Raw genomic sequence first — 71,687 nt, forward strand, 5'->3', positions numbered from 1 at the left:
TGGGAAGCGGGTTTCAAATCCACAGAAGATGGTGACAGTTCCTTCAGGGGGTTCCCCGCCTCGTCGGCCGACGAAGGGGACGAAGTTGATCCCACAGGTCGGTCCAGGGGTGGAGGGAATTCTGGGGGGGAGGTGGATGTGTTACCATAAAGCACCAATGCTGCAGCAAGCAAAGGCTCTAGCAGCTCAGCCAGCTGCTTGTGGCTGGAAAGCCAGACAGGATGTTTGTGACTGTTGCCATGGGAACAAAGGGGCAGTCCATTCTGTACTGAGCACCGGATGTTAGCTCAGTGTGTGTGTGTCATATGACCCGTACTGGATGTACTTGGGAGGAGTTTTCTTCTTGCTGTTGTTGAGTGCAGACATGATTCTCTGTACTGATGTAAGAGGCAGAAATAAATGATGTAAATAGTTTTCTGTCTGCTTCTTTCCCCTCCCTGGGGACACCAAAGGGGAGAGAGGAAGAACGGTGTGTTCCTCTCATACATCTGAGAAGAATCGCCGGACCTCGCCTGCTTATCAGCAGAGGTTGGGAGACGCGGGGAGGTCGACAGGAATATCTGCCGGTGCCTATGCTTGTGGCACATTCCTCTGACCCAGGCAGAATTCCAACAGTGGCAGCCTTCGGATGGTTGCGATTCATCGAACATCTGCATGAGAGGCTGGTGGATTGTCCTCCTCTGCTCCAAGGAGGAAGAGAAGCGTCTGAAAGAGGCCAGAGGCTCCACAGACAGCTGGTGGAAAGAAGAGGTGTTTTCCATAGCAACAAAGTTCAAGGTAACGGAAAGATGGAAAGTTACTGGCAAAGGGGCTGGACTCTGAGTGTGAGCCTGGGAAAGCGAAACAAAATCAGAGAATGTTTCGGCTACAAGGTTTACGAGCTCTTGGAAGGGACTTTTCGATAGCAGCCTGAGTTTAGCTGCCAGGTGCAAAGAGCGTAAACAATTTGCAGTTTCCTGCGTGAGAAAGAAAAAAACAACTGTTGGATTTTACAGTTTGTTTGACAGAGTGAGCTGGAGGCTTGGCTTCAAGATGGATGCCAAGAAAGGGGGAGGTTTGCCTTGCCCACCTCCCTTACACAATGACAATTATTCATCTTGGTCTGTAAAGATGAAGGCCCTGCTGCAGAATCAGAGGCTTTTTGATGTAATTGAAAACCCCATCCCTGCAGCACCAACCAGAGGTTGGGAGTCATCTGTGTGTCTCAGATGATCAGTTGGTGCATGTTCAGCATTTAGAAAATGCGAAAGAGGTATGGGACACGCTGCGTACAACGCATCAGAGAGATGCTGGTTCTTCAGCGTTGCTGTATTTTGAGAAATTGACCAATCTGAGACTTGCGCCTGATGGAGATGTTCAAGCGCACCTGACAGAAATGAAGTTTCTGCGTCAACAGATGGTGGAACGCAATTTCCGTCTTCAGGAGGAAGTGTTTTGCTTCATGATGATAAACAGCCTTAGCCGCACCTACAAGGTTGTTGCCAGTCAGCTTGGTTCCCTACCGGCCGCGCAGCTGACCGCGGAGAGAGTTTGTGCTGTGGTCCTGAATGAACACGACAGACTTGCTGCACTGGAAGAAAAAGACAGGGGGAGGGAAGAACAGAGTTCTAATTCCCCCACTGCTGATGCTACTGGGGAGCATGGTGTAGCATTGAGTGCTGTCCGATGCTACAATTGTGGACAGACTGGGCATCTACAGCGAAACTGTAAGAAGCCGCGCCAGTCAAGAGGAGCAAAGAGCAGCTCTACGAAGCCTCAGGCGTCAGGCAAAAGCCGTACCAAGTGCCAGGTGAAACCTGCAAAGGCTATGATGGCGAAAGGAACCACGCCAGATGTTGGGAACTCGTTCATAATTGACACGGGCGCCACGGTTCACATGTGCCCGCACAGAGGACTGTTTTCGACGTTGAAGAAGCAAAGCTTCACTGTGAAACAGGCCAACGGTCAGGAGTTGGAAGCGACTGGAATTGGGACTGTGTATCTTGAGAGTCTGAACTTGACTATAAGTAATGTTTACCTGGTTCCAGAACTGAGATTTAATCTGCTGAGCGTGTCGCAGATTGCAAAGAAAGGACTGAAACTGTCCTATGATGCTAAAAGCTGCAAGATCTACAAAGATGGAGAACTGTTTCTTACTGCCAAAGAGAAAGATGGACTGTATTTGTTGACTTTTGATCAAAGTGATTACATGAAATGTAATTCTTCTGTTTCTAACGAAATCTCTCTTGCAGGGGTGACCAAGACCAGTGTGAGCACCAGGAAGGTGACTAAGACCAAGAAGGTCGACAGAGCATTTCAGCGGGTGTATGCTGGTGTGATTGGTCCTCTAGAACCATCTAGAGGCGGTGCACGATTTTACCTTGTGTGTGTGGATTGTTTCACTAATTATTCTTGGGTTTATATGATGGAGAAACCGCAAGAAACTTTAGAAAAGTTTCAGGAGTTTTGTGACAAGGTTAAAAGTATGCATGATGCTAACATTGATTGTCTTTTCACAGATGAGAAGCAAATTTTTCTGTTACAGAAGTTTCAGAAGTTCCTGGATGAAAAAGGGATAGACCACAAAGTGGCTGTCTCGCCAGAAGCGTGGAACAGGGCAGTCTGTGTGAGAGTGAACAAAGAATTGCAAAAGGGGATGAATGCGCAATTGCTGAGTTCACATTTGTCACATGAATATTGGGCCGAATCGCTAGCGTCCTATCTTCATGTGTGGTTGAGAAAAGTCTCAACAGAGTTGGGATGTTCTCCTTTTGAGAAGCTGTTCAATAGAAAACCTTCTGTTGTCTATTTTAAGGTTTTCGGGTCTCATGTGAGAACAGAAGCTCCAGGTGGAGTAAAGAATGCCAGAGGCATTTTTGTGGGATATGAAAAGGGTCTCTACAGAGTAATTTTGTCTGAATCTGGTCAGGTGATTCTCACAAAGTTCCTAGAGAGTGCTCCAAAGCAAGAGCGGATAGTACAGACATTTCCCACAGGAAACGGTTCAGATGATGATGATGATGATGAATTTGATCTTATTGAGTTCAGTAGTACTGATGATGACAGCGATAGCTCAGACAGCTCAGTTGTCACAGTCATTGAGAGGAAATCTCACATAATGACTAGACCCTCAGAAGAGGAGGATGAACCATTGATTAAGCTTAGTACTGGTTCTCCAGAGAGTTCAGAGGCTGAACCAGAAAGCAGAGAAGAGCAGCAACTTTTACGTAGGTCTGAGAGAGCAACGAAGGGTGTACCACCCAAGAGGTATTCAAAGGAGTTTGCTAACCTTGCATATGTTGCTATTGTAAACGACCAAGGACAGATTGAAGCTGTGTCTGAGTCAGAGACAAAGACACAACAGAGAGTTGTTAACCAAGGTAATGCGAAGTCACACAACCAGAGAAGTACATTGGTTAAACCAGTGGCGGGTAGTTCCAAGGGTGGAACTGAAACAACAGGGGAATGTTATAAATATAACAACTGTTTGTTTTCTTCTCTGGATGACGCTTTGCTCGCGGCACACATTGATACTTTAGGGGGAGTATGTTACCATAAAGCACCAATGCTGCAGCAAGCAAAGGCTCTAGCAGCTCAGCCAGCTGCTTGTGGCTGGAAAGCCAGACAGGATGTTTGTGACTGTTGCCATGGGAACAAAGGGGCAGTCCATTCTGTACTGAGCACCGGATGTTAGCTCAGTGTGTGTGTGTCATATGACCCGTACTGGATGTACTTGGGAGGAGTTTTCTTCTTGCTGTTGTTGAGTGCAGACATGATTCTCTGTACTGATGTAAGAGGCAGAAATAAATGATGTAAATAGTTTTCTGTCTGCTTCTTTCCCCTCCCTGGGGACACCAAAGGGGAGAGAGGAAGAACGGTGTGTTCCTCTCATACATCTGAGAAGAATCGCCGGACCTCGCCTGCTTATCAGCAGAGGTTGGGAGACGCGGGGAGGTCGACAGGAATATCTGCCGGTGCCTATGCTTGTGGCACATTCCTCTGACCCAGGCAGAATTCCAACAGGATGTCAGGGAACTGACATCGGAGCGAGAGGCGAAGGGGAGGCTCCTAGATGATGCTGGAGAAGGACCCTGCAGCAGGGGGAGAAACAGCTCAGTAGAGGGGGAAGCATTTAAGCGCAACACCAGGGATAAAGGGGGGCAGATGGGGGAATCGGAGAGAGGGCTCCAGGACTCTTCACTGGAACTCAGTGAGGAGGGGACAGGTCCTCCGCTACCCATGCCCTCCCTGCGCAGAAGACTCCCGCGCAGTGAGAGGAGGAGGAGACTGGGTGTCAAACAACTTTTATGTTGGAAGAGGTTCAAGAAACGCCCACTGACGGATTCTGCCAGCGACTGAGGCAGTCACAATTAGAAAGGGCTGTGCAGTCAGAAAGGTTTAACAAGGCAATTAGCCTAGAGAGGCACCAGTTTACGCACAAGTAACTCATACTCATCACAGTTACAAACCCAATATTCACTGCTGGTAAATCAGGAGGTAGAATGGAAAATAAAATCAATGAAGCAGAGATTTTTTGAATCAGCCAATTTTGAGTCAGCCAGGAAATTTTTTGGCATGGCAGTTACGGAAAAGACAAAAACAAAGTGTAATAAATAAGATAATAGTTGAAGGACGTCAAATAGAAGATTTGAATGAAACAAAGAGATCATTCCATAAATATTATGGAAAACTATATAAAAGAGAAAATGAAGAAACAAACAAAATAGGAAAATATTTAAAAGATTACAAAGGAAAATACATAACAGAAGAAGAAAAGGCAAAATTGAATAAACCAATTACGAAAGAAGAAATACAAGAAGCAATAAAAAATAAAGAAGAAATACAAGAAGCAATAAAAAAGATGAAATTAGGTAAAGCCCCAGGTCTGGACGGCTTACCGGCCAAATATTATAAAACCTTGGTGGACCAACTTGGTGTTATGTGATGTGATGAACAACATTTTGCAAGGAGGGAATATACCAGGTACCTGGAAGGAAGTGCATATAAACCTGATTCCTAAACCAGACACTGATAGATTGAATATAAAAAATTACAGACCTATTTCATTGTTAAACAATGATTATAAAATTTTTGCAGAAATACTGGCAAACAGACTTAAAAATTGTTTAAAGGATTTTATACATAAAGACCAAGCTGGATTTCTCCCAAATAGACAACTTAAGGACAACGTCAGGCATATCATAAATATTATAGAATATTTGGAAGTCAAAAATGAAATACCGGCGGCCCTAATATTTATAGATGCCGAAAAAGCTTTTGATAACGTATCATGGCAGTTTCTGTTAAAGAGCATGGAGACAATGGGGATAGAGGGCACTTTCATGAAAGGCATAAAAGCGATTTACTCTAATCAAACAGCTAAATTGATTGTTAACAATAATTTGACAGATTCATTTAATATTATGAAGGGAACAAGACAAGGCTGCCCTCTATCCCCTTTACTATTCATAATGGTGTTAGAGGTAATAGCAAACAGGATGAGAACTACACCAGAGATACGGGGGGTTAAAATTGGTACCAAGGAGTACAAGTTGAAGGCATATGCGGATGACTTGGTGTTATCCTTAGAAGAACCACAAACATGCGTTGGTAAGGTTTTGGAACAATTAGAGGAATTCGGCAAATTATCAGGTTTCAAATTAAGCAAAATAAAGACTAAAATGCTGGTTAAAAATATGGATAGGAATATAAGAGAGCAATTAGAACAAAAATATGGAATTAAAGTCGTAAAAAAAGTAAAGTATCTAGGTATCTGGTTGACATCGAAAAATATCAACTTAATCAGTGATAATTATATACCTACATGGAAAGAGATTAAAAAGGATTTGGATATATGGAATAGGTTAAAGCTTTCATGGTCCGGAAGAATGGCGGCAATCAAGATGAATATTCTCCTGAAAATGTTGTTCCTATTTCAGACTATTCCGATAATCAGGGGGCCTTCAATATTTAAGGAATGGCAAAAAATTCTTTCAAAATTCATATGGCAGGGAAAGAGGCTGAGAATTAAATACCAACTACTTACGGACCGGAGAGAAAGAGGCGGGTTTTCCATGCCAAATCTAAGATTATACTATGAAGCTTCCTGTTTATGTTGGCTTAAAGAGTGGATTGTTTTAGAAAATTCGGACTTGTTGGACTTAGAAGGCTTTAATAATAGATATGGCTGGCATGCTTACTTGTGGCTCAACAAAGAAAAGGTTGACAAAGGTTTTTCAAATCATATTTTTAGAGGAGCCCTGTACGAAGTTTGGGAGAAAAACAAAAAACTTCTAGAAAGAAACACCCCCTGGTGGTTATCCCCGGTAGATATTTTAACAATAAAAAAATTGAACATGGAGGGGAAAAGGTTAACATACGAAGATTTATTGGTAAAAACAGAAAAAGGTTGGAAGATTAGAACTTATGAGGAATTGAAAGATAGATTGACAGGTTGGCTACAATACCACCAGATAAATGCACTTTGGAATGAAGATAAAAAAATTGGGGATGAATGAGAAAAAATCTAAATATCAGATAGAAATTCTAGAAGGAAAAACCAAACTTTTATCTAAGGTGTATAATTTTTTGTTAGAATGGGATACAAAAGATGAGTTGATAAAGGAGGTGATGGTAAAATGGGCAATTGATTTTGGATATAACATAGAGTACGACAAGTGGGTGAGGCTATGGAATAAAGGAATGAAGTTCACGGCATGCGTCACATTAAGGGAAAACCTGGAGAAAATGATGTACCAATGGTACATCACACCGGTAAAATTGGGGAAAATGTATAAAATTGGAAACAAAGCATGCTGGAAATGTAAGCAGAAGGATGGGGACCTTTACCATATGTGGTGGGTTTGTGAGGAAATGAAAAAAAATTGGGAGCTTATATATAATGAATTAAAGAAGATTTTCAGATATACTTTTTCAAAAAAAACGGAGGCATTTTTGTTAGGAATAATGGGTGACGAAATTAAAAAGGAAGATCAGAGATTGTTTCAATATGCGATGGTGGCGGCCAGGGTATTGATAGCTCAAAAATGGAAATCAGCAGAGATCCCTACGGTTATGGATTGGCAAGTAAAATTATTTGAATATGCAGAATTAGCAAGAATGACACATAAAATTAGACACCAAGAAGGTACAAAGTTTATTGAAGAATGGAGTAAATTTATGACATATATTGAAAGTAATTGTAGAAATTTAAAAACTACAGTAGGCTTAACATAAACCTTGTGACGTGTACATAATTGGAACAGAAACTGTAAGAGTAGAAGTATACCAAGAAAACCGCAACGGGATAGGAAGGAAGTCGAGGCGTGATCCAACGCAATGTAAATAAGATGATTTACTCTGATTGTTAAGAGTGTTTGTTTTAGTTTTTGATTGTTTGTTCTGGTTTGTTTTCTGTTTTCTGTTTAACTGAAAATCTCAATAAAAATATTTTTTTTAAAAAAAGAATCCCAGTTGCTGGAAACCACAGGAGGGGAGAGTTTATCTGTTCTTGAATCATGCTTGTGGATTTCCAGCAGGCATCATGGTGAGTGAGACCAGCACTGAGCTCTATAGCGTGCCAGCTGCAAGCAAATAAGGGGAATATTAATAATTCCTGAAAAAAGGAGGGGAAGGGCTTGGGTTCTGCAAAATGCCTGAGGCACGCTCAACTGCTACCTGTTGGCACCAGTCTGTCTCAAGAGACAATGAAGTGCGCCTCTGTGGGTGAAATCAAACTGCTGTGGAATCAAAGCGCCCCCTGTAGACCGGTAACTTGTAACTGCTGCTTCCCAGGTTGTTTTTGCTGAGTTAGCAGCACCAAAGGCACAAGCCTGGGCAGCGTGTCTGGGGGTTCTGGGCTGCCCAGACTGCATGACCTGCCTCTCAACCTCACTGAAATGGTCTAAAGGAAAGCAGAGCAATATGTTTGGCAACAGCTTAAGAGTTGCTTGAAGGAGGCATACAAAGCGCCATCAAACCATCATAGGATTTGCTCCTTAAGTCTTTTCTTCTCCCCAAGATGTCTTGCAAGGCAGTGGGTATGGATTTTTCCTCCCGAGTTTCTATCGGAATCTGCGATCAGTCGAGCTCCTCCGGAATCGCCTCCAACATAATTAACGACCTGGGGCTTTGATAAGGCTCCAGGCACATTCCCCACTACGCAGAACAACCTTGGACAATAAATCAGCAGGAATTTCATTACCTGGCAATTAGGACACCGTTATGAGTCCTTTCTGAACACATTCTCTAGCATGTTGCAGCTTCAATTGCAAGTGCTTCGTGCTTTGCTTACAACCTTCAGAAGTCGGCAAAGCCAAACATGCTTTGTTGTCCTGATAAACCTGGATTGGACACTTTACAGGAATTCTCATGTCTTTACACAATTGCAACAATCATTCACAATCCACAAGTGAATAAAACAGTGCATTCAGTTCAGCTTCACAAGAACTTAAGCTCACTGTTGTTTGCTTCTTGCACAAGCAATCAAATAGACCCTGGTTGTACATGTAGCAAACTCCAGACATACTTTTCCTGTCTGTACTGTCACTTCCAAAACTCGCATCAGCAAATATCTCAAGACCGGCAGACTTCTGATTGTTAAATCTAAGTCTGTAGTGCATAGTGCCTTTCAAATAGCGTGCTGTGCGTTTTCAGAGCTTTCCAATCCTTAACAGTAGGATTGTTGACTTGTCTGCTTAGCAAGTTACAGCTAACTGCAATGTCAGGTCTTGAACATCTGGCAATGAAGTTTAGTTTGCCTAGCACACTTCTGTACAGTGTAGTGTCAGAAAATGCTTCTTCAGTATCATCTACCTGATAACCTGTTGTCATCGGTGTGTCTACAGGGTTAGCATCCATAAGGTTCAGTTTGGTTAACACATCAGCAATTTTCTGTGATTGGTGTACTAGAATATTACCATCTTGGTCTCTCTCTATTTCCAGAGATAGGTAATTGGTTACCTCACCAAGATCTTTCATGTCAAAGTGCTCCTTCAGTTGAGCTAGGGCGCTATTGTACATCTTGACATCCTTCCAAAAGAAAAGAATATCATCAACATAAAATAAGCAATACAGCTTCTTTTGCCCTTTTTCTTTGACAAATACACATGGATCAGCTTTCCCTTGCTGAAAACCTAGAGAAAACAACACTTCAGTGAGTTTAGAGTGCCAGCATCATGCACTTTGCTTGAGACCATATAGGGACTTCTTCAGAGAACAAACAAATCCCTGTTTTACCTGTACGCCATAAGGTGGAAGCATATAAAGTGATTCACCTAAGGTTCCGTACAAAAATGCTATATTTACATCATGATGAGAAACATGTAGATTCTCTTCTGCAGCAAGTTTGAGCATAAGCCTAATGCTCTCATATCTCACGGTGGGTGAATAGGTCTCGTGATAGTCTTCTCCTGGTTCCTGTGAAAAACCTCTGGCTACCAATCTGGCTTCATGTCTGACTACCTTGCCATTTTGGTCTGTCTTTGCTTTGAATACCCATTTGCTGTCAAGCAGTTTCATCCCTGGAACTGTTGGAACTAGCTCCCATGTTTTGTTCCTCTCTAAGGAATCAAGCTCAGCCTTCATAGCGGTTAACCATGGCTCAGCATCCTTCAAGTCCAAAGCCTGGATCTCTTGGAAGCTTGAAGGTTCAAATACCTTCTTAGAGCTATTAACAGCAGTTACAGCTTTAGCTGCTTTAGCAAATTCCCCAGCAAATCTCTTTGGAGGTCTACCTTTTGTGGCTCTTTCAGACCTGTGAATCAGACGTAAGTCTTCAACGCTTTCCTCTTCTTTCTTAGGAGAAAGGTAGCCTATAGTGAACAGTGGGTCCTCCAATTCTCGATCAGAGCCTTCAGAGGGTCGCAGAGAGGCATTAACACTCTTGAAATCCTCTAAACCATCTGATTTAGTTTCAGATTCAGAATCAGAACCTTCTGTTAGGATATTTCCGTTCCACCTTAAATGGTCAGGCATGATTGTTGTGTATCACATGCCTGTTGACTTCCAGCTTCTTGCTGGGAACTTCCATTTTGTATATAGCTTTTGTTTCTGGCTGCTTTCCTGAACACGGAGGCAAGCAGTCATGTTTTTCCTTTGTTCTGATCTACGTTGAATACAGCTGTAAATATGCTCTCCTGTCTGAATCTTCCGTTGTGGAGACTGCTGTAAAGGGTGTGCATGAGTCTTGGAATGTCTGTGAGGCTCGTGTCGCTAATTGACTGATGCTATTCCACGGGAGACCGGTGATCGTCCGGAGATGATTGTGGCCTGCCTGATGGCTCCGTCTCCCTGGCAGTATCCCAACACCTTCATCAGTGGGTGTGGGGTTTTGCTGCTGTTAATCCTCAGACTCCTCACTGTCATCAGGATAACATTGGAAAATTCCCACATTCTCCCCCCACTTGGCATTGTACTCAACACTTCTAGTAAGCCTAGCTGCATTAGTGTCAGTCATCATTACTCTGTAAGAACCTTTCTGATATCCTAGAAAGATACCATGCAAACCACGTTTGCCTAACTTGGAGTTTTGTGGTGTGTGAACCCACATGTCAGATCCAAAAATTCTCATGTGCTTGATGAATGGTTTCTTGCCAAACATCTTTTCATAGGGGGTACAACCAACTGGTGATGACAATCTGCGATTATAAGTGTAAACAAAACAGCTGAGCACTTCTGCCCAATAACTCTCTGGAAGATTGGCATCATGCAGCAAGGTTTTCAAGCCTTGAAGCAAAGTTTGGCTTGCCCTTTCACAAAGTCCATTCATCCAGGGAGACCGTGGACTTGAAAGGTCATGTTGAATTCCTTTCTCAGTCAGAAAAGCTTCAAACTGCTGAGAAGTGAATTCTCCCCCTTGATCTGCAAATAAACATTTCACCTGTTTATCATGCACATTTTGCAACCAAGCACAGAATTCCTTGAACCTAGGAAACGCTTCTGATTTCGGCTTGAGATTGAACACATGAACATACCTGGAAAATGAATCAATGAGAACCATAAAGTACCTGGCTCCACCCAAAGAGGGTGTTAGTGGACCAACGAGATCAGCATGCACTACCTGGTATGGTTCTGTAGCTTGTCTACTAGATACCTTACCTTTTGCAGCCATTTTGACCTTGTTTGCTGTGCATGCCTTACACTTCATGTGGTACCTGCAGGGTTTAATAATCATACCTTCAACTAAGGCAGGCATTTTGGAAACTGCCTCAAAGTTTAAATGACCAAATTTCTTGTGATAATCATTAATACATCCTGCATGTAAAACCTTATTAGTATCTGCAATACAAGTTTCATCCTGCACAACATCATCAAAATCATCATAATGCAATACAAACAAACAATCAATATAATCAGCATGCAATACAAAGTCATCTTTCTTGGTGATGGTGCACTTCCTCTTCTTGAAGGAAACGTCTATGTCCTGTTCAGTCAGCTGCGAGACGCTCAATTGGTTGTGTGAAGCATCTGGAACAAAAAGAACGTTGCGTATCGATGCATCCAAGCTGTGAAGAACAACTGTTCCATAGCCTTGACTGGAGATTGTGTGGTCATCCGCTTGGTGAATCGCACATTCCTGCGGAGTAAAGGACATGAACAGGTGTTTGTCTTTGCAGACGTGCCGGGTCGCTCCCGAGTCAACGATGAAGAAAGATCTAGACGTCTTCTGGACCTTTGGAGTGAAGCGTGAGACCATGGCCTTGTGTTGCGTTGTCCTGGACTTCTGACCTTTGCCTTTGCCTTTTCCACGCGTTGAGCTTTCGCTGATCTGCTCTATTGCCTTGGCCTTGGGATGTTTGCAATCCCTCTTCACGTGGCCTAGACGTCCACACGAGTAGCATTTCACTGCCTTCAAAGCTTTGGCGCCATCTAGTGGTTGCACTGCATTCTGGGATGACGTCTGTGAGGACTCGCCCTTAGTGATGCAGCTAGCACTACGCCGATCTGCTTCATTCAACACTACAGCAGTAACATGCGCTACCGTTAGCTGAGCAGTAGGCAAAACAGCAAGCTGGCTGGCAATCGCTTCCCAGCTTGAACCCAAAGAATGTAGAATCATGAAGGAATACACAGCCTCTGGAAAGGTGATTCCACACTGTTGCAACTCATGCCTGAGATTCTGCATTTCCATGAGGTGAGCACATACATCTGCTCCATCAGCAAGTGCCATATCATGCAACTTGGCATAAAAGAACAAAGAAGCTCCCGCCTCTGTTCTTAAATTATGGCTGTTGGAGACTGTCCCACATCTCTTTGGCTGAGGCCTTGTCATGCAAAAGACATAACTCTTCAGGCGACACAATAAGCGTCAGAGTCCCCCTTGCTTTGGAATCCTTAGCCTCCCATTCTGGGGTAACTGGAGCTGGGGGGGCATCTGTTATCACATTAAACAGACCCTCTTTTCTTAGCAGAGCTTCTGCATACAGCACCCAGTCCTCATAGTTACCCTTGGATTGACGACCTGAGGCTTTGATAAGGCTCCAGGCACATCCCCCATTACACAGAGAATCAAAGCAGCACGCAGAAGTGATAAGATTTATGGCTACATCACTATGCTTTATTTTCTAGCTACGCAGACAGAAAACAAATGAACATCCTCTCTCTGTGAGAGCAGAGAGCAACTGAAACAAAGGAACAGGAAACCAGTACGTCACATCCGTCTCCCGTCTCCTGTGAGACTTCCAACAGTATGGAATGTGTGGAATGTAAACAGAGTCTTGTGGCTCCAAAGCACTGCACAGTGGCACAAACAGAAACCAACAGTTTCCTCCCAAAGCTTTTCTCACCTAACAAAGGTACTGCTGCACTGGTGAGTTTTGAAGAGGGATCTGAAGGTGGTGGGATTCATAACAATCTCACTCAGCTTTCCTGAATTTGTAGCTCAGGTGCTTTCGGCTAAAACTCCCATCAGCCCCAGTTTATGGGAGTTGTAGCCCAAAACAACTGAGAAGGCAGGATACAGGAAAGAAACCATTCTTGAGGGGAAGAAACCCAGATGTCCTCAAAGTCACTGCAGATGATAAAAATATGCTTATCGCAAGGAAAACCACAACATTCCTCTACACTTAAACACATGGGTCAAGGAAGCACCCATTGGCAATGCAGAAGTCATCTGACTCCTTGCCTACCGGGGAGGGGGGGAGCAGCCTCCTTTTCACCCACATGCACACACATTATGCAAACAGAACATGGACTCTTGGGTCCAGCTGCTGTCCAAACACACCACAATAAAGAGCAGCTGGATGAAAGCCAAGCTTTGCTTAAAGTCTCACACAAAAGCCATTGGCCCCCAATTCCAGTTTTATGCCATCTAGATTCTCCCTGCTTCAATTCAAAACTTTGCTCAGGCGGTCCAGGACACCAGCACCTTGGGTTTTCAAATGGAAGAGGGCACAAAGCATTTTATACAGCAAGAGGGTTCCTGGGAAGCAATCTTGGGCAAGGGAGGAGGAAGGTCTGCCTCTGAATACAGACTAGGAGCCTCTGCTAACATGGTTGCCAAGTGTGTGCTACACTTGTGGCTCCTCCACTGAGTGGGGGGCCAGCCACACACACTGGAAAAATGAGATGCAAGTCTTGCATCTCCATGACAATGGCTTTGCTGGGGACCTTGTTCTCAGGGGAACAATTTCTGAAAGTTCAGCCTGCTTGGGGCAGATCCGGCTTTGCTGAATTCCCATTTCCTGGAGGAGTCAAGAACAGGTTCCTGCATCTGAGAGCTGTTCTGAAACCTAAAGAGATCAAGCCAAAGAGTGTTAACACCTCTTGTGCACTCCCAAGTCCTCCCTCCTCTGCAGTGCTTGGCTTTTGCTGGGGTGGGGGCAGCCCTCACTCTAGCAGGAGAGTTTGAGGAGAAAGCAAGCATCAGGTCACCACCACCACTCTTCTGTCAATGCTGCAGGTGGATCAGACCCATGCAGACTCCTCAAGGCTCTCTGGGGAGAACAGGCTGTGGCTTCACAGCACATCCACCCTCAACCTGGATGCATGGCTGCTGATCTGTAGCCTGGGATTGGCCTGAAGATTGCTGGCTGGTCTTCTGGGAGGGAGCATGTAAACAGAATCTTGTGCTGTGCAACCATAGAAGTCTGACTTAGGATCACAGACTTGTATGAGAATTATGGAATTTGCTCCTACAGGAGGTGGCAATGGCCATCAACTTGGGGCAGCTTTAAAGAGGAACAGAAAAATTCATGGAGGAGGGGGCTATCAATGGCTCCTAGCCAGAATGGCTCTGCTCTAGCACCACAGTTGGAGGCAGCGATGCCTCTGACTACAAGTTGCTGGAAGCCACAGGAGGGGAGTGTGTTGCTCTTGTGCTTGCAGGTTTCCCATAATGGGCATCTGGTTGGCCACTATGAGAACAGGATGCTAGACTAGATGAGCCTCATTTGGCCTGATCCAGCAAGTTCTCCTTACAACTAAAGGATCCCTGACAGATGGCCACCCTACCTGTTTAAAAGCTTCCAATGAAGAAGGGCCCATTGCCATCCAAGGGCTTAAGAGAAGACCCCATGATAAAACACCTTGAGTCACAAGCCTCTGCAGGCAGGACAGGGAGAGGACCCTGCTTAACTACCTTGCCTGCTGCAAGTCAGCACAGATGGTGCAATGGCAGCTTCCTATGTGCGGAGTGTTGCAGGAATCCCCCCCCCCCCAACCATTCAAATGATATTTATTAAAATTTCAAAAGAAAAAGATTACATTAAAAAGAAAATTAACAGTAAAAAGGAAAAACACAAAATACAAAATACAAAAAAGAAAAACCAGTTAAAAACAATTCCATCTTTTCATCACTTCTTTTACATTTACTTGTTTCCCAGACCTCCTCATACCTCCCTCTTTTGTATTCCAATTCAATTTATTAGTCCAGCGATTCCTTTCCCTCCTTTTTAATCCTGATCTTTAATCCTGATATATTATAACATTAAATTTTTAGATATTAAAAACCAATTTTTCCATATTCTTTTATACCATTACCGCTAGAAACTGCTTAACTTCAATCCATCATCATTCTAACATTCATTAATTTTACAATATTTCTGTAAGTAGTCTTTAAATTTCTTCCAATCTTCTTCCACCGACTCTTCTCCCTGGTCTCAGATTCTGCCAGTCATTTCCGCCAATTCCATATAGTCCATCATTTTCATCTGCCATTCCTCCAGTGTGGGTAGATCTTGTGTCTTCCAATGCTTTGCAATAAGTATTCTTGCTGCTGTTGTAGCATACATAAAGAAAGTTCTGTCCTTCTTTAACACCGATTGGTCGACTATGCCCAGGAGGAAGGCCTCTGGTTTCTTCAGGAAGGTATATTTAAATACCTTTTTTAATTCATTATAAATCATCTCCCAGAAAACCTTAATCCTTGGGCACATCCACCAAAGGTGAAAGAATGTACCTTCAGTTTCTTTACATTTCCAACATTTATTATCGGGCAAATGGTAGATTTTTGCAAGCTTGACTGGGGTTATGTACCACCTGTATATCATTTTCATAATATTCTCTCTTAGGGCATTACATGCCGTAAACTTCATACCTGTGGTCCATAACTGTTCCCAGTCAGCAAACATAATATTATGTCCAACATCTTGTGCCCATTTAATCATAGCAGATTTCACCGTTTCATCCTGCGTATTCCATTTCAGCAGCAAGTTATACATTATTGACAAATTCTTAGTTTTGGGTTCTAACAGTTCTGTTTCTAGTTTTGATTTTTCCACCTGGAAGCCAATTTTCTTGTCCAAATTGTATGCCTCCATTATCTGATAATAATGAAGCCAGTCTCGAACTTTATTTTTTAGTTTTTCAAAACTCTGCAGTTTCAATCTATCTCCATCTTGTTCTAAAATTTCCCAATATTTCGGCCGTTTGACCTCCATATTGAGCTTTTTCAGAGCTTTCGCTTCCATCAGTGACAGCCACCTTGGGGTTTTATTTTCCAATAAGTCCTTATATCTTATCCAAACATTAAACAAAGCTTTCCTGACAATATGATTTTTAAATGCTTTATGTGCTTTGACCTTATCATACCACAGATATGCATGCCATCCAAATACATTGTTAAAACCTTCTAGATCCAAAATGTCAGTGTTTTCAAGAAGCAGCCATTCTTTCAACCAGCAAAAAGCTGCTGATTCATAATAAAGTTTAAGGTCTGGCAGGGCAAATCCACCTCTTTCCTTTGCATCTGTTAGTATTTTAAATTTTATTCTGGGCTTCTTGCCCTGCCAGACAAATCTAGAAATATCTCTCTGCCACCTCTTGAAACAGTCCATTTTGTCCACAATTTGCAATGTTTGAAACAAAAACAACATTCTAGGCAATACATTCGTTTTTACCGCAGCAATACGGCCCAGCAGTGAAAGCTTCAAATTTGACCAAATCTCTAAATCTTTTTTCACTTCAGCCCAACATTTTTCATAGTTATCTTTAAATAAATTCCCATTTTTTGCTGTCATGTTAATCCCCAGGTATTTAACTTTCTTAACCACTGTTAAACCTGTCACATTCTGAAACCTCTCTCTCTCCATTGGTGTTAATTTTTTCTCTAAAACCTTAGTTTTTAACTTATTCAATTTAAACCCTGCAACTTGACCAAATTCTTGAATCAGTTCTAAAACCCTTTTAGTACTAGATTCTGGCTCCTGTAACGCCAGTACTAAGTCATCTGCAAATGCTCTCAATTTGTACTGTTTGGCTCCGACCTGTATACCTTTAACCAACTGGTCCCTTCTAATCATGTTCAGCAAAACCTCCAGGACCGAAATAAAAAGCAGTGGGGAAATTGGGCAACCTTGTCATGTCCCTTTTTCTATCTTAAATTCTTCCGTCACCACATTATTTACAATTAATTTAGCCTTTTGTTCTGAATAAATTGCACTTATACCGTTTTCAAAGCCTTGGCCTACCCCCATACCCTGTAGGTTCTTCTTCATAAAACTCCAAGAAATGTTGTCAAAAGCTTTCTCCGTGTCCACAAATATCAAAACTGCTTTAGTATTTATGTTCACTTCTAGTTTTTCCAAAATATCAATTATATTCCTCAAATTGTCAGACAAGTGTCTTCCTGGGAGAAAGCCCGCTTGGTCTTTATGAATCTCTTCCATCAACACTTTTTTCAGTCTCTTAGCCAAAATGTCTGCAAAAATTTTGTAATCCACATTAAGTAATGATATGGGGCGGTAGTTCTTAAGCTGCGTCTTTTCAGTCTCTGTTTTCGGTACAAGTGTGATATAAGCTTCTTTCCATGACTCTGGTGCCCTTTTCCCCTCCATTATTTCATTACAGACCTCTTTCAAGGGTTGTACTAGCCATTCTTTCAAGGATCTGTAATATCTAGAAGTCAGTCCATCTGGTCCTGGAGATTTACCCAATTGCCTGTTTTGAATGGCACCTTCTATCTCCTGTTCAGTTATTTTATAGTTCAACATTAATTTATTTTCTTGAGAGATTTTTTGTAATCCATTTGTTTTCAAAAATCGATCTAGATCAGTTTCTTTCAGTGGCCCTTGTGTATATAGTTGTTTAAAGTACCTCTGGAAACAATTTCTAATCTCAGCTGGGTTCTGTATATTCCTTCCATCCACTTCTAAATTTGTAACTGTATTTAATTTTTGTCTTTTTTTCATTTGCCAAGCCAACAATTTCCCACATTTATTAGCCGACTCGAATGTCTTTTGTCTCATTTGTTTAATTTTCCATTCTATCTCCTGATTCATCATTTTCATATATTGCACTTGATATAACTTTATTTCTCTCAGAATCTCTTGAGACTTTGGTTTTGTTCTCAATCTTTTTTCACTTTCCTTTATTTTCTCCAATATTTTATCCTTCTTCTCATTTTGGATTCTCTTCTTTAATGCATTCTGTTGTATCAAGAACCCTCTCATAACCGCTTTGCTTGCGTCCCAGATTACTCTTTTTTCCACATTGGTGCTCATATTTATCTCAAAATAGTCTCTCAAGGTTTTTTGGGCCTTCTTAAGCACTTCTTCATCTCTAAATAAGGTGTCATTCATCCTCCATCTAAAGGAGCCAGTTGGTGTTAGTTTCATTTCCATCTTGACAGCATTATGGTCGGAGCAGGTTTTTGGGCAGATTTCCACTTTTCTTGTCTTTGGTGCCATTCCTCTAGTTACCCATATTTGGTCAATTCTTGTCCATGTCATTTTGGCTTCAGAAAAGAAGGTTCCTTCTTTAGCCATGGGGTTCCTTGTTCTCCAAATGTCAACTAAGTCCAAGTTGTCTGTCATCTCAAAAAAAGTTTTCTGTAGTCTACCATCCTTAGTGACTACCTGTCTTTGTGCCTTGTCCATATGTGTAGATACCACTCCATTCATGTCTCCCATCAAAATCATGTTGTAATCCAGATAGTCCATCAGGGTCTCATGCAACTTCTTAAAAAAATCAGATTTCCCCTCATTTGGTGCATAGATTCCTACTATCAAAAATTTTTCTCCTTGTGTTTGAATTTCAATTGCCACAAATCTTCCTTGGTCATCTTTAAATACGAATTTCGGTGATAATCTGTCCTTTACATAAATCACAACCCCTCTTTTTTTTAACCTTGTCCGATGAAATAAACTCCTGCCCAAGTCTTTTATTAATCAATAATTTCCTGTGTAGCCTTGTTATATGTGTTTCTTGTAGACAAATCAAGTCCAATTGTTCCTTTTTTAATAAATGAAACACAGATCTCCTTTTCTGGGGGGAGTTCAAGCCATTACAATTCCAACTTAGTCGTTGCAGAGCCATGATGTAGCTACTTTACTTCTCCTCCAACAGCACGCAGTGCCTGTTCCTGTTCTGTCAGTGGTATCACCTTTTTCAGGCGGTCTTTTAGTTCCAGAGGTAAATCTGGTGTGTCTAAAGTTTCTCTTACAAGTGCTCTTAGCTCTCCTGTAACTTTCTTCTGCAGGTCTTCTCCGTGGTCTCTCCAAAATTTTTCTTTGTCGTCTTCTGATCTTATTTTTATCTTCTTTCCTTTATAGCTAAAGGATAGGCCTTGGGGGAATTCCCACCTAAAAATGATTTCATTGCTTCTCAGCAGGGTAACCAAATCTTTATAATTGGACCTAAGGTCCAAAATATGTTTTGGAATATCCTTGAATATCTCCACTTTTGTTTTTGTTTTTTTTTTTTAAATGATATTTATTAAAGTTTCAAAAAATACAAAAAAAAAATACAGAATACAGAAAAAAGAAGAACAATTTTTTTAAAAAGTATAACCAAAAAAGTAGAAAATAAAAAGAAACATACCAAATAAAACAGTTAAAGGGACATTAATTTTCCATAACCTATCTTCCCTATACTTATTTCCCCGGACCTCCTCATACCTCCCTTTTTTGTATTCCAGCTCAATTTGTTAGTTCAGCAAATCCTTACCATTAAACTTTTACCTAGTTGCAAACCTTTTTTCATATCTCTTAAAGCATTACAGCTAAAAACCTCTTAGTTTCTATCCAACATCCTTCTAAAATTCCTTAATTTTACAATATTTCTGTAAATAGTCTTTGAATTTCTTCCAGTCTTCTTTCACCGACTCTTCTCTCTGGTCTCGGATTCTGCCAGTCATTTCCGCCAGTTCCATGTAGTCGATCACCTTCATCTGCCATTCTTCGAATATCTCCACTTTTGACTGTTGTATTTCCAAGGTCTTCTGGAAATGCAGGCTCAAGATTTTATCTCTCTCTTCTTTTGTTCGGAGGGTGATCAAACAGTCTCTCACCCTGTTCTTTCTCCCTCCTTTTCCAAGCCTAAAAGCACTCACTATCTTGAAACTGTCCTTCCCCAAATCTGGGTTCCAAAAGTCTGCAAATTCCTGCGTAAGAAATTCAATCAAATTGTCTTTCTCCACTTCAGGTACAGCCCTGACCCTTAAATTCACTTGTTTCTCCTTCAACTCGATCATAGACAGAATTGACTTATGGTCTTCAAGTTGTTTATGTAGCGGTGGTATCTTCTCTTCTACCACAGTAGCTGTAGCAGTAGCAATTTCTTTAGCCTCTTCGGCTGTCTTACGTGTCGAAGTGGATTCCTGTAATAGTTTCTGAATAGTTTCTGTATTAGTATTTACCTTCTGTCCCAAATTATTAATACTTGTCGTATTTTGATTAATACTTGTTGTATTTTGATCAATTTTACCCGATGCCTCGGCTACTTGTTTACTTATTCTTTCCAAAGATTCATTAATTTTAGCTAGTGCCTGAGCCAGGGCATCGTCAGTGCCTGAGCCAGGGCATCGTCAGCTGCCATACCTTTGGGTTTAGGTTGTGCCGATGAGGTTGCTGTTGGTAAACCAGGAGGGCCAGATGTTGAAGCCCTTCTTTGCAGCCCACCGTCTGTGCGAAATACTCTGCCAGACCTCGTTGCTTGTAACAAATCTATCTTCTCTTTCCCATCTGCCATAACCCTCAAGATATAACCCAAGGTCAGTCTCACGATCAGAGTCAGAGTTGTTTTGAAGTGGAAAATTCCCTTAGGAAGTTGAAGTGGAAAATTCCCTTAAGCCAGCTGCAGTTGTAACAGATTCAAGCTTCCTCTAGGGGGACACTGTAACAGTCAAAAATGTCTTATAGTAATTAACTTCTCCCTTTAGCCACCAATTCACCAAAAAGACAACAGTTTCTATCTCAGTCTGTTACTTTAAAACCAGGAGATACCTGTCAGCAATATTGTAACAAAGTTGTATCTCAGATGCAGAGTTAACTGTCAAAGAGTACTTTCAGTGACAGCGCAGTTTCCAATACAGCCTCTTACTGTCACTGGGAACCCGTTCCAGGGTTTTAAGTGGTGGTTTTTGTCTCCTCTTCCTCTCTTTTTTCAGGGAAATAACGTTCAAACCTTCTCCCCCCTCCTCCCCTGCAATCAAGGGGGGAAAATCACAGTTTTGATGCTCGAATTATAATCCTTTTCCAACGTCTTTTAAAGCTTCCGCTTTCAAGTTCATTGCTTTACTCTGTTTACAAGAGCGGGAGGCAGACTTCCTGTTTATACCTCTCCGCTTCGGTGCCGAATTGATCAAAAATTTTGTAAAGTTCCTTTAATTCAAAAGTTAACCTACTCACGGGTCGTTGTTTCAAAGCCAAATTGTCCCAGGAAAAAGGCAGCGCTCTCCGGTAACAGCTGCGCAGCTTCACGCCACGGAAGAAGCAGACGACTCACAGCACAGCGCCACTTCCCCGCTCCGCTCCAGAGCCCGTTGCCGGGTTCCTTTGCCGATTGGGGGGCGCAAACGGTGCCCGCCGAGTCCCACGGTCACAGGCTTCACCCGCCTGTGATTTTTGAAGGGTCCCCGCTGTGCCGTAGCGGTGCAGACCCGATTTCCGTGGAGCCAGTTCCCTCCAGATCAGAGGGAATCCGCCATTACCGATGGCGCCACCCCGGAAGCTCCCCCCCCCAACCATTCAGTTGCACAAGCACGACACACACGCACACACACACACACACATAACACACACACAACTTCCCTCAATAAACTTTATTTGAAAGGCCTTCCGTAAATAAGGAAGTGCTTGAAACATAAGTCTATCCCCACTGAACCCTGTTCGCTATTTTCAATACAGGTAGACCAGTTCCCTATTCTAATGAAGCGCTGTGCTCCAGCCAATGAGTGTAACCAAACAGCGCCCCTTGTGGTGGCCAAACAGGTACTGCAGTGCTGATGTCTACCTCTCAATGACTATTGACAGCTGCTAATACAAGGTAAAGGGGGGGGGGACCCCTGACCATTAGGTCCAGTTGGGACCGACTCTGGGGTTGCGGCGCTCATCTTGCTTTACTGGTCGAGGGAGCCGGTGTACAGCTTCCGGGTCATGTGGCCAGCATGACTAAGCCGCTTCTGACGAACCAGAGCAGCACACAGAAATGCCATTTACCTTTCCGCCAGAGCGGTACCTATTTATCTACTTGCACTTTGACGTGCTTTCAAACAGTTAGGTTGGCAGAAGCAGGGACCAAACAACGGGAGCTCACCCCATCGCGGGGATTCGAACCACCGACCCTCTGATTGGCAAGTCCTTGGTTCTGTGGTTTAACCCACAGTGCCACCCATGTCCGGGTTTAATTGACCGCGACTGATCCTGTCAAAATGTATCCAAGTTTTTCCTCTTTGAGTGAAAGTTTTTTTACCTCTGTAGTGTTTCTGTTATAAATTCATAGAAATTCAGCTGTACATCGGATCTGTACCGTTCCACTTTTGTTCTGCACCTTGGAAGAAGGACTATCAAAGGGGGGAGGCTTGACATAGGGCAGCCATAATCCCCCAAGTGTACCAACACGTCCACAGCGAGCCCACCCCAGCTGACATGCCAACATTGATGGTGCCAGACAGTGGACCATTTCACTTACAAAGAACCTTCATATGGAAGTGGATTCAGTACGGACTAGAACAAAGGACAGTGACCAACCCTTCCCTCTGGGAGCAGGAAACTGTGAAGTCCTCTTTGTCCTCTGGAATGTACTCAACCCCTCCTTTTTGTGATGCATCAATGATGTAGTCATGATGTAGAAATGATGTAGTCTTAGAGGTGTAGCATGGGGGATTAGGAGCTAATAAAAGTTGGGGTCTTCTTTTGTTCGGGGCTTCCATCTTGCTTCGCCTTGTTGTGAGTTGGAGTCCTGTCGCGACAGTTTCAATAAAGACCAAGCCTACTGGCTGCTGTTTTGCTCCAATTTTCCTGGTTGGTGTCTTTGCTTTTTGTCCAAGGGAGCCCTCGTCTTTCTCCATTAACATGAGGCTAAACTTAATTCCAAAGAGCAGGGTGGAAAGACATTCTGCTGATAAGGGAACGTGGGACCTGAATGTGGGACCTAGCAAAACAAAGGCACATTTAATTCCATGGAAGGGCCACAGGCCCAGCTGGCAGCAAGCAGGGATTTTCATACACTAGCTGCTTTGAAAGAAATAAAGGGAACCCAAATGCATTTATGTGGTCCATTAACTAGGCCAATCCAGAAGCACCAAGCATCAGGGAAAGGCTCTGAGAGGCAGCGCAGCCCACGGACACGGGGGGGGGGGGAGCAGCAGCTGCTGACTTCAGTGACACTGTCACCGCCATCTCAGTGTGGCAGGCAGGCACACACACAGGCGCACAATGGCTTTGTGAGTGTGCCACCTGCTCCTGGCTGAATGGGCTCTGATGTGTGCACGCCAGGATGTACAGAAATCTAAATATACAAAGTCCCTCCTCACGGCTTGCCGCTCTCTCATCAAGCACAAGATATCTTTAATTGATCTCTCCTTTCCCTCTGCAGTGCTCTGGTCAAGGCTGTTTTTGCAGTCAGGTTTGTTTGCTCACTGGCTTTTTTGTAAAAGGGGAAAAAAATTCTGGCTGCTTGGCAGCTATTAAGGCAAGAGGGGCTAAAAGAACCCGCTCCTTTCATACCTCCTTTCATGTGCTGCTCATTCCCAACACCTCCCCATCAAAGCCTGGGCTGAGATCTACCCCCTGGATAACCAGGAGAAAGGGGAGCCAGCCCCGTCCAAAGGGACTGGGTGGAAGGCATGCTTCCATCTTTCTTTGGCCTCCTCTTACCCTGCTGTGCTGCACTGTGCAGGCACAGTCAGGGCCAAAGGCAGCTTCCAGCTTGCCAGAGATGCATCCTGCCAGTGCTGGTGAAAGCTCCTTCAGCCTCAAGGCCTGCAGAGACCCCCTGCTCCAAGCACCCCCTCCCATAATACATGGACACTGACTGCCAGGTTGTGGTGTGCATGTGTGTGTGGAGGGGGCACCTGTGGGACATGGAAGGAAGCAGCAGAAAGGACACTCAAGAACCAAGCAGTGCAGAACCATTTCACATTTATTAGTTCAAAGATCTAACACTTGCTAAACATGCATTTAACACTTATTGGTCACATTTCCACAGGTAGTCAAGTCGCAGAGTAGAACTTCGGAGCTGAGGCTGCTGGGCAAAAGCAAGGGGCACCGGCCCCACCCACCACATGCTCAGCACTACATCCGGTCAGAACACTGTCGTTGTCAACACCTCCTGAGGCAGGAGGCGCTGCTGGGTGAGTGGCTTCCCTGCAGTGCAGATGCTCCAGCTCCAGGCATGTTGAAAAATAACAGCTAAACATTCACTATTTGTTAAATTGCAGTGACACTCTGCTTCCCTGATTTATTACAAGGGATTGTAGGGAAAACATGTTGCAGACTGTTTGGTCAAGGCATTGCTGCCCCTCCCTTCCTCCCTCTGGCTGGGAGAGTCCCAGGATGCCCAGGGCAGGGTGGGGGGGCATGGAGATGCAGGTCAAAACGTCAACAGGGTGGGGAGAAGGAAGTGGCAGGAGCCATTGAGGCATCTGATCAAGGCCTGTATTTTAAAATGAGCTTAAAAATATATTTGCAAATGTTTGTATGTTTCATGCCAGGCAGAAACCAGCTGGCTAAGTACTCTGGCAGCTGTTTATCTTCCTGAACAGGGCCCCCCTGATTTATAGCAGGAGACGAGTTTCTCAAAGTTGTAAAAGGGAATTACAGGCTGGGAGCAAAGGTTATACTGACCCTACATATTACAGAATATAATCAAGCTGCAAAAACACTAATTAAGAGTTGGTAAATAGTAAGATTTATTGTTTAACAGAAAATAATACTATGTGCCTCCCATCAGACTCTAGTCATATTTTCCTAAGGTTAAAGGGCAAGAGCTAATGGGAAAAGCAGCTGGCTGGGAAAGGGGGGTGTAAACTGAAGAGGTTTCTTTTGAAGCTGTTTTTTACTGAGTTCCTTTTTTACTTTGAAAAGGCCTTTTCTTCTAAAAAGCTATCTATGTTATGTATGAAATTTATTGGCTTAAATGTAATTATGCAAAGGATTTAGAAAGTAAGAAATGTTAGATTCTTATGTTAGATTCTTATTTCATTCATGGTGTGTGAGAATGTGAACCCAAGATCTCTGTTTAGACAGAATTTAATACCATGAGCCATCTGTTTTAGCCATTTGTTTTGGAATAAAGGGGCAACAGGGGCCAAAGGTTATCTGGTAATTAAGGTGCCTTGTCGAGGCAAATATAAGATATATGGCTACTTGTCTGCCATTTATGGATAGAAGGAAATATAGCTCTTTGTCTCCCATAAAAGGTAATAGGAAATGGGTGTATCTTTTATGATTGGTTCTAGCAAACAGCCAATAGGAATTTCAACCAGGCTGATTGGACAGAGGCAGCCAAAGGAGGAGCAAGGGGGTTGGGCTGAGGAAATATAAGTGCTGGCCATCAGGGCTGGAGTGGGCAGAGCTTTGGTAACCATATACCAGTGTGCCTATCATTTATTTGTCTGACAAATAAATCATTATTTTAATTTCTCTATTGCTGCGTTGAATATTTCATTCCAGCTAAGCGTTAACCACAAGCAGGGTGCTACACCATGAGTGCAGCCTTGGGCTCAGGTTGCCAAGAGCACCCCCTCTCCTTCTGGAACACCAGGAACTGGCCAGAGTCCTCCTGTGCTCCATGTGCTGCTGAAGAAGACAGGGTGGTGGTAGTCTTGCATCTGGGGACACAGACACAGCATGGCCTCTTCCCTAACAGCTCTGCTCAAGATTCCAGGTGTCTCTTCCCTTCATTCATCCCCCATGCAGCCTGCTACCTCCTTCTGACGCAGCCCCAAGGGGGGAGGGGGGCAAAGAATTCTCCTGCAGCAGCAATGAGGACTAGCGAATCTCTGGATAAGTTGACAAAGCAGCATTCCCCCCAAACCCCTGTTGCATCTCCACTCGGAAACACATACAAAGAGGAAGAAGGGTTATTTTAGTTATTTTCAAAATGGGGTGAGTGTGTGCTTTTTTTCTTTTCTTTTTGTTTCTTTCCCCCCACACAATCCCTTTGAGATGATAAACAGGATGTCACACAAGAGGTAGTTTTGTTATGGAAACTGAGTCAATAATGTTATCAACAAACTAGTACAAAACATTTTCATACTTAAGAAAGAATGAAAGAATGTGTCTATCGCAAAGGCGGCTTAGTTTAGGTCAATGGGTGCCCCGAGCAGGGCAGGTTCAAGTCCAGACAGTGGCTTCTTCCCCAGGCCTCCCTGGCCACCCAAAGGATCCCAGGGGGCACAAGGCCCCAAGTAGGCCAAGGGAAAGAGAGCCCCCTCCTGCTGGGGCAGCGGCGGGGGGGGTGTTCCCTGGGTCCAGTTTAAATACATATCCCTGAGCTTCTGTGTGCTCACAAGAGAACCCAGAGAACCCCCACAGGTTACTGCCGCAAGATGGAGCATTACTTTGGACTGATATCACCTGAGATAGGAAAATATCCGTGTCATACTTCAGCTACTACCCCCACCCTCTTCCCCTTCTGCCTGAGGAAGAGGGCAAGGCCACTGCCACCTTGGTCCCTACAGAATCACAGTTGCCGAGCTGGTAGAGCCAAGGGGCTGGGAGCAGGCGGTGACAGCACAGTGATGGGGTATTGATGGCTCCCCCTCCACCCCACCCCTTTTTTGGTTGTTTTCCTATTTAGAAATAAAATATTTTAAAATAAAAAGTAGTTCAAGTTTATAAACAGCAACAAAACAAAAACAAAATGAAATGTTGGTTTGAAGGAATGCCACTGAATGGCAAAAGGGGGGACTTCCGGGTTGGTGCCTCTGGCAATGGCGGATTTCCTCCGATCGGGAGGAATCCGCTCCGTGGAAAACAGGGTCTGAACCGCCACGGCGAGGCGGAGACCCATCAAAAACCACAGGCGGGAGAAGCCTGTGGACGTGGGATTCGGCTGGCACCTTTGTGCCCCCCCCTACTCGCGGGGAAACCCGGTTTTCGGGAATCCGGAGCGACGTGGGGTGAGTGGCACGGTGCTTTGAATCGACTGCTTCTTTCACGGAGTGAAGCCGCATTGCTGTTGCTGGAGAGCGCTGACTTTTTCCTGTGGACAATTGGATTTTAAACAACTGCCCGTGAGTAGAACGCGAAATTGGATTAAGAATTTTTTTAATTTGGCACTGAAGCGGGAAGGTCTAAACAGGAAGTCCGCCTTCCGCTTTTTGTAGATAGATTGAAGCAAAGACACGGCAAGCTAGAGCTTAGAAAGTCGTCTGTAAAGGACCAAAATTTCATCATTTAAAATTACCGAACCCCCCTTGGAAGCAGGAGAAGAGGGGGGAACCTTTTTTAGACTGTTTAAACCTGCAGAAGAGAGAGTAAAGAAAGGCAGTTTTCCACCGTCTTGAACCTGGGAGCGGGGTGTCAGGACAGACGTTCTGGGGAAGTTCATTGACTATGGACAAACGTTTTTGACAGATAGTTAAAAGAAGAGAAACATATTGATTCCATTGTTCCCCTTCGCATTTAAAAGGAACAAAATATTGACAAAATATCCGAAAAAGGAAAACTTTGTTGCTAGATCTGCTTTAAAAAAAAAAAAAAAGGATGGATACAAAAAGAAATTGTTTCCCCTAGAGGGAGCTTGTGAAACTGTTATTAAAACCGAACTGGGGATAATAGATTAAGATTGTGGGACCAGACTTCGACCTTGAACAAGAATGTACTCGGAGGCTCTGGTGCTTGCCTTTTGCAAGACAAGTGCTTTATTGGAACAGTTACATGAGAAGATGGATTTGATGACTGTTGCGATCGGAAATTTTGGACAGACAGTGGGTACCTATATAGAACCCACTCAGGAATTAATCCAGGAATGTGCTTTGACAGATGAGATGAAGGAGGAGGCTGTTGCTGGACCCCGGGTGGCAGAGATGGAGGGAGCTGTGGCCCAGCAGGAACATGAGTTGTTGGATTTGACGAATGAACCTGGAAAAAGTCAGATTTGGAGAGATGGAGTTCTGTTTGGCTTGGAGATGGGGGGCTGGATGGACCCCCCTATGCAGGGATGTTTTGATTTTTCAAGTCTGGCTTTGGGCTGGGGGGAGCTCGGAGTTGTGGGGGCCCTTAACTTTGGAGGGGCCTTGAAACATGCCTTCAAATACCACGCGGAATTCAGTGTTGACTATGGAAAAGGGGCTGACCTGTCGAGAAGGGACAAAAATATTGTCAAGCTGGAGTCTCTCCGAGTGAATGGAGCAGAAGACAAAGTAAAGTACAGGTATAAATATGAAGAAGACCTGCGGAAGGGACATGGAAGAGACTTAAGAGCCTCGGACATAAGGTCACCAGGTTGATGGACTAGATGGACAGGATAGAAAGGACTGACAAAACCCGAGACCAGGAAGAAGAGACGATGGATGAAGATTGGAAGAAAGTTTTAAAAATTCATTTAGAAAAGTATTGTAAAATTAATGAGTATTAGAAAAATGTTGGAATGAAATTATTGGGCTTCAGCAGAAATGTTAAAAAGAATTATGTAAGAATATGTAATGGTTAAGAGAATTTGGTATAAATAAGATTTAAGTTTTAAGTTTTAGGACTTTTTGTTGGGTGTAGTGAAGGGTTAACCTTCTGTGTCTCGAGGCTGAGAGGAGGCGCTTACAAGGGAAGTAAGCCAGGACGTGACGAAAGCAGCTTGGAATGCTGTGAGCTGAGTGAAAAGTGAAAGCAGCTTTGCTACGCAGCTGCTGAGAGAGACAGGTCGAAAAATGCAACTGGAATCAGATGGTGTCTAAGAACTGTAAATATGCTACTTCTGAGCAAATAAAGTGCTACTAGGAAAGAAGAAACGTGTGGGACCTATTTACTGACTGCCCTTTCTACACGAACTGCTGTGCAATTCTGCTAATTGCTTTACGACCTGCAGAGGTGCAGGGGAGCGTGCCGGACCACAACAATAAAGCAATAAATCTATCCTAACATGGTTATGGGTCAACGTGAAGCATGTGAGGAAGGGCTTTGAAGTTTTATCTGCTGATCGTCAGTTTGATCGACTGCCGGAGACTTCAAAGAGGCAGATCGGAGGAGGCTGACGGAGGCTGGGAGCCAAGAGCCATAACGTCCGGAGTGCCCAGTTTGGCTGAGTGAGTACCCTTTGGGAAAAGCCAACAGAAGGGAGGCAATGGCTCAGCCCCAGGGACAAGTCTTTGAGAGTTTCAATATCCCCTTTGAGAGACTCAATGGGAGTAATTGGGAGAATTGGCTGCAGTGGAGCTTTCAAGTGGAGCTTTTGCTGGTGGGGGAGCAGCTGTGGAATGTAATTCACCCCACACAGAATGCAGCTGGGAAAGCAGAGGCTGAAAGGGCTGCAGAGCAAAGTGAAGTGGAGAAGCGTGTGCTTGCTTTTTTGGCAGAAAGTGTGGATGCTCATCTGGTGCCTGTTGTCCTGGGTGCAAGAAAGCCAGAGGCCACTTGGCTAGCACTCCAAGAAGCTTGTGGAGCTGGAGTGGGAAGCAAGGGCCGAGAAGTGGCTGCATCCGAAAGGGAGAGGCAAGATGTCACCGGCCACATTCTTGATTGCCGATACACAGCTGGGAGTAGCTGTGAGCCCCCACAGGGGGGCGAAGGGACTGTTGTTGTTGTTGCTAGCACTGCTGCTTGTGCTTTTGCTGAGCCTGGGAGCTGTGTGGATGCTGCAACGTGTCTGTGTGAGGAACCTGAAGAGAGGCCAAGTGTTGAGAGCCCTTTACCCTTCAGAGGGGGTGCAGAAAAACGTCCTGGAGACCCCATGAGCAGTGGGGGGGGGGGGCAGTGAGCAGTGAAAGCTCAGAGACGCCTCTTTCTCCAAAAGCTGCCAAGAGTTGTTTACGTCGTGAGTCGGAGCCTGGGAAGCTGAAAAGTGCTAGAGGCTTCAAGGTCAGCCACCTGCAGCAAGTAGAGATAAGCGCTTCAGAGTTGTGTGGGAACGCCGAGACAAGTCCAGTCTCCATGGCAACTGAGAGAGTTGCATCTACGGAAGCTGTGAAGGTCGTGGGCAAGTCTTCCTGCCGGGGGGAGTCTGTTGCCGTGACAACCAGAGAGGACATCTGCAGAAGCCCCAAGGAGGGGGGTAGTGAGGAGATTGTTGCCCTGGCGACCCAGGAATGTAAACAACAAGACTTTCTCACTGTAATCATAGACTCTGGTGCCTCAAACCCGCTAGTGCCATCTGCTGATCTTTTGAGGAATTGCAGGACAGTAAAAACTGAGAAGTTTGTTAAGTTTGCAGATGGGAGCAGAAAAAGACTCACAGAAACAGGACTGTTCTTTTGTCCTTTCCTTAAGCATGAAGTCAAAGCTTATGCAGTGCCCGGTTTAACTAACTGTTTGTTAAGTGTACATGATCTATTGATTGATAATTTTCAAATTTCTTTTGCAGGTGACAAATGTGAATTTTCCAAGGATGGGAAACACGTGTACACAGTGCAGTTTAAAGATAATTTGTTTGCTGTAAATGTGCCTTTTTCCACAGGAGAGGATGACACCGAAGATGCGAAGGGCCAATGTGTGAATGTAGCACCTCACAATGGTTGTTTACATATTTGGCACAGACGCTTCGCTCATTTAAATTGGAGATTTCTCCAGAAAGCACCAGAGCTGACACAAGGGTGCAAATTTAATGTTTGTGACAAATTTCTAGATTGCAATGCATGTAAACAGGCGAAAGTTGTGACATGCTCATATCCAAAGTCAGAGAGGCAGACCACAGAACCCTTTGAATTAATTCATGCAGATTTGTGTGGACCCATGTCTGTTGAGTCACTGGGAGGTTCGAAGTATTCTTTGCTTTTGATTGATGATTTTTCGAGGTCTGCTTGGACCTTCTCTCTGAAAACGAAAGGGGAGGCGGCTAAAATGATCAGGGATTGGATCACCGCAGTTGAGGTAACCTTTTCCACCAAAGTTCGTGGTTTTCAAAGTGACAGAGGTGCTCAATTCACTGGTTCTGCTTTACAGGATTTCTTTAGGGAGAAGGGGATTAGCCACAGACTGACCGCTCCTTACTCTCCGCAACAGAATGGGGTCGCAGAGAGAAAGAACAGGACGGTGCAGGAAGCTGTGTCTGCGATCTTGTGGGACGCAGGGCTACCCCAGAAGTTTTGGTCGGAGGCCTGGAGATATGTGGTCCATACCGAGAACAGAGTGTACAACTCTAGTGTAGGAAATACACCGTATTTCTTACTTCATGGAAGGCAGCCCAAGGTACACTACCTTCGTGTGTTTGGTTGTGAGGCTTGGGTGCTTATTCCAAAGGCTCTACGCAAGAAAGGTGAGCCAAGATCCAAAAGAATGATCTTTGTAGGGTATGAGCCTGGCTCAAAGGCCTGGAGGTTTGCATACCCAAGTGGAGACCAGTCTAGGTTGGTTATCAGCAATAGCGCTGAGTTCTGTGAGCAAGCTGGTTGGAAACGTCTGCACGCTAATCCAGACGTGCTTCCACAGCAGTTCTATGACTCAGACGAGGAGGAGGAGGAACTTGTTGCTGGGGACCACGGTCCAGAGCAACAGAGTCCAAGGCAGGGACAGCTCAGGATCCCTCAGAGGGGGGAACCTAGAACACCTCCTCAGGCAAGTGTCAAGTTTGAGCCAAAGAGTGAGCCTTCTTCACCTGCTGGACCAGCTGTGAGGCCCAAGAGGCGCAGCAGGTCAGAGGGGGAAGACACTGAAGTTGAGGATGATTTAGCTGGACCCAGTGAAGCGGCAGGGTCACCAGGAGTCACACTGAGGAGATCAGCGAGGACAAAGAGGCCTCCTGATCGGTACGACGCTTCAGGTGTCTGGGTAGGTTCTGCAAGATGTGAACCTGAATCCTTCGAGGATATTCAGAGTTTACCTGAGGAAGAAGCAGGCAAGTGGCACAGGGCAATGGACAAAGAGATGAAGTCCATGAAAGATCTAGGTGTGTTCTCACTCACAGAGTTGCCACCGGGGAAGCAGGCTGTGAGTTCCAGGTGGGTTTACCGCTTGAAACCCACTGACGCAGGAGAGCCGCAGTATAAAGCCAGGTTAGTTGCTCGAGGATTTACGCAGAGGAAGGGAATACACTTCACGGAGGTGTATTCGCCAACGTCACGAGCGGAGACTCTGAGAACGCTTTTAGCTTGTGCGGCACAGAGAGGCTGGAAGGTAAACCACTTTGATGTGGATGTTGCCTACCTTAACTCAGATCTCCAGGAGGAGCTGTACATGATTCCTCCTCCGGGGTTTGAGAACTCAAGGCAGGATGTTGTGTGGAGATTGCACAAATCCATCTATGGATTACGTCAATCTGCTAGAAACTGGAACATGTGCCTGAATGAAGCTTTGGAGAAGCTAGGTTTCAGGAAGAGTCTTGCTGACAGTTGCCTGTTCCTTAGAGGATCAGGAGACTCACAGGAGCTGGTGCTGATTTGGGTTGATGACGTGCTTTTCGTCTCAGAAACAGATGAACAGGCGGAGAAGTTTGCCAAAGAGCTAGGTAAACGATTCAAGCTTAAACAGCTTGGTGCTGTCAAAACCTATCTAGGTGTCAGTGTTGAGCGTGCACAGGATGGAAGTTTTTTGCTCAGCCAGAGAGGTAAAATTGAGCAATTGCTTCAGAAGTTCAGGATGAGTGATTGTGCAGGAGTGAGAAGTCCTATGGAGACTAGTTTTGTGAAGGACAGCCAGCAAGCAGAACGCGCTGCGTTCGAAAATACTGAAGTGTTTCAGTCAGCCCTAGGGAGTTTGTTGTACTTGTCCCAATGGAGCAGACCTGATATAGCGTTTGCTGCCAATCTGCTCAGCAGGGAGGCTTCAAACCCTAGTGTGCAAGCCTGGAATGGCGTCAAAAGAGTGCTGAGGTATTTGCAGGAGACCAAAGACTTTTGTCTTAGGTTGCCAGCACAAGGAGAAGTGAAACTGACTTGCTTTGTGGACTCGGATTGGGCTAATCTTGAGGATCGAAAGTCTGTGTCTGGCCTAGTGGTGAAGTTTGGGAACTCAGTAGTTGGATGGAGGTCCAAGAACCAAAGTCTGATAGCGCTCTCATCCACTGAGGCTGAGTTTAGTGCTCTTTCAGAGATGTGCAGAGAAGTAGAGTTCTATGCTTGTTTGGTGCAGGAACTCTGCGAAGTGGATTGTCTGCCGATACGTGTTTTCGAGGACAATCAACCATGCCTGCGTTTGGCAGAGTCAGGTCAGTTCAAGGCCAGAACTAAACACCTAGACATTCGCTTTCGGAATGTGTGCCAAAGTGTTCAGGAGGGATTAGTTGCGCTGAAGTATTGTCCCTCTGCCAAGAACCTAGCTGATGGGTTCACGAAGCCACTCACCTTCCAAAGACATGGGGAGTTTTGTGAAGGTCTGGGTTTGGGACGACCAAGGGTCGATTCTCCCCTCAGGCGCGAGACAAGAGGGGGTGTTGGGTGTAGTGAAGGGTTAACCTTCTGTGTCTCGAGGCTGAGAGGAGGCGCTTACAAGGGAAGTAAGCCAGGACGTGACGAAAGCAGCTTGGAATGCTGTGAGCTGAGTGAAAAGTGAAAGCAGCTTTGCTACGCAGCTGCTGAGAGAGACAGGTCGAAAAATGCAACTGGAATCAGATGGTGTCTAAGAACTGTAAATATGCTACTTCTGAGCAAATAAAGTGCTACTAGGAAAGAAGAAACGTGTGGGACCTATTTACTGACTGCCCTTTCTACACGAACTGCTGTGCAATTCTGCTAATTGCTTTACGACCTGCAGAGGTGCAGGGGAGCGTGCCGGACCACAACAATAAAGCAATAAATCTATCCTAACACTTTTTATGGTAAGATAAGGTTAAAATAGATTAAGGTAATTTAATGACAGAATATTGTGAAAGATGGAAAGGATTTGCTGAGATAATTAACAACTAGAATACAAGAAAGGGAGGTGCGAGGAGGTCGATGAAATAAGGTAATGACAGTTAAGGATCTGGGAATATTGGATTTGTTTTTAAATTTTTTGTTTATTTTTGCTTTTTGCTTTTGATGTATTGTGTGTTTTGTTTTGTTTTGTTTTTTGACTTTGGTTTTTATTGATTTGTATTGTTTAATTGTTACTTTTATCTACTTTTTTCTTTCCTTTTTTTCCCTCTTGGTTTTTCCTTCTTATTTCTTTGTAACCTTAAAATTCTCAATAAATATCATTTTTTTAAAAAAATGAATGGCAAAAGGGGAATTTCAAGCCTCCCTGCTCAGCTTTGGGAAGAAGGGGGAGAGGGAGAAGAATGGCAACTAGTCCAAAGAGACTAATTTAGCCAGCTAGCCCTGGTGATCATCTAACGTTTATTGGATGGAGTTCGCTCAAGCAGGTGGGGTGTGTATTTGAGGTGCTCTGTGGGCAGCCAATTGAGAAGAGGAGGGGGGGGAGGGCAGCCACCAAACTTGGCACTTCTCTAGGGGAGAGCAGATTCCGGCCTCCAAGGAATGGCCGACTGCCCCAACCGAACGAACACTTTGGGTATAGGCCCCACAGAAAGAGAGGAGCCCAGCACCTTCTCCTTGAGCTAGTCTTAAAGTCATTGGCCCCAGCCTCCAGCCCTGGTAAAAAAGAGGTCTAACCCTAAAAAAACACTGTTAACAAACATCTTCACATTCTGTAAACTGTGAGAGGACTCAATTGCTGCATTTGGACAGAATGCTGTGCACGGGGTTGAAGATCATATATTCAACTTTGTCGTGAAATAAATATTAGAGGAAAAGAGTAAAAAGAACAAGAAAAAGAGAGAAAACAAACCAACCAACCCACAAATATTCCTGCTGCAACAGCAAGTGTTATGTACTGAGTTGAATAGGATCCAAAATGCAGCAGTCTGACTGGTTCTAGAACAATAGGATCCAGAATACAGCAGTCTGATTGGTCCGCAGGAGCCACTCAATCCAGCTCCAGGTGGAAGTGAATCCGCAACCTGATTGGCCTACAGGAGAATCCCGGAATTAGCCAATCACGTGGGGCCCATTGTGTAAATAATGTATATAAAGCAGACGTTTTGGGGAAACTTCCATTCCTCGCTATTATGAGCTGAATAAAGAGCATGAAATCCACACTCGACTCCGAGTATATTTCAGCAAGGCTACCCACTGCCCAGCTGCAGCCATTCCATCAATTGCATGTGCCTCGTCCCCCTCCTCTTACTCCTGAGGGAGGGAGAGAGGGGCAGCTGCTCACTCTTTGCTCACGCTGGCCTTGCAGGAGTGCAGAACAGCCTTAAAGAGGAGAGGCAGCTGCTCCAACAGGATGTTCACCATTTCCCCTGTCAAGACAAGAACACAATCTTGGTTAGCTGCCCCATGTCGAAGACAGCCTTGTAAGCATGAAAGAGGCCTGCCAAATCAGGCTCATGGGGCCAATCTGAGTCCAGCATCCTGCTCTCACAGGGGCCAAGCAGATGCCCCAAAGGCAAACCCTCTCGCCTCCTTCAGCTTCCAGTAACTGGCATTCAGAAGCATTGCTGCCTTCAGGGTGGCTATGCTCCACCTCTGCCTCCAAGGGGAAAGGGCTCTTGCACTCAGGTCCTGCTTCAGGGTTTCCTATGGTGGGCATCTGGTTGGCCCCACTGCCTCCAGGATGAGGGACTAGATGAGCTATTAGTTTGTTTCAGCAAGTTTCTTCCCATGTTCTTATGGACAGGAAAGGTGGAACCTCCCTGCTTACCTTGGAGCTGCCCACCAGCTGCCCTGGACTGCACTTCTGAAGGTGGGAAGGAGGATCCCACACGCTGGCAGCGCAGCCAGAGAGAGGCAGAGAAGCTTCTCCCTCCAAGCTTCATGATGCAGGGGAACCAGAACGACCACCAAGAGAGTCTCACCTGCAATATATTGGATCTCTGGCAAACACATCATCAGATCTGGGAACTTGGTTGGACTGATGCGGGTACTTGAACTCCATGAAATCTTGGCAGACATACCAACACCTCTTGTTCAGCTGCTCCAGCTGGGAGGCGTTTGTCAGGCCTCGGATATCTGAGCAGAAGAAGCCACCCTTGTGACGAGTGGGGCAGGAACAACCGCCCCGCCCCGTCCCCACTCCCCACCCTCCTGCCAACTGCCACGATGCCGATAAAAGGTGCAGGGGCCGAGGAGAAGAGGAAGGGCCCAAGAAGCAAGTCCCAAGAGCAACTTCTGTTGGTTGGCCATGGGACAGCTCCTCCAGGAGCTGAGACCGAATCGCAGACAGTCTGGACCGGAGGAGCCTGGGACCTTCAACGGCTGCCGGACTCCTGACTCCCCTGAGCTCAGCCAGTGTGGCCAGCAGATGATGGGATCTGGAGCCCAGCTAAAGGGGGAAGATAGACCTAGGGAGGGGCCAAGCAAAGTCGATATGTGGGTCTTGTATTCTGAATCCACCACAAAGGAAACCCGGGGCTCCACTCACAGAGCTGGCAGCAAAGAGGAGGAACCCAACTGGCAGCCGCTTTGCTGGGCCCAGGCAGGCAGCCCTTTCCACAGCGTGGCTGCTGAAACACCGCCTGTCCGCTGGCTTTGTATGCAAGGCCGTGAAGCAAATCTGACTCTGCAGAAATCCCCCTGGGCCAGGCTGCCCCGAACGCAGGAGAGTAAGGGGAAGTAGTAGTAGCTGCAGCAGTAGGTGGGAGAGAGGAAAGGAAACCCCATGCCTTCCCCCAGAGCCAAGCGTAGGTGTTCCCAACAGACCCCCACACATTTATGGATGTGTCTTGCAAGCCCCACAATGTCTCCAGCTGGCAGGAGGAGAGCAAGAGGGTTGATAATCCTGTTTTCTCCTGTCTCTGTGTGGACAGGGAAAGGAGTCGGCCCATAGTCCCACAGAGGGAGTGAGAAGTACGAGGCCATAAAAGGGTATTGGGAAATTATTTATAATTAATTGAAAAACATGTTTAAAATTACTTTAACCCCCAAAACCAGAGTCCTTTCTGTTGGGGATAATTCAGACTGAAATTCCCAGGTGTCAGAAAAGGATATTTACGTAAGCTACTACTGCGGCCCATGTTTTGTTAGCCCCAAAATGGAAAACGAGCGAGGTGCCAACCAAAGGAGATTGGCAACTTCAGTTGACAGAATATGCACAACTTGCAGACTTAACATATAGAATAAGGGAACAGAAAGAACTTATACTTAAAGAACATTGAACAACATTTACTGAACATATGGAAAATATATGGAAAATAATTTTGTGCAGCTGAAAATGCTGTCTGCATTAAGATAAATTCAACAGCGTAAATAAGTTTGGATGGATGTAATAATGGAAAACTGATGGGTATATTTTCTGTAAAATATGCAGGGATCTAAGATAGGAAATGAAACACTGAAAGCGAAGAAGCGAAGTCATTGAGATCTCACGTATGTAAAATGTTTATGTGATGGCCTGGTAGTCTGATTCAGAAGCTGAACCTGAGGAGTCCCAGCCTGCACAGGAGTCCCCGCCTCCAGGGCCGGCTGAGCCGGGGCAGGGGCTTTAATCTGAAGGGCCTGCACCTGTGCCGGATCCTCAGGAGCAGACACCAGATGTATCCACTCTGGCTCCGGAGGTGATTGAGGGCCCATTGCCTGCAGGTGCACCTCTCCCAGCCCTGTCAGGGGAAGGTGAAGCTGCTCCTGGGTCCAGTAACCCTCCAGCCTCTCCTGAGCTGCAGAGGCTCAGGGCAGAGAGGCTGAGGGAACTAGGTTCTCTGAGGAGGAGTGCTCGCCTTAAGGCCAGGAGAGGCGGGTCACCTGTGGGCCGGGACCACCCCTGGCCTCAGAGGAAATAAAGGCCAGGCAGCCCAGTCCCACGTTGCAGGAGCAACGTTGTTGGAAACCTGTTTCTGCCAGTACCCAGACCTGTTCTTCCAGAGTTCCCGACCCCGCCCGGCTTCTCGCTTTGGATCCCGCTTCGCCCTTGGTGGACAGTCTCCAGACCCTTGACCCAGGACCGAACTCTGACCACGCCTCATGGTAAGCTCCCCCCGGGACCAGCACAGTTTGCTCCTGCCACACCCGCACTCCCCCTTCGTTGGGGTGCATTCGGGAAGAACTAGAAGCCATGGCCGACCAGGCAGCTGCCCTGGTGGCATTGGCCCAGGAGAACCAGGCCGTGACTCACACTGTTAAGCAGCTAAACAATGTGGTGATGGTGCTTCAGCAGCGGTTGGGTGCCTTACCAGCTCCTGGGGCCGACGCCCCAGCTCCTGGCAAGTACCCAGTGGCCCTGCCAGAGAAATTTGATGGGGCCCCAGCCAGCTTTCCCATGTTCCTCGCCCAGGCCCAGTTGTATATTCAGGGGCAAGCCCGGAGCTTCCCTGACGACCGCACCAAGGTGCACTTTTTGATCAGTTTGTTAAAGGACCAGGCGGCCAAGTGGGCATTGCCGCTGCTCAGGCAAGACTCCCCCTTGCTGACAGACTATACGGGGTTTTGCAACCATCTGGAGGCCGCGTTCGGCAACCCCCAGAAGGGGAGTCAAGGCAACCGGGCGATTAGGCGGTTGAAACAGGGCAAATCCACAGTGGCCGCCTACACCACGGAATTTCGGCTGCTGGCACAGGACTTGTCCTGGAATGACTCTGCTCTTTGGGACCAGTTTCTCGAGAGGCTTTCGGATGAGATACTGGATCAGCTGGCCATGATGGAATGCCCCGCCATGCTAGACGCCCTCATTCAACGGAGCCTACAGATAGATGATCGGCTGGAGGACTGTCGTCAGGCCCGGGGCTGCAGGCACTTCCAGTTCTCGGCTCTAGTATTTACCAGCAGCTCCACAGCCACAGCCGAGTCGTCGGAGGAGCCTATGCAGCTCGGGGCGGCGCAGCCTCGCCTCTCCCCCGCAGAGAAAATGCGGCGTCGAGAGGGGAACCTGTGTCTCTACTGCGGCGGAAGCGGACACAATGCCCGGTCCTGTCCTGAGAAACGCCAGCTGCAGGGAAACTGCCAACCCCAGTAGCCGATGGCCCTGGCTACCTGGGGTCCCAAACAGCGCAGAGTGGTAACCTCCACGGTAACCTCCCCCCGGGACCAGCACAGTTTATCTGAAATTGTAAAGCAGAAAATTTAATAAAAATCACATTAAAAAGAGAGAGAGAAGCTTGTGGTGGGGCTTTCCCAATTCCAGCTGCCAAGGGCTGGTCCCAGCTCCGCTCAAAGGGAACAGGGGCTGCATTTCCTTACAATGTCCATTCCAGTCCATGCCAGAGACACCAGGCGCACAGGCTGAGTGAGGGAGAGGAGGTCACAATATTGATTATGAATTATGGGGGGGGATATGAATTTTATGCCTTGTTACACGATCAAAGAAAACACGACAACAGTCCACAGATTATTATTTTTTTCATTTAGTGCCCTATGCCTGGAGGTCTCGGGGCAGTTCCCAGATGGTATTTAACACCCACCAGATTGGCAGAAATGTCCAAAAAATATGTTCTATTGTCTCTCTCTGCTTCTCCTCCGATTGAAGCAATCGGTTAGTAAATATGTCTCAAAGGAGAATAAAAATCAAGTTCAGATTAAGTCCATTAAGTCCACTGAGCTGGAAAGTTTTTAAATATCAGAACATGCAGCAAAAAGAATAAAAAAAAAAACCCTGAAGAATATTTTTGAAGAAGTGTACATGCACACGAAAGCTCATGTCAATAAAAAACTTAGTTAGTCTCTAAGGTGCTACTGGAAGGAATTTTTTTATTTTATTTTGACTACGGCAGGCCAACACAGCTACCTACCTGTAACTAAAAAAAACATCCAGAGGCTGTAATTAATTTCCCTCTCCCATTCACAAATCGCAATCTGCAGCGCTCGTCCCTGGAGAATGTCCTCAAGTTTTGGATATAGTTTTACCTCGTTTGAAGATCTGCTTCCTTTTGGCAGCAGCCAGTGACTTTGGCTGGAGGGTGTGATTTTGTGATAATGAATTGAAAAAGATACTTTCCTTAAGTTCTTAAGGAAAGTATCTTTTTCAATTCATTATCACAAAACTTAAGAACTACCGCCCCATATCCCTGCTCAATGTGGATTACAAAATTTTCGCAGATATTTTGGCTAAAAGGTTAAAAAAAGTATTAGTAAAAGAGATCCATAAAGGCTTTCTCCCAGGTAGACACTTGTTTGATAACACGCGGGATATAATTGACATTTTGGAGATGCTGCAAGTAAATATTAACACTAAAGCAGTTTTAATTTTTGTTGATGCAGAGAAAGCCTTTGATAATATTTCTTGGAGCTTCATGAAGAAAAATCTTCAGGGGATGGGAGCGGGTCAAGGGTTTGAAAATGGTATAAGTGCAATATACTCAGAACAAAAAGCTAAGTTAATAGTTAATAAAGTGGTAACAGAAGAATTTAAGATAGAGAAAGGGACACGACAAGGCTGCCCAATATCCCCACTGCTTTTTATTTCGGTCCTGGAGGTTTTGCTAAATATGATTAGAAGGGACCGTCTGATTAAAGGTATACAGGTCGGAGCTAAACAGTACAAACTGAAAGCTTTTGCAAATGATTTGGTATTGACGTTACAGGAGCCAGAATCTGGTACTAAAAGAGTATTAGAATTGATTCAGGAATTTGGTCATGTGGCAGGATTTAAGTTGAACAAGTTAAAAACTAAGGTGCTTGAGAAAAATCTAACACCGATTGAGAAAGAGAGGTTTCAGAAGGAGACAGGTTTAACATTGGTTAAGAAAGTAAAATACTTGGGGGTTAATATGACTGCTAAGAATTTAAACCTATTTAAAGACAATTATGAGAAATGTTGGTTAGAAGTGAAAAAGGATTTAGAGATATGGTCAAACTTGAAGCTTTCCTTGTTAGGCCGAATTGCTGTTATAAAGATGAAAGTATTGCCAAGAATGTTATTTCTCTTTCAATCATTGCAAATTGTGGACAAAGTGGACTGTTTCAAGAGGTGGCAGAGAGACATTTCAAAATTTGTCTGGCAGGGCAAAAAGCCTAGAATAAAATTTAAAATACTAACTGACGCAAAGGATAGAGGTGGATTTGCCCTGCCAGACCTTAGACTCTATTATGAATCAGCAGCATTCTGCTGGTTGAAAGATTGGCTGCTTCTTGAAAACACAGACATTTTGGATTTAGAAGGTTTCAACAATGTTTTTGGGTGGCATGCATATTTGTGGTATGACAAGGTCAAAGCACATAAAGCATTTAAAAACCATATTGTCAGAAAACCATTGCTAAATGTCTGGATAAGATACAAGGACTTATTGGAAAACAAAACCCCTAGGTGGTTGTCACCGATGGAAACAAAGGCTCAGAAAAGGCTCAATATGGAGGCCAAATGGCCAAAATATTGGGAAATTTTGGAACAGGAAGGAGACAAATTGAAATTGCAGAGTTTCGAGAAACTAAAAAACAAAGTGCGAGACTGGCTTCATTACTATCAGATAATGGAGGCATATAATTTGGATAAGAAAATTGGCTTCCAGGTGGAAAAATCAAAATTGGAAACAGAATTGTTAGAACCCAATACTAAGACTTTGTCAAGAATGTATAACTTGTTGTTGAAATGGAATACTCAGGATGAAACTGTGAAATCTGCTATGATTAAATGGGCACAAGATTTAGGACATAATATCATGTTTGCTGACTGGGAACAGTTGTGGACCACAGGTATGAAATTTACGGCATGTAATGCCTAAAGAGAGAATATTATGAAAATGATATATAGGTGGTACATGACACCAGTCAAGCTTGCAAAAATCTACCATGTGCCCGATAATAAATGTTGGAAATGTAAGGAAAATGAAGGTACTTTTTTTCACCTTTGGTGGACGTGCCCAAAGATTAAGGCTTTCTGGGAAATGATATATAATGAATTGAAAAAGGTATTTAAATATACCTTCTTGAAGAAACCAGAGGCCTTTCTCCTGGGCATAGTCGGCCAATTGGTGCTAAAGAAGGATAGAACTTTCTTTATGTATGCCACAACAGCAGCAAGAATACTTATCGCAAAGTATTGGAAGACACAAGATCTACCCACTCTGGAAGAATGGCAGATGAAGGTGATGGACTACATGGAATTGGCGGAAATGACTGGCAGAATCCGAGACCAGGGAGAAGAGTCGGTGGAAGAAGAATGGAAGAAATTTAAAGACTATCTACAGAAATACAGCAAAATCAATGAATGTTAGAATGATGTTGGATTGAAGTTAAGTGGTTTCTAGCTGTAATGGTATAAAAGAATATGAAAAAACGGATTTTTAACAGGTAAAAATTTAATGTTATAATATACTTAAGATTAAAGATCAGGATGAATTAAGGAGGGAAAGGAACTGCTGAACTAACAAACTGAACTGGAATACAAAAAAAGGGAGGTAAGAGGAGGTCCGGGAAACAAGTAAATGAAAGATAAATGATAGAAAGATTGAATTGTTTTTAACTATTTTTATTTTGTATTTTTTCTTCTTTATCTTTTTTCATTTTGTAATATTGTGAAAACCTTAATAAATATTTATTTTTTTAAAAAATGAAAAAGATACTTTCCCTGAAACATTTGAGATGGGGGATAATAACAACGGAGCTCCCCTGTAATGGATTTAGGGGTTGCTCGTGCGTAAGTTGCCGCCACTCCTGGCGAGGTTACCTGGTTAAACCCTTTCTGACTGAACAGCCTCCAGCATCGTGACTGTCTCAGTCGCTGGCAGAATCCGTCAGTGGGCGTTTCTTGAACTTCTTCCAGCACAAAAGTTCTTTGACGCCAAGTCTCCTCCTACTCTCCCTGCGCGGAAGTCTTCTGCGCAGGGAGGGTGTGGGCAGCGGAGTACCCGTACTCTCTCCGCTGGTCTCCGGTGAGGAGTCTTGGAGCCTCCTCTCTGATTCCCCCATCTGCCCCCCTTCTCCACTGGTGTTACGCTGATTTCCTTCCCCAGCGAACGGGCTGCCTCTCTCCCTACTGGGACCCTCTCCGCCATCCCTCTGGAGGCTTCCCTCCGCCTCTAGCTCCGATGGCAGTTCCCTGACATCCATCTCCCCCCCAGGACCCCCCCCCCCACCCTCAGCCCGACCTTCTGATCCAACCTCGTCCCTTTCCTCGACCGATGATGCGGGGAATCCCCTGAAGGAGCTGTCGCCATCCTCTGAGGACTCAAAACCCGCTTCCCACCCGCTCTGAACTCTTGCCGTGGGGTGGGCCTCCCAGTCTGATTCTTCTCCCTCTGACACCTCCCCTCCCTCCTCTTCGGAGGCAGGAAAACCCACAAATTCCTCTTCGTCGTCTGTGGTACCAAATTCTTCCTCCCAGAATCTTGCCAGTGGTTTTGGTTTGTCTGGGAACAGGCTGTGGAATTCTTCCACTAGATACCCATCATTGACCGCCTCAGCGGGGACCCACGTGTTTTCTGACCCCGGTTCTCCTTCCCACGCCACTAAGTACTCCACCTGGCGCCCTCGCCACCTTGAATCGAGTATTTCCGTGGCTTGGTTGTGGAGTTCCCTCTCCTCTACCCGCGGGTGGGTGGTGACTCCTCCCTCCCACCCCGGGAATTCCCGCCCCTCCCTGTACGGTGAGAGTAGGGACCTATGGAACACCGGATGTATCTTCATGCTGTCAGGCAACTTGAGCTTGAATGCCACAGGGTTCACCTGCTGTGTTACCTCAAAGGGTCTCAGCCGCCTTGGCTGCAACTTCTTGCACCCTCCCTTTAGGGGTAACCCTTGGGTTGACAACCACACTCGGTCTCCCACCCTTATGGCCTCCCCCTCCCGACGGTGCTTGTCTGCCTGCCTCTTGTAAACTTCCTTGGCCCGCTCCAAGTTCATCTTGAGTTGCTGGTGCAAGGCCTCCATTTCTTCCACAAACTGCTCTGCCGCAGGTACACTCCACCCTTCCTCCCCCCTCCCCGGGAAGGCCCTGGGGTGACACCCATAATTGGCCATGAACGGGCTCATCCCCGCGGACACATGTTCAGTGTTATTGTACGCAAATTCAGCCAGCGCTAGTTTCTCTACCCAATCGTTCTGTCTCTCGCTGACATAGCAGCGTAGGTATTGCTGGAGTATACTGTTTGCTCTTTCTGCTTGCCCGTTGGTTTCCGGGTGTCGCGCCGTCGAGAAGCCCACCTCTGCCTGCAGCAAGCTCATGAGCTTCCTCCAGAACCGGGAAGTAAATTGTTTTCCGCGATCTGAGATGACCCTCGAGGGAGCCCCATGCAACCTGAAGATGTGATCCACAAATAACTTGGCTGTCTTCCCTGCCGTCACCGCATGTGAGCAAGCTATGAAATGGCATATCTTCGTCAGTAGATCGACTACTACCATGACTGCTGTCTTCCCCCTTGACTTGGGCAAATCTGTCATAAAATCAATGGACACCACCTCCCAGGGTCTTCCCGGCGTGGGTAAGGGTTCCAGTAACCCTGTGGGGGCAGCCCTCTCCCCCTTTGCCCTTTGGCAGCGGTCGCACCCCCGTACATATTCCCGTACATCCTCCCTCACCCTTGGCCACCAGAACTGCCTGGTGACGAGCAGCATGGTTTTGTGCTGTCCAAAGTGCCCGGATGTAGGGTTGTCGTGGAGTTGTTTGAGTACCTTCCCCCTCAAGGTCTCCCCCGGTACATACAGCGCCCCCTTATAGTACAGCACCCCTTCCTTTTCCTCAAACCCTCCATGGTTTTCCCTTCCGTCTCGGAGTTCCCTGATTTTAGTTTGAGCGAACACGTCATTTCTAGTAAGCCCGGCCAGTTCTCATTTCCCAACCAAGGCTCCCCCACACACCCATCGGTCCTCGGGGATCACGTGTCGGATCTCCGGCAGTCCCTCTCCTTCCCAGTACTCTGGCTTCCGGGAGAGAGCATCTGCTCTTACGTTTTCCTCTCCCGGCACGTATCGGATCTCGAAGGAAAACTTGGAGAGCTCCTGTGCCCATCGAATCTGTCTCTGGTTGAGTACTCGCGTGGTCCTCCAGTATTCCAAGTTCTTGTGATCAGTACAAACCTGGATCTTGTGCTGCGCCCCTATTAACAGATGTCTCCATCGGCGAAACGCCGCACAGATCCCAAGCAGTTCGCGGTCATACACCGTATAGTTTTGCTCCGACTTGCTCAGCTTCCTCGAGAAAAAGGCACACGACTTCCAGTCCTGCTTGCCCCCCCCCCCGGCTGCAAAAGTACTGCCCCAATAGCTCGGTCGGACGCGTCGGTCTCTAGCCTCATGGGCTTCTCCAGATCAACGTGCAGGAGCTGCTCTTCCGAAGCGAACGCCTTCTTCAGTCTTTCAACGGATTGCTGGGCACTTTCTGTCCAGGCGAACTTCCTTTTGCTACTGAAACAATCTGTGATGGGCGCTGTCAAGTGGGCGAAGTTTTTGATGAACTTCCTGTAGAAGTTGCTGAACCCTAGGAACCTCTGCACATCCTTCCGGGTTTTGGGGCTTTCCATTCCAGCACTGCCTGCACCTTGCTTGGGTCCATAGCTAGTCCCTTGTCTGACAACTTGTACCCCAGAAACTCGACCTCTCTGGTGTGAAATTGGCATTTTTCCAGCTTGACCCACAACTGGTGCTTCTGCAGCCTCTTTAGCACTTCCCTGACGTCTCTGACATGTTGCTTCTCATTGTCTGAATAGATTAAGACGTCTTCCAAGAAGGCTACGCAGTTCTTGTACAGCAGGGGCCCCAACACGTGGTGCATGAATGCTTGAAAGCAGGCGGAGCCCGATTGTAATCCAAATGGCATGACTAAGTACTCAAAAGCCCCCAGGGGGGTGAACATGGTGGTTTTCCATTCGTCCCCCTCCCTTACCCTGATCAAATTGTACGCTCCCCTGAGGTCCAGCTTGGTAAAAATTTTCCCCTGCCTCACCCGTGTTAAAATTGTTAGGATATTTCCATTCCACCTTAAAAGGGAGCAGGCTGTGAGTCACAGAGTCTGCGTATTTCCTGTTCACAGGATGTTTACGTTTTCTGTTGCTTTCGTTTCTCTCTCTCTGTGTCGTAGACACTAAAGCAGGCAGTCATGTTTTTCTGTGTTCTGATCAACGCTGAATAAACTTGTAAATAATGCTCTCCTGAGTGCAACTTTTGGCTGTGCATTATCTGCTGATAGAGTGTGCATGAGCTCTGGAATGTGGCAAGAAATCTTCTAGAAACTCATGTCGCTAATTGCTGATACTGCGTGCCTACGGGAGATCGATGGATCGTCCGGCAGATGGCTTGGGGCCATGATGGACTTTGTCTCCCTGGCAGTATCCCAACAACAGGTTTCGGGCCCAGATTCACAGCACTTACAGGAGAGTAAGACTGCGACAGACTGCTGAAAGGTATGTAGAAGAAAAGCGAAAGTGAGGCTTTTCTGTTTGCCGCGGCAAGGGCCTTTCAACTCCGGCAGACTAATGGATCTGGAAGACGCGCCAAAGGCTTCGTGATTAATGAGCTGCTGAGATAAGACGTCTCTGAAGTGAATAAGATTCACGGCTCAAGTAGAAACCTGGAATGGAGTTTTTCCAAGCTTCTGAGGCTGCTGAGTGCCCAAAGTTAAATCGGCACAACTATCAGACCTGGGCAAAATGGTGTGAGAGTTTGCTGCGTCAGATTGGAGTGTGGCATACTGTGTGTGAGGCCCCTCCAGTTCCTCTGACAGATAGATGGAAGGCCGAAAATTCGAAGGCCATTTACGTAATAGTCTTGTCCGTCTCTCTGGAGGAAATTAAAACGTTAGCTGGCAATGTTGCTGCACGTAAGATGTGGCATGCTTTGAAGACAGCCCACCTGCCAGTCATCCCAGCCCAGAGTTTGACTGCGTCGGAGGTCCTGGCTGTTTCCCAGAATGCGAGTGAATGCAGGGATGCCAAGGGCACCGGTTGCAAGCTGCAGGGGGAGCTGACTGTCACATCATCCCAGGCAGCATTCCAGCCTCCAGGGGGAGCCAAGGAGTCGGCAGCTGAGAGCTCTGTTTCTCATGGGAACCAAGGTCATCGCCTTTGCAGAGGCCGGAAGGGCAAAGGTAAACAGAGGCAGACGCCTGCAGATGGCCAGATGCAGAGGGAGGGTGAAGAGCCCATGCCAGTGGAAAACAAGGCTTTGTTTGCTGGCACAGCTTCACCGAAGGCCAAACGCAAGTCTGATGGCCAGGAGCAGGGGGGCAAGCTGCAAGATCCCACGCCAGTGGAAAACACGGTTTTGTTTGCTGGCACAGCTTCACCAAAGGCCAAACGGAAGTCTGATGGCCAGGAGCAGGGGGGCAAGCTGCAAAAGCCCACGCCAGTGGAAAACAAGGTTTTGCTTCCTGCAAAGGCTGCTCCAAAGGCCAAAGCCAGGTTTGTTGTTGATTCAGGGAGTACCCGCCATGTCTCAAAAGACCGCCATCTCTTTATCTCCTTCAAGCCTCAAGAAGGTGAGATCCACCTGGCTGACGGAAAGACGTTGCGAATCGCAGGAGAAGAGACTGTGAAACTGGCAAGTCTGCACACTACCATCAAAGATGTACTTTATGTTCCAGGTGCTGCAGACAATTTGCTCAGTGTCCCACAGCTCACTGGGCGTGGTTTTGAGATTTCCTTCAAGAGGAGCGTTTGTGTCATCAGAAAAGGCAAAGAGGACATTTTGCATGCAAAGTTTATGGATGGCTTGTTCTGTATAACTTATGACGACAGTGCTGCTGTTGTGTCTAATGCCGATTCTTGTTGTGTTGCACAAACTAACAAAGTTCTTCATGCAGGATGCATTCACGATGCACACAGGAGGTTTTGTCACCTCTCTTGGAAGGCACTGGCCAAGATGCCAGAGATGGTTGAGGGTTTGAACATCAAACCCTGTAAGTTTCACATGAAATGTGTATCTTGTGCAGAGAAAAAGGTGAAGGTTGCTCCAAAAGGCAAGGAGTCTAGCAGGCAGGCTTCCAAACCCTACCAGCTAGTGCACGCAGACCTGGTTGGTCCACTTGCGCCCTCTTTGGGTGGAGCAAGGTACTTCATGGTTCTAATTGACTCTTTTTCCAGGTACATTCATGTGTTTATGCTCGAGCAGAAATCGCAAGCGTTTCCGAAGTTCAAGGCATTCTGTGCTTGGTTGGAGAATGTTCACGGTAAACGTATTGGCTGTCTGTTTACTGATCGAGGCGGGGAGTTCACTTCTCAGCAGTTTGAAGCTTTCCTGACTGAGAAGGGAATCCAGCATGACTTGTTAACGCCTAGATCGCCATGGATGAATGGGCTTGCGGAGCGAGCAAATCAAACATTGCTGCAAGGAATGAAAACATTGTTGCATGATGCCAATCTCCCTGATAAGTTTTAGGGGGAGGCTCTGTCGAATTTTGTTTACACTTTTAATCGCAGATTGTCATCACCTATTGGTTGTACCCCCTATGAGAAGATGTTTGGTAAGAAACCCAACATCAAGCACATGAGAATCTTTGGTTCTGACATGTGGGTACACACCCCACAGAGCAACAAGCTTGGGAAGCGTGGGGCACATGGTTTGTTCATGGGGTACGAAAAAGGTGCATACAGGGTATGGATGACCAACTCTAAGTCCATTAAGTTCGCAAAGAGTGTTGAGTACAATCCTAAGTGGGGGGGGGGGGAAATGTGGGAATTTTCCAGAGTTACCCAGAGGAGGATGAAGGTGATGTCAAAGAAGCAGCTAAAGCTGAGGAAGCTGCTGAGGATGATGATGATCAGAGTTCGGATTCCAGTTCAGTGGGCGGCGCTGCTGCTGGTGTCAGCGACAGTGATGACACAGCAGACTACAAGAGCGCAAAGGCCTCAGTCAGACCATCTGATGCGTCTGACAATGAACTGGAAGAACCACTGTTCACCATTGGTCACTTTTCTCCTAAGAAGGAGGAGATGAGTCCAGAAGACTTGCGTCTAGTACGCAGATCTGAGAGGGCCACGAAGGGCAGACCTCCAAAGAGATTTGCTGATGAGTTTGCTAAGACAGCAACTGCTGTTCTTGGTAGCTCAGAGAAGGTGTGGGAACCTTCAAGCTTCAAAGAGGTTCAGGAGTTAACCTCTAAAGATGCTGAGCCTTGGCTTAATGCCATGAAGGCTGAAGTTGATTCCTTGAACAGGAACCAAACTTGGGAGTTGGTACCAGTAGTCCCAGGAATGAGACTGGTTGGCAGCAAATGGGTCTTCAAGGCCAAGACAGACCAGAAGGGCAAGGTAGTCAGACACAAAGCCAGATTGGTTGCCAGAGGTTTTTCACAGGTACCAGGACAGGATTACCACGAGACCTACTCTCCCACCGTCAAATATGAGAGCATTCGGCTGATGCTCAAGATAGCTGCAGAGGAGAAACTGCATGTTTCCCATCATGACATTAATACAGCTTTTTTGTACGGGGTTTTGGGGGAGGAGCTGTTTATGCTTCCACCTGATGGAATGCAGATACAGAAGGGAATGGTCTGTAAACTGCAGAAATCCTTGTATGGTCTCAAGCAGAGTGCCAGGTGTTGGAACACGAAACTCACTGAGACATTGCTTTCTCTAGGTTTTCACCAGGGCAAAGCTGATCCATGTGTGTTTGTCAAGGAGGAGGGGCAAAACAAACTGTATTGTTTATGTTTTGTTGATGATCTTCTGATGTTTTGGAAGAATCAGGCTTTTTATCAAAGCACCCTCGCTCAGCTGAAGGAGCACTTTGACAAGAAGGATCTTGGTGAGGTATCCAACTATCTCTCTCTGCAGGTGGAGAGGGACCAAGCAGGTAATTTTCTGGTACACCAAACACAGAAAATTGCTGATGTATTAACCAGGTTGAATTTGGTTGATGCAAACCCAGCAGACACACCAATGGTGACAGGTTACCAGGTAGACAGTACTGCTGAAGCGTTTTCTGACACAACGCTGTACAGATGCATTCTAGGCAAGTTGAATTTCATTGCTAGATGCTCAAGACCTGACATAGCTGTAAGCACTAACCTGCTTAGCAGACATGCTAACAATCCTACTGTTCAGGATTGGAAAGCTCTGAAGCGCATAGCCCGCTATTTGAAAGGGACTTTGCACTACAGGCTGAGGTTCACCAGTCAGAAGACTGGAGGTCTTGAAATCTTTGCAGATGCAAGTTTTGGAAGTGACACCGCGGATGGTACAAGCACTTCTGGAGTATGCTACATGTACAACCACTGCCTGTTTGACTGGTTGTGCAAAAAGCAGACGACAGTGAGCCTAAGTTCCTGTAAAGCAGAACTCAATGCTTTGTCATTTTCACTCATGGATTGTGAATGGTTGATGCAACTGTTTAAGGACATCAGAGTTTCTGTGAAATGTCCTGTACAAGTGTATCAAGACAATAGATCGTGTTTGGCTTTGCTGAACTCAGAGAGTTGCAAGCAAAGAACCAGGTACTTGCAGATTAAGCTACATCGTGCAAGAGAGTGTATTCAGAAAGGACTCATTCAGGTGTCCTACATGCCAGGAAATGAAATTCCTGCTGATCTGTTGTCTAAGGTTGTTAACAGAGAACAACTTAAGGTTTATGTGCAAAGGTTGCAATTGGGTTGAACCACAGGTACTACAGGTTACACGGAAAGGGGGAGGATGTTAGGATATTTCCGTTCCACCTTAAAAGGGAGCAGGCTGTGAGTCACAGAGTCTGCGTATTTCCTGTTCACAGGATGTTTACGTTTTCTGTTGCTTTTGTTTCTCTCTCTCTGTGTCGTAGACACTAAAGCAGGCAGTCATGTTTTTCTGTGTTCTGATCAACGCTGAATAAACTTGTAAATAATGCTCTCCTGAGTGCAACTTTTGGCTGTGCATTATCTGCTGATAGAGTGTGCATGAGCTCTGGAATGTGGCAAGAAATCTTCTAGAAACTCATGTCGCTAATTGCTGATACTGCGTGCCTACAGGAGATCGATGGATCGTCCGGCAGATGGCTTGGGGCCATGATGGACTTTGTCTCCCTGGCAGTATCCCAACAAAAATGTCGTCAATCCTGGGCATTGGGAAGGTCACGAGTTCTGATACCAGGTTTAACGCCCGGTAATCTACGATTAATCTGGGCTGATTAGTCCCTTTTTTGTCCACAAAGAACACCGGACTGCCCCCCACCGCCTTTGATTCCCTTATGAACCCCCTCTTCAGGTTCTTGTCAATAAACTGCCATAACTCCTGCATCTCACTGTCCGACATGGCATACAGCTTACCCACCGGCAGCTGAGCCCCTGGGAGTAAGTTGATTTGGCAGTCAAAGGGCCTATGGGGGGGGTAGTCTATCCGCCTCCTTCTCGCTGAAGACTTCCTTTAGGTCAGCGTATGGTGGTGGCACCTCTCCCTTTGTTTCCACCTCCAGCCCAGCCACCCTGGCCACTGTCATTCTTGGGGTCCCCCCCCCACAGACAGTGTTCCAAACAGTAAGCTGACCCAAAGGTGACTGACCGCTGATGCCATGACACTACTGGATCATGCAGTGCCAGCCAGCTCATCCCCAGTATTATTGGGGGTCCTGCCAGTGTGGCCACGTGAAAGGCAATGGTCTCCGTGTGCCTGGAAACCCTCATTCGCATTGGCGGGGTCTGGTGTGTCACTTCCCCTCCCAGAAGTTCCCTGCCATCGATGGTGGTCACTTGCAAGGGAAAATCCAGGGGTAGCAAGTGTATTTGGTGCTCCAAAGCGAAGTCCCTGCTAAAGAAATTGCAGGAGCTGCCCGAATCCAGCAGCCCCTCAACCTTGACTGGGTGCCCATTCAGGAGTTCTAGCACCACTGCTATGGCTATCGCTGCCCTGGGGGGGTCAGGCTGGGGCACTTCTATTGGTTGCTGGCCTGGCTGCTGGCCCCTCTGGTTGGCAGCCAGGCGCTGTCGTTTCCCAGCGCCTGCCCTTCCTTCCCCTTCTCCTCACAGCCAGCAGCCCCCACCATCCCCTGCCAGGCCTTTATTTGAGGGCAGACCCTTGCAAAATGTCCCGGCCGTTGGCAGAGGAAACACTTCTTGGTGGTTTTCCAATCCTTCCCCTCCCTCTTGCGACCTTCACTGGAGTTTGAAACCTCGCGCACGCACGCGCCATCTATTTTCATTGGCTCAGCCGCCTGAGAAAGCTGTCTCGGTATTTCAGGAATGCGGTAGTCATGGCAACGTTCCCCTCTCACTTCGCGTTTCTCCTGAGCCCGCGCTTCCTGCCGCACTCCAATCGCAAGCACAGCCTTGGTCAGCTGATCAATCGACTGTGGGCGGGGCACGCGGGACAGCTCGTCCTTCACCGTTGGGGACAATCCCTCCTCAAACAACATTTGAATAGGTTCAGAGTCCAGATCCCACCCGAGCCGGTGGACCAACATTGCAAAGCGCGACCAGTAGTCTCTAACTGACTGGCTCCCCTGCTTGCAGTTCTCGCCGAGTCACACTTTGCTGCACTTCACTGGAATACATCGCATCCATTGCCTGAAAGAATTTCTTAAGGTCCTTCAAGGCATGATTTTGCGTCGCCATAAGGGGCCTGATCCATTCCCGTGCCCCATCCTCCAGATGCCCCACAATATAGGCTACCCTTTTCCCATCGTCAGCAAAGTCATCGTGCTTCAGTTCCAAAGCGTACTCTATTTCCGTTCGGAACGCATTGTAGTCCTGGGGTTTCCCCCCAAACTTGTGTACCAGCCCCGGTACCTTCCTTGCGATGGGGGTGGGTCTGACCTGAGCATCCTGAGCTCGTCTTTCGTCCAGCCGCGCCGTCAGGAGAGCTACATGCTGTTCCAAATCTTGGTTTCTCTCTACCAGACCTTGCACTGCAGCTGCTTGCTCCGTCTCTCCGGCTCCTCTGGTCTGGCTCATGGTGCTGCCTCTCTGGAGCTGCGCACAAGCAACGTCGGGGACTGACGGATTGCTGTAATGGATTTAGGGGTTGCTCGTGCGTAAGTTGCCGCCACTGCCGGCGAGGTTACCTGGTTAAACCCTTTCTGACTGAACAGCCTCCAGCATCGTGACTGTCTCAGTCGCTGGCAGAATCCGTCAGTGGGCGTTTCTTGAACTTCTTCCAGCACAAAAGTTCTTTGACGCCAAGTCTCCTCCTACTCTCCCTGCGTGGAAGTCTTCTGCGCAGGGAGGGTGTGGGCAGCGGAGTACCCGTACTCTCTCCGCTGGTCTCCGGCGAGGAGTCTTGGAGCCTCCTCTCTGATTCCCCCATCTGCCCCCCTTCTCTACTGGTGTTATGCTGATTTCCTTCTCCAGCGGACGGGCTCCCTCTCTCCCTACTGGGACCCTCTCCGCCATCCCTCTGGAGCCTTCCCTCCGCCTCTAGCTCCGATGGCAGTTCCCTGACATCCCCCTAAAAACAAAAGGGTTTACTACTATACGCCACCGCTGCAGCTAGAACGTAGTGTGTGCACACTCAGAGGATGACCTCCAAACCATGCTAAATATCTTTGCAGAAGCTTATGAAAAGCTTGGCCTATCACTCAACATGCAAAAAAAAAAAGTGCTGCACCAATAAGTACAAAATAACCCCTCTTCAGGGCCACAAATCCAACTCAGTGGTGTAACGTTGGAAAATGTCGATCACTTCTCCTACCTAGGCAGTTATCTTTCCACAAGGGCCAACATTGATGCTGAAATCCATCATCGCCTGAGCTCTGCGAGTGCCGCTTTATCCCAATTGAAGTGCAGAATGTTTGAGGACCGGGACATTCACAGGGAAACCAAAATCCTTGTTTACAAAGCTATTGTACTACCAACCTTACTGTATGCTTGTGAAACATGGACCACTTATAAACGCAATCTTCAGCTCCTCGAAAGATTTCATCAATGGTGTCTCCGAAAAGTTTTACACATCACTTAGGAAGACAGGCGAACTGATGCCAGTGTACTGGAAGAAGCAAAGATAACCAGTGTGTAAGCAATGATTCTTCAACATCAACTTCGTTGGACTGGTCATGTTGTGTGGCTGCCTGATGATCATCTTCCAAAGCAACTACTCCATTCTGACCTTAAAAATGGAAAGCGTAATGTTGGTGGTTATAATGGTATGGGGTTGCTCGTGCGTAAGTTGCCGCCTCTCCTGGCTATGTTGCCTTGTTAAACCTTTCTGTCTGGACAGCCCTTCAATTCGTGGCTGCCTCAGTCGCTAGCAGAATCCGTCAGTGGGCGTTTCTTAAACCTTTTCCAACATAAAAGTTGTTTGACACCCAGTCTCCTCCTACTTTCTCTGCGCGGAAGTCTTCTGCGCAGGGAGGGCGTGGGTAGCGGAGGACCAGTGCTCTCCCCGCTGGTGTCCGGTGAAGAGTCTGGGAGCCCTCTCACCGATTCCCCCATCTGCCCCTCCTTATTCCTGGTGTTGCACTGAATTGCTTCCCCATCTGCTGAGCTGCCTCTCACCCTGCTGGGCCCTTCTCCAGCACCATTAGGGAGCCTTCCCTCCACCTCTAGCCCTGATGTCAGTTCCCTGACATCCACCTCCCCCCCAGGACCCCCTCCACCCCCGGCCCAACCTGTTGATCCAACTTCGTCCCTTTTTCGGCCGACGATGCGGGGAACCCCCGGAAGGAGCTGTCGTCATCCTCAGAGGATTCGAAGCCCGCTTCCCACTCGTTCTGATCCCTTCCCGTGGGGTGGGCCTCCCAGTCTGATTCTTCTTCCTCCGAAACCTCTCCTCCCTCCTCCTCGGAGGCAGGAAAACCCACAAAATCCTCTTCATCGTCTGTGGTTCCAAATTGCTCCTCCCAGAATCTCGCCAGTGGTTTGGGTTTGCCCAGGAACAGGCGGTGGAATTCCTCCACCAGATACCCGTCATCAATTGCCTCCGCGGAAACCCACGTGTTTTCCGACCCGGGTTCTCCCTCCCAAGCTACCAAGTACTCCACCTGGCGTCCTCGCCACCTTGAATCAAGTATTTCCGTGGCCAAGTGGTGGTGCTCCCTCTCTTCTACCTGCGGGTGTGTGGTGACTTCTCCCTCTCGCCCCGGGAATTCCCGCCCCTCCCTGTACGGTGAGAGTAGGGACCTATGGAACACTGGGTGTATTTTCATGCTGTCAGGCAACTTGAGTTTGAATGCCACCGGGTTAACCTGCTGTGTTACTTCAAACGGTCCCAGCCGCCTGGGCTGCAACTTCTTGCACCCCCCCTTAAAGGGTAACCCTTGGGTTGACAACCACACTCTGTCCCCCACCCGTATGGTTTCCCCTTCCCTACGGTGCTTGTCTGCCTGCCTCTTGTAAATTTCCTTGGCCCGCTCCAAGTTCATCTTGAGTTGCTGGTGCAGGGCCTCCATTTCTTCCACAAACTGCTCTGCCGCAGGTACGCTCCAACTTTCCTCCCCACTCCCCGGGAAGGCCCTGGGGTGACACCCATAATTGGCCATGAGCGGGCTCATTCCTGTGGACACATGTTCAGCGTTATTGTACGCAAATTCAGCCAGCGCTAGTTTCTCCACCCAATCGTTCTGCCTCTCGCTGACGTAACAGCGTAGGTATTGCTGGAGTATACTGTTCGCTCTTTCTGCTTACCCGTTGGTTTCCGGGTGTCTCGCCGTCGAGAAGCCCACTTCGACCTGTAGCAAGCTCATGAGCTTCCTCCAGAACCGGGAAGTAAATTGTTTCCCGCGGTCGGAGATAACCCTCGAGGGAGCCCCATGCAACCTGAAGATGTGATCTACAAACAACCTGGCTGTTTCCTCTGCCGTAACCGCATGTGAGCAGGCTATAAAATGGCACATTTTTGTCAGTAAATCGACCACTACCATGACTGCTGTCTTTCCCCGGGACTTGGGCAGATCGGTCATAAAATCAATGGACACCACCTCCCAGGGTTTTCCCGGCGTGGGTAAGGGTTCCAGTAATCCTGCGGGGGCAGCCCGCTCCCCCTTTGCCCTTTGGCAGCGGTCGCAACCCCGTACATATTCTCGTACATCCTCCCTCACCCTGGGCCACCAGAACTGCCTGGTGACAAGCATCATGGTTTTGTGCTGTCCAAAGTGCCCAGCTGTGGGATTGTCGTGGAGTTGTTTGAGTACCTTCCCCCGTAGGGACTCCCCCGGTACATACAGCGCCCCCTTATAGTACAGCACCCCTTCCTGCTCCTCAAACCCTCCCTGGGTTTCTCTTCCATCTCGGATTTCCCGGATTTTAGTTTGTGCGAACACGTCGTTTCTAGTGAGTCCGGCCAGTTCTCGTTTCCCCACCAAGATTCCCCCCCACACCCACCGGTCCTCGGGGATCACGTGTCGTTTCTCCGGCGGCCCCTCTCCTTCCAGGTACTCCGGTTTACGCAAGAGAGCGTCTGCTCTTACGTTTTCCTCTCCGGGCATGTATCGGATTTCAAAGAAAAACTTGGAGAACTCCTGTGCCCATCGAATCTGTCTCTGGTTGAGTACTCGTGCGGTCCTCCAGTACTCCAAGTTCTTGTGATCTGTGCAAACCTGGATCTGTTGTTGCGCTCCTATCAGTAGATGACGCCAACGACGAAAGGCCGCGTAGATCGCCAGCAGTTCGCGGTCATACACTGTATAGTTTTGCTCCGACTTGCTCAGTTTTCTCGAGAAGAAGGCACACGGTTTCCATTCCTGCTTGCCCCTCCCTGGCTGCAAAAGGACCGCCCCTACGGCTCTGTCGGACGCGTTGGTCTCTAGCCTCATGGGTTTCTCCAGATCCACGTGCAGGAGCTGCTCTTCCGATGCGAACGCCTTCTTCACTCTTTCAAAGGACTGCTGGGCTCCCTCTGTCCAGACGAACTTCCTTTTGCTACTGAGACAATCTGTGATGGGCGCTGTCAAGTGGGCGAAGTTCTTGATGAACTTCCTGTAGAAATTGCTGAACCCTAGGAACCTCTGCACGTCCTTCCGGGTTTTGGGAGCCTTCCACTCCAGCACTGCCTGCACCTTGCTTGGGTCCATCGCTAGGCCCTTGTCTGACAACCTGTACCCCAGAAACTCGACTTCTCTGGCGTGAAACTGACATTTTTCCAGTTTGACCCACAACTGGTGCTTCTGCAGTCGTTTTAGCACTTCCCTGACGTCCCTGACATGTTGCTCCTCATTGTCCGAATAGATTAAGACATCGTCCAAGAAGGCTACGCAGTTCTTGTACAGCAGGGGCCCCAGCACGTGGTGCATGAATGCTTGAAAACAGGCGGAGCCCAACTGTAATCCAAAAGGCATAACTAGGTACTCAAAGGCCCCTAGGGGTGTGAACATTGTGGTCTTCCATTCGTCCCCTTCCCTCATCCTAATCAAATTGTATGCTCCCCTGAGGTCCAGCTTGGTACAAAATTTCCCTTGCCTCACCCGTGTTAAAATGTCGTCAATCCTGGGCATCAGGAAGGTCATGGGTTCCGACACCAAATTGACGGCCCTATAGTCCACAACGAGCCTGGGTTTATTTGTGTCCTTTTTGTCCACAAAGAACACCGGACTGCCCCCCACCGCTTTCGATTCTCTTATGAAGCCTCTTTTCAGGTTCTTGTCAATAAATTCCCGCAACTCCTTCATCTCCCTGTCCGACATGGCATACAGTTTACCCACCGGCAGCTGCGCCCCCGGGAGCAAGTTGATTTGGCAGTCAAAGGGCCTATGGGGGGGTAGTCTATCCGCCTCCTTCTCACTGAAGACCTCCTGCAGGTCAGCATATTGTGGTGGCACCTCCCCTTTCCGCTCCACAGCTATCCCAGCCACCCTGGCCACGGTCATTCTTGGGGTTTCCCCCCCTAGACAGTGTTCCAAACAGTAAGCGGACCCAAAGGTGACCGTCCTCTGATGCCACGCCACCACTGGATCATGTTGTGCTAGCCAGCTCATTTCTAATATTATTGGGGGCCCTGCCAGTGAGGCTACGTGAAAGGCGATGGTCTCCGAGTGCCTGGAAACCCTCATTCTCATTGGTGGGGTCTGGTGTGTCACTTCCCCTCCCAGCAGCTCTCTGCCATCAATGGTGGTTACTTGCAAGGGGAAATCTAAGGGCAGCAGGTGGAGCTGGTGCTCTAGTGCAAAGTCCTTGCTCAAGAAATTGCAGGAACTGCCTGAATCCAACAGCCCTTTCACCTTGACTGGGTGCCCATTCGGGAGTTTTAGCACCACTTCTATGGCTATAGCCGCCCTGGGGGGGGTCTGGTTGGGGCACTTTTATTGGTTGCTGGCCTGGCTGCTGTGCCCGATGAGTGGCAGCCAAGCGTTGTCGTTTCCCGGCTCCTTTGCTTTTTCCACCTCCTCCTCACCCCCTGCAGCTCCCACCATTCCTTGCCAGGCCTTTCTTTGCGGGCAGACCCTGGCAAAATGTCCTGGCCGCTGGCAGGGGAAACACTTCTTATTAGTTTTCCAATCCTTTCCCTCCTTCTTGCGACCGTCGCTGGAATTTGAAACCTCCCCCGCGCGCGCCCCATCTATTTCCATTGGCTACGCCGGCGGGGAAGGCTGCCTTGGTATTTCAGGAATGTGGTAGTCATGGTAACGTTGCTCTCTCCCTTCCCGCTTCTCCTGAGCCCGCGCTTCCTGCCTTACACCAATCACAAGCACAGCCTTGGTCAGCTGATCCATCGACTGCGGGCGGGGTGCGTGGGAAAGCTCGTCCTTCACCGTTGGGGACAACCCCTCCTCGAACAACATTTGAATGGGTTCAGAGTCCAGTTCCCACCTGAGCCGGTGAACTAACATGGCAAAGTGTGACCAGTAGTCTCTAACTGACTGGTGCCCCTGTTTACAGTTCATCAGTTCCCGCCGAGTCACACTTTGCTGCACATCACTGGAGTACATTGCGTCCATCGCCTGAAAAAATCAAGGCGGCATTCTGCGTTGCCATTAGGGGCCTGATCCATTCCCTGGCCCCATCCTGCAGATGCCCAACAATATAAGCCACCCGCTCCCCGTCGTCTGCAAAATCATTCTGCTGCAGTTCCAAAGCGTACTCTATTTCCGTCCGGAACGCACTATAGTCCTGAGGCTTCCCTCCAAATTTGTGCACCAGTCCCAGTACCTTCCTTGCTACGGGGGTGGGTCTGACCTGTGCATCTTGAGCCCGCCTTTCGTCCAGCTGCACCGTTAGAAGAGCCACATGCTGCTCCAAATCTCAGTTCCTCTCCACCAGATTTTGCACTCCTGCTGCCCCTTCCGTGGCGCCAGCTTCTCCGGTTTTGCTCATGATGCTGCCTGCCGCTGTGCACAAGCAACATCAGGGACTGACGGATTGCTATAATGGTATGGGGTTGCTCGTGCGTAAGTTGCCGCCTCTCCTGGCTATGTTGCCTTGTTAAACCTTTCTGTCTGGACAGCCCTTCAATTTGTGGCTGCCTCAGTCGCTAGCAGAATCCGTCAGTGGGCGTTTCTTAAACCTTTTCCAACATAAAAGTTGTTTGACACCCAGTCTCCTCCTACTTTCTCTGCGCGGAAGTCTTCTGCGCAGGGAGGGCGTGGGTAGCGGAGGACCAGTGCTCTCCCCGCTGGTGTCCGGTGAAGAGTCTGGGAGCCCTCTCGCTGATTCCCCCATCTGCCCCTCCTCATTCCTGGTGTTGCACTGAATTGCTTCCCCATCTGCTGAGCTGCCTCTCTCCCTGCTGGGCCCTTCTCCAGCATCATTAGAGAGCCTTCCCTCCACCTCTAGCCCCGACGTCAGTTCCCTGACAGTGGTCAACAAACGAGGTTTAAAGACTGTCTCAAGGCAAATCTAAAAAAAATGTAGTATAAACACTGACAACTGGGAAACACTGGCCTGCGAGCGCTCCAGTTGGAGAATAGCCTTTACCAAAGGTGTCATGGGCTTTGAAGACACTCAAACTCAGGATGAAAGGGAGAAATGTGCTAAGAGGAAGGCAAATCCACCCCAGGATCAACTCCCGCCCGGGAACCAATGTCCCCACTGTGGAAGGACGTGTGGATCCAGAATTGGCCTCCACAGTCACTTACGGACTCTTTGTTCAAACCGTGTTGATGGAAGACAATCTTAATCGGCTACTCTGGTAGACGCAAAGGCTTTGGTTTCTGAGCATAGCAGGAAGAAGTTCGTGCAGCCTAAGACTACCTGGGGGTCACTTTGCCGCTTCTTGAGGGCTTCTCAGTGGCATATCCGGGTGTTTGCTTGCTAATGTATATCTTGCTTACTGTCTGGAATGGAACCTGTAATCTCCTCCCTCACTTGTGTTTGCATTGCTTCCGAATCTGATTTTAAAAGAATCTCGCACAGGCATAGGCAAACTCCGGCCCTCCAGAGGTTTGGGACTACAACTCCCATCATCCCTAGCTAATAGGACCAGCGGTCAGGGATGATGGGAACTGTAGTCCCAAACCTCTGGAGGGCACCCAGGGTCATCTAGCCCAAACCCCAGCAATAAACAGACTCTCTAAATCAGGCAGAGGCAAACTCTGGCCCCCTAACCCTAACTCTAACCCTAACCCGGGGGGGGGGGCATTTGTAAAAAAGAAAAAAGAAAAAGCTCAATGCAATTGCAGGAATCCCCAAACAGAAGACCCACCCAGGGTCATCTAGTCCAACCCCCTGAGATAAAGAAGCACCAAAAAAAGGGCCATCCAAGGTCATCTAGCCCAACGTACAGGAATCTCCAAAAAAGGAGACCCCAGGGTCATCTAGCAAGGCAGGAACCTCAGCTTAGAGTAGTAGTAGTACTAAAAAGGTAAAGGTAAAGGGACCCCTGAACATTGGCTCCAGTCACAAAAGACTCTGGGGTTGCACACTCATGAAACCTAGCACTTACTTCTAAGCCAATCCTAACCCGAACCCGAAACCGAACCCTATTCCAAGCCCTAACCCTACCCTATAACTGAGCCCTAACCCTATTCCTAACCCTAACTCTAACCCAACCCTAGCAATGAACCCTAACCCTATACCTAACCCTAACCCAACCCTAGCACTGAACCCTAACCCTATTACTAACTCAACCCTAGCATTGACCCCTAACCCTAACCCTATTCCTAACCCAATGCTAACTCTATTCCAAACCCTAACCCTAACCCAACCCTAGCACTGAGCCCTAACCCTATTCCTAACCCAACCCTAACCTTAGCTCTAACCTTAACCCAGCCTAGCAGTAACCCCTAAACCTATTCCTGATCCTAACCCAACCCTAGCACTGAGCCCTAAACCTAACACTATTCCTAACCCAACCCTAGCATTGACCCCTAACCCTACTCCTAAGCCAACCCAACCCAACCCTAACCCTATTCTTAATCCTCACCCAAGCCTAGCACTGAGCCGTAACCCTATTCCTAACCCTAACACAACCCTAGTACTGAGCCCTAACCCTAACCCTATTTTTTACCCAACCCTAGCATTGACTCCTAACCCTAAACCAAGCCTAGCATTGACGCCTAACCCTAATCCTATCCCTATTTCTAACCGTAACCCAACCCTACCCCTAACCCTATTCCTAACCCAACCCTAACCTTATTCCTAACCCTAAGACAACCCTAGCACTGAGCCCTAGCCCTATTCCTAACCCGAAGCCAACCCTACCACAGACCCCTAATGCTAACACTATTCCTAACCCAACCCTAACCCTATTCTTAATCCTAACCCAAACCTAGAACTGAGCCCTAACCCTATTCCTACCCCTAACCGAACCCTAGCATTGACCCCTAACCCTCATCCTAATCCTATTCCTAACCCTAACCGAACCCTAGCATTGACCCCTAACCTTATTCCTAACCCTAAACCAAGCCCAGCATTTACCCCTAACCCTAACCCTATTCCTAAACAAACCCTAACCCTATTCCTAACCCTAACCCTAACCCTCATCATCATCATCCTTTTTATTTGACCGTCAGTCAGAAAAGAGTACATTTTGTCAATACACAGTTAAAACATCCAGGAAGATTTTAAAACTTAGCCAACACTAAAATGGGCTAAACAGGTAGCCCCATATCAATACAGTCAATTGTAGTCTTGCGACGCTTAAAAGCTAAAAAGAGAAATTTGGCCACCAAGGAAGGTATAGCTCTAGTGGCGTTATTCAGCAAGTGTAAAACCTGGTTTTCTCCGGGTAGGAAGCTGGATTGACATAGGAGTGGGTCTATAAAATTTTGTCTAAGCTCTGCATAAGAAGGGCAAGTCAAGAGAATGTGTTCAGTGGACTCAACCACACCCATGGCACAATGACAGGTTCTCTGGGCGTCTGGTACTCCCCTGTACCTTCCCCACAATATCGCAGAGTCAAGGACATTTAATCTAGCCGCTGTAAGAAGTCTACGGTATTCCACATAGTGGATTTCTGCCAGGTAGGGAGCTGGTATGGTCCGATAAATCTGGTCCCCTAGGAACATCCCTGGTTTTACCTGGGCTATGTCCTCTTGTCTGGCAATGTCACTCAGTCTCCGGGAGATCACAGCTCTAGCCTGATTGTACGTCATAGACTCAAAGTAAAGGTGAGACAATCCGCAGGATTGAACCTCATTAATGACCTCCCTTTCCCACGATGATTGGAAATCGTCCCTCAATATCAAGGGGGCAATACCCACTGGTTTAAAACAAAGCTTGAGCCATAGCCAGAGCTTCGTCTTCAAGGCCACATACCGTAGAGCTTGCCAGCTGACCTCTAATCTCATAACCGCACCCGCTACCGAGGGGGGAATCCTAAGGATGGCTCTAAGGAATCGCGTTTGGATAGAATCCAGTTTCAAAAAATCCCTACGGGAGCCTAAGGAGATGCCCACCAAAAGAAGGGGGAGGACTTTCATTTGAAAGAGTCTCAAAGCTATCTTCACTGATTGAGCCTGATTCTTAGCATATAGAGATCTAATCTGGATGGCTGCTTTAGATGCGTTAGTTGTTATATAGTCTCTATGGGCCAGAAAAGACCTATTTGACCGTATTACTTGTCCCAGATATTTAAAGCAGTTAACCTGCTCTAGGGGGATCGCGTTCATCGACCATCGATGGAGTCTCGGTCGGGCAGAGAAGACCATGATCTTGGTCTTAGCATAGTTGGGTTGGAGCTCATGCTGATCACAGTATTCATGTAGAGCTTGCATTCTCATGCTGTAGATTCATGTAGAGCTCATGCTGATCACAGTATTCATGTAGAGCAACATTCTTCTCAGTCCAATAGGGGATCTGGCAAGAAGTGCGGCGTCATCCGCATACAGAAGAACGTTCAGAGATCGGCCTGCTAATTTGGGGGGGTGGAAAGCATCATTGGCCATGTGAGTCACCAGTGAGTTAATATAAAAATTAAACAATGCTGGGGCCAATAGACAACCCTGTCTTACCCCTTTAGTGGTGGTAACAGGGTTGGAGACTAGGCCTTTATTGTCTAGCCTGATTCTCAGAAAGGTGTTTGTATGGAGGCTGATAATCAGATGAAGGAGATGACGATCGATCTTTGTAGCAGCCAGTTTTGTCCATAGCTGCTTTCTAGAGATTCGATCAAATGCCTGCTTAAGGTCAATAAAAGCCACATGAAGAACCTTTGGGGCTTTGCCGGCATACTTTTCCGCCAGGTGATTCAAGGTTAATATTTGGTCTGTGGTAGATCTTCCAGGGCAAAAACCCGCCTGTTCATCGGCAATAATATTGTCGTCCTCCATCCATTTCGATAGTTTGTTTAGCAGGTACCCCGAGTAAATCTTCCCAATGACATTTAGCAAGCTGATTGGCCTAAAGTTGCTCGGCTCTGTACATGGTCCTTTCTTATGTATTAATACAATCAACGCAGAGCTCCAGCTTGAGGGAAATTTTGCTGTTTTGTTTATATGCGTGTAAAGTGCTGCTAAAAGTGGGATCCACCAATCTTTATTTGCTTTGATGACATCAATGGATATAAGGTCATCACCGGGGGCCTTGCCTGCTTTAAATCGAACTATGAGAGTTTCAACTTCAGGGCATGTAACTGGGTCCCAATCGGGCAGTGCTTCCGGCTCCACCGTATCTCCGCAGGCATCATGAGCTGCATACAGATCGGCGAAGTATCTTTCCCAAGTGTCCGCTGGGATGTGGGGTTCTATTCTTGCAAGCGGCCTACCCAGGTATCTGGAAATTAACTGCCAAAAAGAGGCTGGATTTCTATTCTCTGCAGCTATCAAAAGGTTGTTCCAATTGTTTCTTTCTGCCTCGAGCTTCTTTTCCTTTAGTAGGGCTTTATAACTTCTCCTGAGGGTGATAAGACGGTTATTTGGCATGGGGTCATTTGATGCTCTGTATGCCAACCATTCATTATACAGATGATTCTTGAAGTTTTTGCATTCCTCAGCGAACCATTTTTTGTGGAAAAACTGTTTACCATGCTTTGTGGGGGGCCGAGCTAGTGTTGGTTTAGAAGTTCTACTAAATCGTCATACATTGGTAGAGGCTCATCCGCCTGCATAAGGGAAGCCCTTTTTATTTGGAGCTGATCAGACCAGAGAAGTTCGTTCAGCTGCTGGGCTGAATTGGGGGTCCATTTAAGGGCTGTAGGTCTTATCTCCAGCTGGTCATTTGATAGGTGCACAAAGGAGTGCCTATCAAGTTCGTCAGCCAGAGTCAAGGAAATTTCTAGAGGGAAGTGATCTCTCTCCAATCTTGAAGCCACCTTAAAGCTGGATATTTTTGGGGTAAGGTCAGGAGATATCCATACAAAATCAATAGTGGATGCACGTGAACCTGACCAATAGGTGAATTCGGCAGGGTAGTCCGAGCTGATTGCCCCATTTAGCAGAAGGAAATTGAGGGCCAGCAAGGTTTGCCTGCATTTGAAACCTGCGTAAGTGGCTATGTTATCTTTGAATTTCCTTGGTAAAAGATCTGTAGTCATAAGAGGTGAAGAAGGGTACTTGCTAAATTTAGAGAATAAGATTTGGTCAGTGTGTGACAGGTGTCCATTAAAATCTCCCGCCAACAGAAAAGTGGCTTCGGGGTATTTATCAAAAAGCGTTTCCAATGTCACTTGGATTTCCTGCCATCTCAGATCAACCAAATTTCTCTTATAAATTGGACATAAGTAGATATTGATCACTACTATCGTTTCCTCTACTGTTTGCAACTTTATAATCAGCATGAGTGACGACTGGATGTCGATTTTTTCGGCCTGAAGATTTATGGGTAAGGAAACAAAGGTAGCCAAGCCTCCTTGCGGTCTACCATGTGATGACGAGTTCTGCGTGGCATTCAGGTAGAAGCCCTTGTATCCTGTTAGATAGAAGTCCTCACAGGCCCATGACTCTTGGAATAAGAGGATGTGTCTGCCATTTATATAAGCAACAAATGATGGATCTGACAGTTTGGATTTAATACCAGCCACATTCCATGATAGTAGTGTAAGAGGCCGCTTTGTGTTTCCCTCAAGTCATGATTTCTCTTGCGTGGTTAATCCTGGAGAATCCAAATGGGGGTGCACGCTGCGTGAAGGGGCAGTAGGGTGAAAAAAGGCAGTGATTTTTGATTGTTTGCACTTCAGGTTCAAGTTGTCACATGTCACAGGAGCAGCCAGTGGCTGGGGCGAATTTACAGATCGCTGTAAGAGAAAGTCTTGATACGAGGGGGTGTTACTAACCGACAAGTCCATAGACTCGTCGTTTGCCGTATGCTCTGTAGTTGCAGGAGTCGTGCCTTGAGGATCGAGGCTTGTTGATGGGAAAGCACTATGTAAGACAGAAGGAAGACGTCCTTTTCGGTTAGATTCCAGTAGCTTGTTTAGCCTTGCCACTGCCTCAGTGTTTGTCCAAAGGGCTACTGGATCCCCCAGTGTCTCTTGCATCGTCATGGTATCAGCACAGGGGATGTAGCCATTTTGAGGATTGGAGATCGTTTTCGCTGCAGGGGGGTCCACATAAACTTGTGTCTGCCAATCTTTAGAAGCATCTATAGTGGCTAAAGCTGGACCCGTCAAAGCTCTACCCCTTAAGGCAGTCCCTTCTTGCCGGTGGGATGGTCGGCTAGTAAATCGTGGGGAGGGGTTCATAGGAAGGTGTTAGGGTGTGAAACCTAAGACGCTGGCAAGTTAGCAATGTCATGTGACTTTAAGTAGTCAAGCTCGTTAAGTTGTTAAGTTGCTCAGTATATAAAGAGTGTTTGTTTTCTCTGCCTGTGGGGTGTGAAGCAAAAATGTCTGAAAGCTCCGGAGGTATTTCTGTTATCTTTCTGCAATAAACCTGTCTTTGGAAAGACAGGCTTCCCTGTGTCGTTATTTCTTTGCTGCTGAGACTCTGAAGCTTGTACTGCAACAAGAATCTCTGCACTGGACTTAATTAATACTCTGCAAAGAGAGCTGTTGCTGGTGGCGCAGCGGAAGCGTTTACTGGACCAGTACACAAACTCTCTTAGGTTATGGATCCTTCTACGTTTCTACAGCTGTATTGTGTGCAGAGAAAGTGAAAGCAGCTTTCGGATGAGAGAAGACCGGCTTGGTCGTAAATCCAGCTCTTAAAGGCTTCAGAGGAGGCTGGAGGCGTCTGAAAAGTGAGTAAAACAAATCCCAAGGGGAAAAAGAAGAAAGGGCACACAGAGGGAGTAGCAGCAGACCCCAAGGATGGCAGTGGAAAATTTCCAGGTTCCCTTTACAAAGTTGAACTCTGCTAATTACGTGCAGTGGTCTAAGAGGGCTCAAGTCTGGTTGGAAGCCAAAGAAGTGTGGGCTGACTATGTCCAGAGGCGAAAGCCGTTTGTGGCTGTTGCAGCAGATGCCACAGCAGAGCAACAGGCTGCTGCACATGCTCAGAATAGGGAACATGATAAAATGGACACTAAAGCTAGATGCATGTTGATGGTATCGATAGACGATTCCCAATTACCTCATGTGGAAAATTTAAGGTCTGCATTTGAAATTTGGGAAGCTCTTAGGCGAATTCACCATAGAGCCACGCCCGGAGAGAAGGTGAACATTATACGTGCTTTGTATGAGTTGAAACTGAAGCCAGGGGATAGTGTGGTTGAACACACGTCACAGATGACTGAGTATTTCAACCGACTGTCATCTTTAGGTGTGAATTTTCCTGAAAATATTAAAGTTTATACTCTGCTTAGCAGCCTGCATGCAGGGTTTGAAAACTTAGTACTAACTTTACAGGTTTTGCCAGAGGACCAGCTGAATATGAATTATGTGACTGGTAGATTGTGTGAGCAAGAATATCAACATCATCGAAAACGTATTGATAATTCAAATACCCCAAGGGTTGGATGTTCAGATAATTCCCAGCGTGGGGAAACTAGCAGGCAGAGCTGTAAGGAAGCCTCACAAGTGTCTGCTATGGCCAGCAAGTCATGTTTTCGATGTGGCAGAAGGTTTCATTTGATAGCAAAGTGTCCAGAAAAGCAACAGGAATTTCAACAGTCCAGGGCCAGTTTCCGGAGCTACAGGGGAAGACGACGTGAGAACTACAAGAATCAACGATCCAGAGGGGGAGCAGGTGCTGATAAGGGACTATCTGCAATGGCAGCACAAAAGAGTCCTAAAAGGAGCCAACAAACCTTGAAGTGGATAATTGACAGTGGAGCAAGTCACAGTTTAGTTCCAGCGACATCTAGTGGCCGCTTGATGAACTGCAAGACATTGCCAGTTGCAAAAACCGTGACTATAGCAGACAATAGTAAACGAGAAATGAACCTTAAAGGCACAATTTATGTTAACTGTTTGCAAACTAACCTTCCTGTTTTTGTTCTTCCAGGAATGAAGAATGGACTTTTGAGTGTGTCATGCCTGGTAAAAAGTGGTTTTAAGGTTGAGTTTGAAAATGATGTGTGCACCATTTTGAAACAGGGGAAGGAGCTAGTTAAAATTCCCTGTGAGGATGGGCTTTTTGTTTTGGATGAAGAGCAGTTAGCAGCAGGTAGATGTTCAACAGGTGAAGCGCAAGCTAAGTGTGTAAATAAGGCTCCTCATACAGGTTGTGCACATCTACTACACAGAAGGTTAGCTCATATATGCTTTAAGTATGTAAGCAAGATGCCAGATTTAGCTGAGGAGTGTAACATTAAACCCTGTCCAAATTTTCTGGATTGTTGTGCTTGTAAACATGCTAAGGTTAAGACATGTAACTATCCTAGATCTGATAGAGTAAGCAAGAAACCCTTTGAACTTGTGCACACAGACGTGTGTGGCCCTATGCCAGTCAAATCGCTTGGAGGTGCGAGATTTATGCAAATTTTGGTGGATGATTTTTCAAGGGCTAGTTGGGTTTTCTTTCTGAAAGAAAAATCACAAGCAGCTTCCATCCTGATGGATTGGATTGAAGAAGTCGAATGTAAATTTGACACCAGGGTACGTAAAATACAATCAGATCGTGGTGGGGAATATGTGAACCACACGCTGGAGACGTGGTTAAAAAGGAAAGGTATAGTTCATAGACTTACCAATCCCTATTCACCACAGGAGAATGCAGTTGCTGAAAGAAAATTTCGAACATTACAGGAAGCCATTGCTGCTTTGCTGTTTGATTCTGGACTTCCACAGCGTTTTTGGGCTGAGGCTGCACTGTATGCGAATTATACTTTTAACAGAGTGTACAATAGCACAGTAGGCAACACTCCTTACTTCATGCTATTTGGGAAAAAACCAAAAATTGATCATCTAAGAGTTTTTGGATGTCGTGCTTATGTGCTGGTGCCTAGGGCACAACGTAGGAAAGGCGATCCTAGGTCTAAAGAAATGTTTTTCTGTGGTTATCAAGCAAACACAAAAGGTTGGAGATTTGTGAATGTAGAAGGCAATCAAACGAAAATCACAATCAGCAGAAGTGCAGAATTTTGTGAACAGGATGGTTGGAATAAAATTCATGGAAATCCTGACATACTATTTGATGTGGTGAACAGCAATGAAACTCAGGCCCCAGGGCAGGTATTAGTTCCAGAACAGACTGAGGAATTTGAGTCTGAGGATAAGGGTGAGAAATCGCCTAGTTCACCCAAGTCTGTAAAGTCAGAATCTTCTAGTTCTAAAAGTTCACCTGTACAGCAAGAGAGACGTGTAAAGTCAGAATCAGAAAGTTCTACAACTACTAGTGACAAACAGGTGACGACTAGTGATTCTGGGTCAGAGGGGGAAACTGAAGGAACATCGCAGGAACTGTTAAGGCGTTCTAAGCGTACCAACAAAGGTAAACCTCCTGAAAGGTACCAAGCTATTAGTGTTTGGGCTGGTTTGGCAAATTGCGAACCTGAAAGTTTTGAGGAGGTTGAACAATTACCCCAGGAGGAGGCCAGTAGGTGGCGTGAGGCCATGCAAAAGGAGTTGAATTCTATGAAAGAACTGGGTGTGTTTTCCATCACCAAACTGCCAGAAGGTACCAAAGCAGTAAGTTGTAGGTGGGTGTACAGGATAAAGACAACAGCGATGGGGAAACCAGAGTACAAAGCAAGGCTTGTAGCTCGAGGTTTTACGCAAAGAAAGGGGTTACATTATTCCGAAGTCTATGCACCCACTTCAAGGAGTGAAACCCTACGGGCACTATTAGCAGTTGCTGCTCAGAAAGGGTTCAAAGTGAATCAATTTGATGTCTCTACAGCTTATCTTCATTCAGACTTGGCTGAAGAGCTCTATATGGAGCTACCGCCAGGATTGAAAGTTGGTAAATCAAATCAGGTATGGAAACTACATAAATCTATTTATGGACTCAAGCAATCTGCTCATAATTGGAATGAATGTTTGAATGACGTTTTGGTAGGCATTGGTTTTAGCAGGAGCAAGGCTGACAATTGCTTATATTTCAGAAGTTCAGGAGATGCTCAAGAATCTTTGCTTGTTTATGTAGATGACCTGATTTATACTTCAAAGACACAAGAACAAGTAAAAAAACTAGCCAAAGAGTTAAATAAACACTTCAAAGTTAAGAATCTTGGTGATGTGAAGGTCTATCTTGGTGTTCAGATAGATAGGACCAAAAATGGCAGTTTTCTACTGAATCAAAAAGGCAAGATATTGCAAATGTTGAAAAAGTTTAACATGACGGAGTGTGCAGGTGTTAGAACACCAATGGAAATGGGTTTTGTAAAAGACAATGAGTTCAAGGATAGTGCTGAATTCAAGCGTGCTGAAATCTTTCAGTCAGCACTGGGAAGCTTACTTCATCTTTCGCAATGGAGTAGACCAGATATTGCTTACACTGTTAACTTACTCAGCAGAGAAGCTTCGAAACCTAGTGTAAATGCATGGAAAGGAATTCAAAGAGTGTTAAGATATTTACAATACACCAAAGATTTTTGCCTTGAATTGTTTTCGGAAGGACAAGCACAGATTACTTGTTGGGCAGATAGTGATTGGGCAAATTTAAAGGATAGAAAATCAGTGTCTGGCTGTGTAATAAAATTTGGTAACTCTCTGATTGGGTGGAGATCCAAGAAACAGAACCTAATTGCTTTGTCGTCAACAGAAGCTGAGTTCTGTGCCTTATCTGAGTTATGTAGAGATCTAGAATTTTACAAATGCTTGGCACAAGAGATGTATGAAAAGGCCATCACTCCAATCACTGTATGGGGTGATAATCAACCGTGTCTTAAGTTAGCACAAAATGGGCAGTTTAAAGGTCATACAAAACATTTGGATATCCGCTTTCAAAATGTTTGTCAAACGGTAAAAGCAGGAATTGTTAAATTAAATTACTGTCCCAGTCATGAAAATCAAGCTGATGGTTTTACAAAACCACTTGGGTTTCAGCGGCATGAAAACTTTTGTGAAAAAATGGGTCTGAAGTAATTTTGTTTTTTGTATTGCCAGCGAGAGGGGGTGTTAGGATGTGAAACCTAAGACGCTGGCAAGTTAGCAATGTCATGTGACTTTAAGTAGTCAAGCTCGTTAAGTTGCTCAGTATATAAAGAGTGTTTGTTTTCTCTGCCTGTGGGGCGTGAAGCAAAAATGTCTGAAAGCTCCGGAGGTATTTCTGTTATCTTTCTGCAATAAACCTGTCTTTGGAAAGACAGGCTTCCCTGTGTCGTTATTTCTTTGCTGCTGAGACTCTGAAGCTTGTACTGCAACAAGAATCTCTGCACTGGACTTAATTAATACTCTGCAAAGAGAGCTGTTGCTGGTGGCGCAGCGGAAGCGTTTACTGGACCAGTACACAAACTCTCTTAGAAGGGACCGTTGCTTCGAATTCCGGTCCTCAGTCCTCCTTGTAGGCCGGCTAACCAAATTTGCTGAGTTTGGGATTTTCCCAATAGTGCCCCTACAATTGTTAAAGAAGCATCTTTGTGGAAAGATTCCAAACCAGTTGAGACGATTTTGAAGTTTGCTCAAAAGTGCAGGGAGCCTGGGAGAGTCGAACTTGAGCAACAAGCACTTAAATTTTGGAGTCTCTGGCAGCCATTCTAATGATAGGAGACCACCCTGGGCCAAGTAAGACCTGGTCAACATTCGCAATGAGGTCACAGCAGCTTTACGATTTCTCCAGGCATAATAGGGGAAGCAGGAGTGAGCGATGTTCAAGCATATATTGTTAGGGGTGAGTTGGAGGTTTACTAGCTGCTGCCCCCTACTTAGGCTCTGTGCCTCGTAATTATCAGGTCCCTGATGATTTAATGGCGGGTTCAAAATCGAGACAGGGGTTTTGGTGAAGGCATTTAGTTTTCCCTCTAACATATTGATGGAAGCTGATAGCACCTTTATTTCATCAGCCAAGTGAAGGCAATATTTCTGCAAAGTCCTCAGCTCCGCTGATTGTACTATATCACATAAAGATTTACGATGAGGGTCGGGGTAGGGAGAGAGGCCATCTGGGCTGGAGGTCATATCCAACAACGATTTGTCTCCTGGCAAGGGAGTATTTGAAGTCGTTGCAGGATCATGTGGACAGTCTATCTGCTTGGAGGTGTTTAAAAGGTTGTTTGGAGTCATTGCAGGATCATGTAGGGAATCTAACTGCTTGAAAGTAACAGGTGAAGGAGGCACAAGATTGCAGAAAAACTCCTCCAATGATGAAATAGAAGGCTCTAAGATCTTAGGTGGTGAATCCAGCCCAGTAGGCTTCGAAATCTTAGACGTAGTGTCAGCGCTGCCTCAGGTCCTAGCTCACAGAGGACCAACGCCAGTTGCTCTTTATAAACAAAAGTCTTTATTGTGGTTCATTGTTGGTTTGACATCCGTGGCGCGCAGCGCTACGTCTGAGTCCTTAGACCGGCGAAGCTCCGTCTGACTCCTCCCCTCCCCTACACCAGTTCAAGACCCGAGCTTTGCTCCACCTCTTCCTCTCCTCCTTCTGCTCCTTTCTC

General features: G+C 46.5%; 1 long non-coding RNA gene and 1 pseudogene across 2 annotated transcripts; one reads left to right on the plus strand and one right to left on the minus strand.

Annotated features, from left to right (window-relative positions):
* Window positions 1-13,318: 13,318 nt before the first annotated feature.
* On the minus strand, window positions 13,319-37,759 carry LOC308467679 (annotated as a pseudogene). The gene is made up of 5 exons (XR_013991564.1): window positions 37,718-37,759; window positions 36,132-36,332; window positions 35,566-36,032; window positions 34,926-35,010; window positions 13,319-13,709 (listed from the first exon to the last, which is right to left on the minus strand). The product of XR_013991564.1 is annotated as an uncharacterized misc_RNA (transcript).
* A 27,700-nt stretch (window positions 37,760-65,459) lies between these two features.
* Window positions 65,460-70,395, plus strand: LOC308467609. The gene is made up of 2 exons (XR_013981250.1): window positions 65,460-65,948; window positions 66,556-70,395. It is a non-coding gene; the product is annotated as an uncharacterized lncRNA (long non-coding RNA).
* Window positions 70,396-71,687: the final 1,292 nt, after the last annotated feature.

Source organism: Podarcis pityusensis (assembly GCF_964106645.2).
Source record: "Podarcis pityusensis genome assembly, chromosome: W".
Classification (NCBI taxonomy): domain Eukaryota; kingdom Metazoa; phylum Chordata; class Lepidosauria; order Squamata; family Lacertidae; genus Podarcis; species Podarcis pityusensis.